The 72089-nt window shown below is 43.1% G+C and overlaps 2 protein-coding genes across 2 annotated transcripts; both read left to right on the plus strand.

The window, feature by feature from the left end:
* The first annotated feature begins 19169 nt into the window (after positions 1-19169).
* Positions 19170-42539, plus strand: TH (tyrosine hydroxylase). The gene is made up of 13 exons (XM_033154443.1): positions 19170-19325; positions 26515-26730; positions 30363-30537; positions 31429-31517; positions 31967-32034; positions 34105-34155; positions 34818-34963; positions 36232-36367; positions 36494-36563; positions 37010-37066; positions 37288-37383; positions 37536-37669; positions 40581-42539. The coding sequence occupies exons 1-13, from the start codon at positions 19236-19238 to the stop codon at positions 40738-40740; spliced, it is 1488 nt and encodes a 495-aa protein (XP_033010334.1). The 5' UTR covers positions 19170-19235; the 3' UTR covers positions 40741-42539.
* Positions 42540-63874: 21335 nt separating this feature from the next.
* LOC117060862 (insulin-like) lies at positions 63875-66350 on the plus strand. Its single transcript, XM_033173440.1, has 2 exons — positions 63875-64084; positions 66180-66350. Exons 1-2 carry the CDS (start codon positions 63898-63900, stop codon positions 66314-66316), a joined length of 324 nt encoding a protein of 107 aa, XP_033029331.1. The 5' UTR covers positions 63875-63897; the 3' UTR covers positions 66317-66350.
* The last annotated feature ends 5739 nt before the right edge of the window (positions 66351-72089 follow it).

Below are 72089 nucleotides of genomic sequence, written 5' to 3' on the forward strand. Positions count from 1 at the left end.
ATTTGGTGTTGGCTGCCCTGAGTCCGGCCTTGGCAGGGGAGGGCAGGGTATAAATAAAATTTATTTTCTTCTTCTCTTCTTCTTCTTCTTCTTCTTCTTCTTCTTCTTCTTCTTCTTCTTCTTCTTCTTCTTCTTGTCGTTGGACCAGCTTCCATCAGCTACAGCCAGCCAGCCTAGTACAACACCTGGAGGGTGACATCTTAGCCCCTACTCGCACACACTTCAGAAGATGTATGTGTTTACATTTAAGCCACCAGTATATTTTCAGTGTGCTTTACACAAAAGCTGTTAGAATGACTTTCAGTATTTCAGCTTTTGGATCCAATACTATAGCAAGAAAGTTGACATTCTTCTGTCAAAGTCAGCTCATTTACAAGTTATTATAGTATTAGATACACATTTGGAATGCAGCAGGGGCAGGTGCAAAAATTGATACTGGAGCTACACATTTTTGCCACAAACACAAGTCTGCTGATGTGTGTCTGTGTGTTATTCCAAGAAGAGAAGCACCTTGTATGTTTGTTACTTAACTCTTTCCTTGCCAACAACCTCGCTAACATCCACAAGAGTCTTAATCTCAGCCTTGTGGGTTCAAGCCTACATTGGACAAAAGATTCCTGTATTGCAGGGGGTTAGACTGGTTACCTTCCTGGTTCCTTCCAACTCTACAATTCTATGAATCTTTGAATCACTTTCCTTACAACTGGCATTCCAAGATATGTGAAAGGGTTTTTTTTTTGGGTCAAGTTTTTAAAAACTTATGACAAAGCCTCTGTTGTTCTTCATGGCACAAATAGTTATAGAGTCCTTTGACTGTAGCTCAGCTCTTGGTAAAATAATGAGATGTGCCAGAGAACTCGGGAGATGCTTGAGATCAGGGGCTGTTGTGGGGCCCAGATGGGAAGCTCTTGTGGTGCCAGATCAGGTCCCTCACCGTCTATTTGACTATCTTCCCCAAATCTGGTGTCCTTCAGTGGTTTTGGACTACAACTCCCATCAACCCCAGCTAGCATGGTCAATGACCAGGGGTAGTGGGAGTTATAGTCCCAAAAAAGTCAGAGGGCACCAGGTTGGGGAAGGTGGCTCCAGAATCCTCAAAAGATTCCATCAACGGTGTCTCCGAAAAATTTTACACATCACTTGGGAAGACAGGCGAACTAATATCAGTGTACTGGAAGAAGCAAAGATCACCAGTGATGAAGCAATGATTCTTCAACATCAACTTTGTTGGACTGGTCATGTTGTGTGGATGCCTGATGATCGTCTTCCAAAGCAACTAGTCTATTCTGAACTTAAAAATGGAAAGTGTAATGTTGGTGGTCAACAAAAGAGGTTTAAAGACTGTCTCAAGGCAAATCTAAAAAATTGTAGTATAAACACTGACAACTGGGAAACACTGGCCTGCAAGCGCTCCAGTTGGAGAACAGCCTTTTACCAAAGGTGTCATGGGCTTTGAAGACACTTGAACTCAGGATGCAAGGGAGAAATGTGCTAAGAGGAAGGCACGCTTGGCAAATCCACACCGTGATCAACTCCCACCTGGAAACCAATGTCCCCACTGTGGAAGGACGTGTGGATCCAGAATTGGCCTCCACAGTCACAGACTCATTGTTAAAAATGTGTTTATGGAAGACAATCTTACTCAGCTACGAGTGATCACCAAAGAAGAAGAAGAAGAAGATGCCATGATTTGAAGTCAAAGGGATTTACCACACATCCCATTTTTTCACTTGCTCTTTTCTGGCCACCTGTCAGTGTAGACATTTTGTATAGATGATCATCAAGCCAATTTATGCCGCGGAGAATAACAGATGTGTGAGAGGGCTGGAAATTGCAGAGGCCCGCTCAGCGAGAAGACATTTGTGGAGAGCCATAATTGGCATGATGATGTTGATCCATTACAAGCCTAGTGACTAATGCCAATTAAAAAAAAAACAGAAAGAAGAGATGAGAAAGACAGGTGTTGTGTCATCAGAAACAGCTACAATGTTTTCTTTGATCGAAAAGTGACTGAAAACTTGGGGGGGGGGGAGAATCTATTGACCGGCTGCAAATTATGGGCATGTTTTCCTCTGTTGACATTTTAAAGGCAATCTTTTAAAAAATATTGGCATCAATATTATTGTCATTCAGAAACAGAAATGCAAAAGCCATTATTATAGAGAAAGAGGTGTGGCCAATCACACAGGGTCCCCGGTCGTTTTAACAGACTATTGATCCCTGTGCCACCACTGTCCCTCTCTCCCGCTGCCACCAACCCAGGTACTCCCTGGTAATCACTGAGTCCAGTCACGTTTTTAAAATTGAACCAAAAGAACAAGTTTATTTTTCACACCAGTAACAAGCTTATGGTGACCTCTCCTGGACCCTTCGTTTTGTCCTTATTGTAGTTGAAATTCACAGTGATTCTGATCAAACAGGGGCTTAATAGACACCTTCACCACTTGATGCCCTTTGCTGAAAACAGGAGATGCGTCAAGGGGGACAGGAAGCAACTGTCAGCCCTCTCTGCCTTTGCCCTAAGCTTGTTATCAACACGCCAGCTCTAGCTTCTTCATTGAGGGCTGTGTTTGCTTAGCCTGAATGTGGCAATGCGATAGGAGCTGCTGTGAGATGCATGGTACCTTCTTCCTCTTCCTTTTATACATGCTGTGACGTGCATTGCTGCTGATGCCCTCTCCATACACAGGATCTAGCCTGGATTTCTATCGTGGTTTTTTATTTATTTTCCAGCTTTAAACACATTACGTTAAGGCTGCAGTCTTCAGGTCACTTATTTGAGCACTCCTTGAGGTTCCGGGAAAACAAGCCAGTCAGCCAAAGCAGGACATTTTTTTTAATCTTGCAAATTAGGAGTGGGCTGCAAAATTCTCTCTTTACCCCCATTCCTGTGGATTTAGTAGCAAGCATCTCCTTTTGCTAAGACCCCAGTTGCGCAGCTTTTATTTATGATCCTGTGAGTCTTCTCTCAGAGTGCTTGGCCCGATGAATGCTGATCTTTTCACGAGGAAGGCCTGTGGAAAGCAAAGCGTCCCTGTAACCACATCCCCACTGTTACACTTATCAAGTTCCCGCCCAGGAACTACTTGGCTCCCATTCTGATTGGACTTGGCCCAAGTCATTTTGCTGCCTGAAGCAAAGGACAAGATGGTGGCCTCAATTCCATGCACAGAAACTGATGAGGCTGGTAAGGTAAAGGTAAAGGGACCCCTGACCATTAGGTCCAGTCGCGGATGACTCTGGGGTTGAGGCGCTCACCTCACTTTACTGGCTGAGGGAGCCGGCGTACAGCTTCCGGGTCATGTGGCCAGCATGACAAAGCCGCTTCTGACGAACCAGAGCAGTGCACGGAAATGCTGTTTACCTTCCCACCGGAGCGGTACCTATTTATCTATTTGCACTTTGATGTGCTTTCGAACTGCTAGGGTGGCAGGAGCAGGGCACTGACCGAACAACAGGAGCTCACCCTGTCATGGGGATTTGAACCACCGACCTTCTGATCGGCAAGCCCTAGGCTCTGTGGTTTAACCCACAGTGCCACCTGCATCCCGATGAGGCTGGTAGTCTGAGTCTTATTTCAGTTCTGCCAAAGGGATAGTGTTCTCTATCACAGCAGGCTGGGCCCACAGGACGTACAAACAGGGCTCTGTCTTCCAACAGAAGGGTATAACTATTGGGGGTGGGCTGCTGTTGCCCCTCCTGCTGCTTGCGTTTTAGTTCTATCCCATAGGTTGTGCCAGAGGAGGCAAATACCCCCGAGAAAAGCAGCTCGCCCGCCATCTCCTGCTGATCAACTCCCATGCAAAATGAAATAGTTTCATTGGTATTCTCCAATCATAAAAATGCAGCACCCTTGAAAATGCCATCACAATCAATAGGACTTATTTCAGAGAAAAACATGGTTAAGGGGAAAGTATCAATATGAAATATTCTATTATTTTTCCTTTAGAAATCTAACTTATGGGCCAACAAACTCACCCGCCCTGAAATTCACTTTGCCTCTTCAATTCTCACCCAATTTGAGAGCTACCTGCTTTAGCCATTCCTGACTGTTTGCCTCTGTCAAAGAAATGAAGGGCCCCCTTCGTGCATCTCAATCCTTTGATTTCCTTTGGAAATATAAAATGGGAATGTTGGATTGCATTTGGCAATTAGCAAAACACAAGTTACCAGTATATTGCTGTCACAACAAATTAACTGAGCGCTTGCCATGATTTCATTCCTCCCAGATACTGCACGTCTATTTCTTGGCCAATTTCAGAAATATATGGTTCTCAGTTGCTGCTTCTAATGATAATTTACTACACCAAGGAGGAAGCAATGTGGAGCATGTTGCGTGTCAAGGTCCCCAGCCACCCCATGAGAATAAAGACACAAGGACACGGAAATTTAGTGCAAAATTTAGGCCACAACTTTATTGGTTACAGAATGTGAGCAATATTGGCTTAGGCATTGGCATCAACAGACTATATCTGACTCCTCCCCGCCTTGCAGGGAGTCTGGTAAGGGTAAACCTCCAGTAAGGGGAGCCCTGCCAATGTGGATCGACTCGAGCATCCCCCAGGTTCCCACTGGGTCATGGCATGGCCTTAGCCCCCCCCGGGCTTCGGACAAGATCCACACCCCCAGATTCCTTTAACGGAATACCCTTAAGTATGGAGGGGCAGGTGATGGCCGCACCTCCCCTCCCTTACACATCGCTATTCCAATGCCTAACCGCCACACGAGCCCGAAGCTCGCCGTCAATACCCTCACACCTGCAACCAACTTCTTATGCATTTGATAATATCGGTCAACCAAACATCATTTCTGCCGTCGGAAAGATGAACACCATCTGCATGGTAGATGCCAACACCTTCCATGTCGCAGCCCGATTCAATAATTTCCTGGCTTTGTTAGTGGCAACTGGGCAACGAATGTCGCGCCAAACGCGGTCTTTCCAGGAATTGTGACCACAAAAGAGTCATTTTTGGGAATGTTGTTGCCAACTCCTCAAAGTCCTTTTCAATGCTTGATCTCAAGTTGACGCCCTTCTGTGAGGGCAAATCATTCTCGCCCAGCATGACCGGGCCTCCCCCACGCTGAGGGGGGAGGCTTGGCGGCTCGCCCGCAACGCGTCCCCACAAGAGGTGGAGCTGATTTGTAGGTGCATGTTATGCAGCACAAATAGCTACTTACTAAACACTGACTTGAAAACTTTTACTGTGTGGTGGGAATCCAAAGCAATTCGCTGTTTTGCACCCTGACTAGCCAGACTCCCAGCATGGCACGTGAATCTAGTCACCCTGTGCAGTCCTTTTTCCTTTGAGGGGAAGTTGCGGACTCAGCTAGATTGGTAAAGAAAAAGCATTTTTATATGCGTTGTACATGCAATATAACACTGTGACACTGGATGGTGCTGTGGACTCTCGTCTTTCCTTACCGGATTTCCCTGTATGAGTTTTGCAATGCGTTTAAATGAATCACTTCTTGACATGTCCAGTCTTGGTTTCAATCATAAAGAGAAGTCACAGAGATGGGAATAGAGAACAGCAGCAATGATAAATCAGCATTTGTGGACTGGGAGCAGTCAGGATTGGAACAGAGTGTAATGATAAGGGAGGGCAGAGTGAAGAAGACTAGAAACTTGAGTGGGTACAACATGACAGAAAGCTAGAGTAGGGACACAGGATTGAGATGTTTGCTCATAGTGAGAAGAGAGAAAATGATATTGGCAGAGGCTGATGAGGAGGTTATTAGAAGCCTGGACAAAAGTGTGCCCAGTATATAGGCAATATTTTTTTAAAAAATCTGTGCAAATCTTTACTTCTCCAGCAAAGATGTGGTTGTTTAAGGAATGTCCTCAAAATACTCTATTTTTATTATATTGTTATGCTCACCCCACATCTCAAAGCAGTGCTCACCTAGATTTGGTTTCTTTTGAGGGGAGGTCCCTAGAAGCTTTTGAGATACTGTAGTAATATTCAAGATTGTTTACAAATATGTGGGTCAAGTATAGGTGCAAGTACCGCATAAATACTCCAACAGACAACCAAATCAACTGCCCCACATCATATCTCCAGAGAAAGGCAGTCACTTCTCTGAAACACAGCAGACAGAGCCCCAAAACACAACTCTCGGTGTCTCATTCCCAAAAGTGCAGCTGGTCTACATGATTACATATAGAATCTTCTTTGCCTTCTTACCCAAACAGCCGCTTTCTCCACTTCTTCAGATTTTATATTAGTTTTTAGTGATATTTAGGATCTGGCTGAAAGTGACATTTGCCATGTTTTTAGAGCAACTTAGAAACAATAATATTCTACTAAACCTTTTGCTAGCCTCACGTAATCCTCGTGCCCTGCTAGCTCTCTCAAGGATTAAAAAAATATCCATTTTCTTTTTACGGTAATACCATTGTTCTTTTCATAAAAGCAATAACGGCCAAAAAACACACACTGTCACTGGTCTAGGCCGGCCTCACCTGGAGCAGACCAACATATCTGGAGAAGTTACACATCTCATTACACCAGCTGAGGGTGAGTTCCCTCTATGGAATTGGACACCTGCTGCTTGCCTGGCACCACCACACCTTTTTATTCCCCAGGTGTTTAAATGACCAGAGCTGGTTTTTTTTTTTAAATGACTGTGTTTAATGGGAAGTTTGTTGCTTGGTTTTATGGTGATGATTTCCTTTAATGTAGTGTTCTATTTTTATTTGCAATGTTTGTAGTTGACCCTAAAAATGGATGTTGAAATAAATAAATATGCCCAAGCTACAAGAATGATGTCAAATGACGTTGACATGAATGTGGATAGTGTCATTATACACTTCTGTCACTAGGTGGTACTAGACTTAGTTGCATCTGGGTAAGGTCAGAAGTTTCCTATTACCGTTCTGTACTTAATGGAGAAAGACAATATAATTTTGACTAGCATCCTGGCTGTTGTGTCCTCTAAGCTTCCCATTATAGTATGTTTCTAAGGGAGATGCCCAAAAGCTTAAACACAATGCCATTCCAGGTTTCAGTAGTGGGGGAGGAGACAATACTAGGGTTGCCATATTTAAAAAAGTAAAAACCACACACCAAAAAACACAAAAAGGCGATTTTTTGATTGACTTGCCTAAGATTCAGGACAAAGCACCTTCTTTCGGAAATTCTGGATATATGGAAGCCTTAGATGTGGTTTCAGAATTGGGACAAGTTTCATAGCACGGTTCAAGGACTTGATCTTAGCATTGTGATATTTTCAGACAAGATCTAGATGAACCATTATTTAAGGATTGCTAATTACTTATGACAGAGTGTTAGAAATTATCATTACCTTTCTCAGGATAGCTGTGGTTAAAATCATAATGATGGCAAATATTCCCAACGTGTACCAATTAAAATATGAAGAACCAACTGAAGATATGGCAACAAGTATAGTGAAATTTATATGGAATAATAAAAGATCAGGGTATGACAAGAAGGAAAGAGGTCTTCAGTTTTCTGAAATTGAAATTATTATAGTTACAAATGGTTAACAAACTGGGTCACAGAGCCATATTCTAATATCTCAGTGTTTTGAATATACTATCATAGGGATTTTAGGATTACTCAGGGACAATAAAAACTATTAATAGATAATATATCAGAATTCATGAAAAATATGGTTTTTGATATGAGATCTTCTAAAGATTTGCAATCAGCATAACAGATTATTGCATCCATATCCATCCCTACCCAAGTCTCTATTGAATAAATTAAAGGCACCTGTGAGAAGGGATTGGTAATGTGGAAAAATAATTTATTTAGTTATACTGATCATATAAAGAGGGTTCTATACTTGATTATCTGGAAGTAAAAATAAAGTTCAAAGTAGAAATCTTAGTTGGGTTGAATACTTTCAGATAAGGTCTCTGGTACAAGAATACTTTAGAAGTTTACGGATCTATAAAACGGATAAACATAGATCAGCTAAAATATATCAGCTTTTGTTCAATATGAGTAGGTCAGTGTCGGTTCTCCAACTTATTCATTGTTCTTTACATTCAGTTCTCGATATTTCTACAGCAATTTTTGTGTGCCTTTTTAATTTTAAAATAATGAAAATTCATCAACATTTTAGTGTGGATTTCTCCAGTAAGCACATTGCATGAAGGTTTGACAGGTGCATGCATTTTTGCAAGCAAATTTCCCTAATATAATGCATTTTTTGGTGTTATTTTCAGCAATATATTTACACTGTTGCAGATATTGTTCGGTTGGAGATTTTTATGGCAAAATTTGGTGAGGTGTGAATTTCAAAGGATAGCTGTGTTTTTGCTCACATATTGGTTAGGAAAGTTCAAATTTGGTAGTTTCTCATTAAACACAAGCAAAAATAAATTTCACTTTCCCTCACTTTTTCAAAAGCTTTTATTAAAGCTTTTTCATAATAAAATAAAATAAGCTAATCTAAATTTAAAAAAACCAGACAAAGAAAGAGAAAAGAGCATAAGTCCTTGTAAGGAATCCCACCTGACATGCTCACTTTGAAAGATGGATCTAAATGTGAGATACAGTATTGATTACTCCATGGCAAAAATATGCATTTGTATTTTAAAGGTATTTGTTCCCAGAATGGTAAGGATTCAGTACAGGATATAAGGGAAGCAAGTAGCCATCCAACTGTGCATCTGAGACTTGAACTGGATTTCTCGTTGATTGTACTTTGGGTGGAGTAATAATCATAATATCCCAGACCTTGCTAAACCTTGCTAGGATTGGCTAGGACATGATTTCCAGTTTGGGTGAATGCACTGATTTGTGCCAAGAATCATCTCCCCATGTCCTGGACGTGCTTGAAAGCAGACTGACCCAAGTTCTAATCTGGAAATGCATTAAGTACAGTATTTACAGAACTAACAGCAAAAGCTCCATGAGAAACAAAGCAATGGAAAGTTCGTCGTGGTGCTGTGGGCCAACATTTCTGATGGGGTGCCCTTTTCCATCTAGCACTGAAGGAGCTGGAGGTTTGGCAGGTATGTCTTCCAGCACCGTAGGAAGGCAGCACGAAAGTGTTAAAATTACTTTCCCTTGCCCTGTTATCAAAGAAAAAGAACCACAAACGAGATAAATCCCTGTTTAAATATCACCACCAGCAGCTGAGTCAGTGGGAGCCTTAGACTGGAAATGTCAGGGAGGAATTTGGAGTCGCTGAGCAGTTGAGAGTCTGCAATTATCATAAGTCACTTGTGTGGACCCTCTTGACCTTCCTGGCCCCCAAACTGCACATCCCCAGGAGGGAGGGGGGAGGGAGACAAAGACGGGGAAAACAAAACACAAGGGCCCTAACAAGTGGCAAGGAAAATGAGTCAAATATGACCCCAACAAAAGGATGCAATGGAGTCACCTGAAGGCATACAGAGCTGCGGCAGGGTCAGAATTACAAGGGTCCTGTTTGGATCTGGGTAGGGAGATAAACCCTAATATGTCAGGAATCAGCCCTTCAGACACTTGAGATTAAAATACCATTGTTCTTGCATTGTAACAGGTAGGCTACTTTCAGCCTTAAACCCCCCGGAAGGGTTGTGACAAACAGGGTTGGCTGCTCCATTAGGTAAATGAGACAACTGCATCAGGTGGCAGATGTTGGGGATAGGTACAAAAGCTTTAAGGCTGTTCCTCCTAAGTCCCTCTGTTGGCAAGAGAGAGCTGTGTGGCCTACTCTGCCCACCCCTCACTCCCCGCCACACGGCTTGCTGTCTAAGGTGCAATGGAGGATGGCATCCCATTGCTATTTAAAAAAAGCTTCCAGTGGCATGGGAGGGGACACATACACAAAGATCACTTTACCATCTATTCCTTCTTCCTTTTCACTTTTCTGTCTCAGGCAGCAAAACGCCTTGGGCGATAGTGTTGCTGTCTCTGTTGTTTACTTGCCTGCCTTGAAACCACTGCCCAAAGAAAGAGAGAAGGAGCAAAGAGGTTGGGTTGGGGAAGCAGCGTGTACGGGTATCAAGAACATAATGATACGTTATTGAGGAAGAGAATCATGCAGCAAACACTGACAAAGAGACTATATGCAAGAGATTAGAGGCGGGGCAAACATGGCCCCTTCTGACCCTGCCATTTTTCATTTGCAGCTGCAGCTAGAGAGAGAGGTCATGTTGCTTGTGGAAAGGTTACTAATATGTTCAACAGTAGGCTGTAAACATATGTTTATGATACATCCCCAGCTATCGGTGCTATTCGTAGCCACAACTCTCTGGGGCATAATTTTACATCCCCTCCCAGTATGATTATGCAAACTGTCAGCAAGGCCACAACACTGAAAATCAGGGCCGTCTTTACCCGGGGGTGCGCCAAATTCTGGGGGGGTGCCAGGCGCCCGCTGCTGAAGCCACCTAAGCTCTTAACTATCTACCTGTTATGAAATAATAAATAATTTTGATCAAGCTGACATTCAAAGCCGGCGGCTGCCGCCGCCTCCACCCTTGCCACTTTCTCCTCCCCGGAGTCCCGCCCTGCATGGAGAGGCATTGCTCTCTCGACTGCTGTCGGCGCGGCTGCTGCATCCCTCTTCTTCTCCTTCCTCCTCCTGGGGAGCTTTTAAAAGCACCTGGATGTGAAGCCACACGCCTTTGTGGAGCGACGGCGCCCGGTTCTTGAGGGGCAACGGCAGCAAGACTCAGAAGAGCAGAATGCCACTGCCACCGCCATGGCCTCGCCTGCAACCGTGGAGAAGTATATCTTGGGTGTAGACGTGGGCAGCACTAAATTTAGGGGTGCTGGGCAGATCTTTGCACCCCGGCAGCGCATATGCTAAAGACGGCCCTGCTGAGAATAGAAGTCAAATAGCAACATCTGCCTTCTCCAAACTGGTGTGGTTTTGGACTACAATTCCCATCATCCCTGAAAACTGGGCATGCTGGCTGGAGCTGATAGGTGGTGGCTACTGGGAGAACAGGATACAGAACTAGATGGATTTTTGTTCTGATCCAGAAGAAGGGCTGGTCCCAAATGCTGCACAACTAGGGACAAAACAACCAGCACAGCCTTCTGCCCCTTGCTGCCACTTGGTGCCCACCACTGCCAGGTGCTCACTGCTGCTGTTTGCCACCTCCTGTTCCTTGATCCTGACAGCAGCAGCACACACCTGTACTTGCTCCTGGGCTGCCTTGAAGACAATGAGCAGGAGAAAGGCAGCAGCCCAGGGGCAAGAAGAGAAGCATGCCGCCACCCATGTGCCTGCCACTGCTGCAGCCACTGAAGTCATGGAGCAGGAGGCAGCAAGCACCTGGCAGCAGTGAGAGTCTGCCAGTGGTGAGTGTTGAGTGCTGGGCACCAACCGCCAGGCACCCACCTGGTGGCAGTGAGGGAAAGGAGGCAACAGAAGGAGTGCTGGTTTCGCCTGTCGTGGGAGGGGGAGGCACGATGGTATGGGGAGTGGTGGTGATGTTGGTGGTGGGAAGTACAACCCGCCCCCCATTCAACCTCTTGCTCATCTCACCACTTTGGGCAGTGGCTTCTCCTTCTCCTTCTCTCAAGTTGCCACTCTTCAAGGGATGCCACCCTGAATCAGCTCCCTTCATACTGCTTGGCTGGCTGCATCCAGTGGTGTTTGGACTTCTTTTATGCAGTGCAAAACATTTTGAGGTTTCTAGGTTGGGGGAGGCTGCTCTACATTGAAGGTGTGTTATAACATTGAAAATATTGGACAATTTCCTCCCCTAATTGCTAGCATTGTTCCTTCTTCAATAACCACCTTTTGTAACTGCCACAGCAATATAGATGTCATTTTATCTCTCAGCATAAGCATTATTTAATAATAATAATAATAATAATAATAATAATAATAATAATAATTTCAATTAACTGAGCAACATCCCAACTGTCAAACCATCTCCTGGTCCAGAAATCTATATGGTTATTGGAAAAAAAGGGGGATGACTCAGGAGGCCAGAAAATATTTAACTGTCTCTAGCTCATTCAGAACTGAGAAGGTGGCAAATGTAGTTAAAAGAGGAAACCAGATGGGAGAAGCTGAAATAAGAGAGCTGGACATGCCAACTGTAATCACCCATGATTCCTTGTCACAATACAGCTGCTGATAGGCCTGGTTGATAAATGGCTCTCTAACATCACTCTTTGTTGGGCCCATTGGTAATTTGTCCAAAGCCATGTGCTGAAATAACCCATCAGACAGGTGCATGATTCTACTTGGATTCGATTCCAAATAAGCCATATAACCAATTCACCTGATGAAGCAGAAAGTGGTAGAGTAGAACCACAACTTACATGTGATTTCCTTATGCAATTGCAGCTTTGTATGGGTGGCAGGAAAATAGATAGATGATAGATAGATAGATAGATAGATAGATAGATAGATAGATAGATGATAGATAGATAGATAGATAGATAGATAGATAGATAGATAGAGATAATGCAGGGAAACAGTTGGAAAGGGCGGTATGAGAATATGTGAAGGCCCCATGAGATCGTGGGTGACCTTCCCAGAGCCCAATAGGCAAGGCAGAAGTCTTAACAAGCTCTTTCTGCATGGGATTTTCTGGCTGTGGAAAGAGGTTTTAAGCCCCCCACTTTGCTTTCCAGGCTCTAGGAAAGTCATAGGAGGCCTCTGGGAGAGTGTGAGTGGCTCCCATGAGATCTTCTGGGAGTCACTCACTGCCTTCCAGAGTCCTCCTGTGACTTTCCTAGAGTCTGGTAAGGTAGAGATAGGACTCATGTGGGCTTCCCAGAGCCCAGTAAGGTCACTCTGAGGGCAGTTCCAGGGCTCTTCCTGATGTTGCATGATTCTGTCCTTGCTTGAGGACTCCTGGAATGTAACCCCCCACCCCACATTCCTTGGTTTTGGGGCTACTGTACAGCAATCACCTCCAGAGGGTTCAGATGATCCCCTCCACATACACTGAAAAAATGTGTGAGAGGAGCTGTGAAGGTGTGTTGGTTAGTCACATCCCAGTGGCCAATGTGTGCTGTGAGTTTGCTCCATTGGCCAGATTCTTATCAGGTCCAGCCTCACAGGCTAAATTTGGAAAGTGGGTGGAGCAGCCCCCTCAATGGATCAAACCCTCAATTTGGGAAGAGGTCTTTCCCATCACCTGTTCTTTTTTTAGCTATAGGTATCAGGGACTGATACCCATTTATTTACCTTTGGTACATAAAATGCATGTTCTGCCACTGAGCTATGGCTCTAGAACTGAGCCATACTGCTATCTTTCTCCCTCCAGGTGGAGTAAAAGCAATGGATGGATGGGGTTTTGAAATGTTCTGAGAAAAACGGTTAAGCAATTTCTCATCCCTCCATTCATTTACTTAAACTGGCAGCCTCCCAAAGCTGCTTTACTTTTTTTTTTTTTTTAAAAAAACATTTTAACCAAAGCCATCTATGTGTATTGATAAAGGGGACCATAGGTGCTGAAGGCTACAGTCTTCACATCACCCATTCTGGAATGCTCCCATTGGCTTTAATGAGACGACACAAGGCTACGTTGTTTGCTGGTTGCAGCCAGCATCCAAGTTGCTATATAATGAGAGGCTGTGAAGTCTGTGTAGTGATGTGGGCTTTAATTCTATTTTTTCCTGTTGTTGCTCAAGCCCCAGAAAGTTTGCTGGAGATGCTAAGACGTGAGTTGTCATTATGGGTTATTAAACTCTATTGCTTTTGGTACGGTTGATTGGAGCTGCAAAGGCGGAACGGCTCTGTTTTACAGTGAAAGCTCAACTGTGCTGTAATTGCTTCAAAAGACATGCTGTAATTATTCAAGATTATAGGAGAGTGAAGGGGGCAGGAGAGGGAAAAAAACTACATGGAGATTGAGCTGCACATATGAACATCGGTGACATTTTGTGTTGGTATTATCCCACCGCCTGGTCATCAGCAAGTACTTGCCATGATCACAAAATTATATACAACCCTCAATAAGATATAGGGCAAGGGTGGAATAAATTTTTCTACCCAAGCGCCACATTCCATCACTGTCAAGTTTTTGCGGGCCACATGCTAGTGGTGGGAGGAGTCCGAGGTCAAAGCAGATGGGGCAATGCTTGTGACTCCTACCTTTGCACAGTGGACTACATTTCGGCCATGTAAAAAAACAGACCTCTCTACTCACACCCTAAGCAAGAGGCATCATCACAATTCAAGAAGAAGAAGAAGAAGAAGAAGAAGAAGAAGAAGAAGAAGAAGAAGAAGAAGAAGAGTTTGGATTTGATATCCCGCTTTTCACTACCCGAAGGAGTCTCAAAGCGGCTAACATTCTCCTTTCCCTTCCTCCCCCACAACAAACACTCTGTGAGGTGAGTGGGGCTGAGAGACTTCAGAGAAGTGTGACTAGCCCAAGGTCACCCATCAGCTGCATGTGGAGGAGCGGAGACACGAACCCGGTTCCCCAGATTACGAGTCTACCGCTCTTAACCACTACACCACACTGGCTCTCAAGGACAAATTCTAGTCAGGCAAAGCACTCAAGGAGCTCACAGAGCAGGACTCCTAGGGGTGTGGCTTCATGAAGGTGCCCTCTCACTCCTTTGGTGACTTTGGGCCAGGCAATCTTTCTTTCAGAGACAACACAGCATTGTGAGGATGATATAGGGGAGGGGAGCCCATTATCTGAAGAGACATATAGAGTAGTGGTTCTCAAACCATCACACATGCACCCTGCCCAACCACTTGGAAATTGCTGAGGATTTTGGCAGACCACTTCATGGTTTTTCTGCCTTTTGTAGGAATTGTAATGCACTGTATTAGATGCTGTATTATTTTTAATGATATTTTTACTGCTTGTTTTATTGCTTACATTGCCTTTTATTGTATTACAATTAAATTACATGGATTTTCAAATGATAAGCGTTCTTCACAGACATGACATGGACCACCTGTATGAAGATCAAAGAGCACAAGTAGACCATGGACCACAATTTGGAAACCCTGATCCAGGGCTTAGGCTATCAGAAATAGCCTGGGAGCTGTCCAACAGTCCTGCAAATCCTTCTTGTAACTTACTCCCTACCCAGTCTCTTTTTATAGCTGTCTCTCCATTAAATCTCCACTCACTTTGCTATAATAGATATTGGGCTACAAGGCACTGCCACATAGTTCATCCTCTGTGTCTCTGCATGGTTTTCCCCATTCTTCAAGGGCCCTATTTTGCTCCATCGGCTTTTACTAGCAAAGACAGAATGAGCCGTGGATAAATCAAGGGGGCATTTCTCCCAACAAACTCAGACTAGCTGAAAGAGTTCTATCCTTACAGGAGTATCAGCAACTGCAAGATGATGAAATGGAAGGTAAGCTTTAGTCAATTCATCTAGATCAGGAATGGGGAACCTGTGGCCTTCCACCTGTTGTCCTATCAGCCTCAGCCAGCAAGGCCAATGGCCAAGGGGGATGGAAATCAGAGTCCTACCACTGTTGAAGTGGCAGTCTGACAATGAAAAGGGTGACAGCTGCCCCAACATTGATCTAGTTGAAAATATACAGCCTTAGATATTAAGCAGGAAATGGAGGACACTGAAAGAAGCCTCAGCTCTCAAGGCCAAGGCACAAGACTTCCCTGCTTTTGGTGGACACATTCCCCTCCCCTCCTCAGCTAATGACATATCCCTGGTTGGGGGGAGGGGAAGAGATGGAACACTTGGGTTGTTTGCCAATGTGGAAATGACACTTGTGTTCTCACCATCACCTGTACTGAATAGTAGATGGTCCATGGAGCTGCCTTGGAATGAGAACAACCAGTGTCTGCCACAAACAGGATTCATGTGGGCATCATCCCTTCTGAGAAGAACATTAGCAGAAAGAAATTGCACAAGTGCCACAGCTCCGCAGACTGCTTCTACATTCATGGAATTCAACCAGTTAGAACTTTTCAACCAACAAAACCAAATTGAAGAACTTCAGTGAAAGTATTTAATAATATAAAATTTCAAGGTGGCAGAGTTTAAATTTAAATATGCCTGGGAGGTCCAAAAATGAATTATACTATCCTGGCTCCTGGCCTTTCTATCTCCAGCGCAATGCTCTGAAGGCAATGCAAGCATCCCAAGGATTGGCTTGTTGCCGTTGATAATGCCATTTCTTTCATCTCCTTTGGCCCTTTGTTTGAGTACAGCCTGAATTGTTTCTCTCCCTTTTGATCGGTTCGGTTAAGCCAACCCTGAGGGTAGTTTTCTGTTTTCCACTTGTTTCAGTAACCACATCACACAAATTCCTTGTTGCATGCCCTCCAATACCCTTGCAGATAGAATCTTTTTATTTAAATGTTGGAGAACAAAGTCCTAATCAAGACTGGTTTTTTTTCTCTTTTTCATGTGTAATTCCTTTCCAGCTTGTCTTTCCTCATTAACAGGATGACTACGTTCGGAAACCACAGAGATCCAAATGCTAACATAGGAATACCCAAATCAAAGTTTTTTTTTGGCATTAGCCCTGAATGCATATCAAATTGGACACAGAACTAATTGAAATGCCAAGGTACCTGGCTGATGCAAATTCCAGAAATGCCTTGTTGTTGGTGCTTACAAAACCCTCTTGTGCCACAGCAACACTTGCAAAGTCCCAGGGTTTTTCAGGTGCCATTGATCAGCTGATCAGTAGTGCTTGCAACCACTGCTTTCAGAACACAGTTACATCTTTATCTGTCACAAACCTGGTGTCACATATGACACCAGGTGTAGGACAGGTGGGTGTCACCAGGTGTAGGACAATAAGGCAGGTTCCCCACTGCTGCCTTATTGTCACTGATAGGTGCTATTTCTTTCCTCCTTCTGGCTGAAAGGCTAATAAATGTGAACTGGAAGCTATACTGAGATTTCACCAATGCTGGCATTCACAAGCAACAGAACATGTGAGCTGACAGTTCATATATCTTAGGTATTAGATCCATTTCAGTCGGGTTTCCACCCTGGTTTCAGGACTGAGCTGGCTCTGGTCGCCCTAACGGATGATCTCTGTAGACAACTGGATTGAGGCGGGTCGGGACTGCTGATTCTTTTAGATTTGTCAGCAGCCTTTGATATGGTCGGTCATGATCTTCTGGACCACCGCCTTGCCGACATGGGGATACAGGGCACAGCTTGACAAAGGCTGTGCTCTTTTATCTCTGGTCGGGGACAGAGGGTGGTGCTAGGGAGGGAGATGTCGTTGCACCATTCCTTTTGAACTTTTTATTGTTATGCGTGCTTTTATACTGTATTTTGCTGCTTTTATGTTGTATTACAATTAAGTGTTTTAAATTTGTTGTTAGCCACCCTGAGTCTGGGATTCTGAACCAGGAAGGGTGGGGTATAAATAAAAATGTATTACTACTACTACTACTACTACTACTATTACTACTACTACAAGTTCTGGGATCTCTGATGCTCCAAAACTGTATGTCTAAGAAACTGCCTATGGCTACATCAAGTCCCATTGTAGGTCATCAACAGTAACAAAAGTGATGCTGGTATGCTCAGTAGTATAAGGCTCTCTGTGAAGGGAGAAGGGGTTGACAAACGTTGGTGCTTCCCAAAAGAACCCTCGATAAAGCGTTGGTCCTCAATAACTTGTTCTGGTCTGGACAGTGAGCCTACAAGGCAGGACAACAGATAGCTCTAAGCATTGCTATTTTGCTCACTATGAACTTCTCCCTTGTTGTCTTATAATGACAATGGTGCCCACCTGAGAGGTGCTGAAACTGAGTTCTAGTGAGCTATGGCTGAAAAAAAAAATCCCTGGCTCTAAGTGAGAAACTTGCTCCCAGGAAGGCTGGAGGTGAAGTGAGGCCTTCTGAGTCCCTCTCAGACTCCACCCCAGAGGACACCCCATAGCAGGCCTTGCCCAGGTATCAGCATATTTGATTGCAAATGTTGCCAGCAGATGATGAATGGCTTAATATTTTAACGTGGTCTTTAATTCTGGTGGACAAGGTATATGAAGACAAGCAGACCTGCTGAGGTCCAGTAGTATGATTCATAGTTGCTGCAAAAGGTCATAAGTCCAAATCCAGCAACTTCCACTGAGGATCATAGGGTGAGCATATCTTTCCACTGTGAAGGATAACTGTATCAACTGTGATTAATCATGAGATCTAAATAGAACCTCTGTGTTCAGAAGAAGGTTAGCTCTGAGTACTGGATGCTGAGGGTGGGGGAGGATACCAAGTCAACAGAACAACATCCATTTGAATCAGGGATCAAGCCTTCAGGATTCATTGAATCAGGACAACCCCCACCCTGAAGCTCTGTGCCATTTCATCCTTCCTTCCTTGTGCAGTTGTGAATGAGCAGGGTGCTCCACATACCACAGGGCCAGCATTTTGGCCATTCAAGTGAAACTCTGACCCGATTTACCAGCCTACACTCTGACTTCCAGTTAGGAATGGAGCATAAATTCAATTCAGTTCACATTTGAGGAACCTACCTAATCCACACTTTCTGAAACAGTATGTGGGCTGAAACACAACCAGCCTTCAAAATCCGCACTGAATTTTGAAATGCAGTTCTCCAACCAAGCAAGTCAGGTACTCTGTACAAAAGTGCATATACCAGTATAAAATATGCATAAAATGCAAATATTGGTGAAAATAACACCCCAAACTGCATTATAGTACGGGAAATCTCTTTGCAAAAAAACTGTATACAGTATTAGGGGAAATTGCATATAAGAAGATATGCTGATGAATTTCCATGAGGGTTTATTTTAAAGAAAAATAATGCAGAAGTGGAAATATGGGGAGCTGAACTTACATTTGGGAAAATGAGAAACTGATAGAACCTGGAAGTGAAAGATTCGCCCATCCCAACTCTTAAAACTAATCTTAAAGTATATTTTCCTTACTCCCATATAGCCAGACCCATAAGATTAAAGGGAAGCACCTCTTGCTGGTTTCCCCCTCTTCATTTCTTGTTTGGCAGTGTTAAGATGCTTGCATTAACTCCCACTGGAGCAGAGCCCTATGGAATATACAGCTTGCACAGTGGAAGAATCAGCTGCAATAAAGCACAAGGCGAGCATTTAGCCTACCAAGTATTTTGGGGTGCAGCAGAAGTGCGCACGGTGGATTTGCAGAAGCTGGGTGCCTGTAATCTTTACAGCAATTAGATTTAATGGGACACAAGTGCTTCTTTCCTTCGCTTCTGCTCCCTCCTCCCCTTTTCTCCCTCAGGCTGGAGAGAGGGAGGTGGGCAGAGGGGGATCGGAAAGGGTCTTTGACGTCAGACTTGCCCTATAAAAGCCCAGGGAAGAGAAGGGAAAGCAAAGCTGAATGCTGAGCCAGTGCACCAGCAAGGATGCCAACCCCAAACTCTTCCAGTTCTTCGGCCAAAGGCTTCCGGCGGGCAGTGTCAGAGCTGGACTCCAAGCAAGCTGAGGCCATCATGGTAAGAAAAGATCCCCACCTCTAGCTGGCCACAGATGCTCATGCTGCTTTGCTGCGGCCAGCAAATGGACCGATGGAACATGATTTATAGAAGTTCCAGAATTCTAGAATTTCTAGAACAGCATTCTGTTAAGGGGGAAGCCAGTGGCTAGACAAAATTCTCCATTCAAAAGGCTTTAGGAGTTGTGCAAATAATTTGTATGCAGCTATCATACAGGTGCCAAAGGAAAAAAAAAGAATGTAGAAATAAGATGCTAATGAAAAAGAATATAGAGTGGCAATTATGCATCATAGACTGGAATGATGTTAAGAGTTATTCTCAGAGAAGAATGATGGCAATGGGGGTTATTTACAACCACCATCATCATCGAATGCTGAGTTGCTGTGAAGGGCTTTTGATTCCTTAGTGTTAAAGTGAGATGTTTGTTCTATTCCTATATAATGAAAATCTTTGCCCCCAATACCATGCCTTGAACCCACAAGGCAGTGGGGACTCAGGCCAATTTTCTAACTGCTACTATGCAATATTGCAATCTGTTCATTTTTCTCACTATGGCTTGCAAAAATCATATCTGAGTTATATCAGGTTTATGCATAGAGTAGATATATAAGGGGAAACGACATAAAATTTCATGAAGAGTTTATTGAACTCTCACAAATTCTGCTAGCTAAGTTGGGAGTATGTGATCCTTGGTTTTCATTGCCATCTTGTATAGTGGATATGCTCCTGCCTGCTTCTTAGCTTCTGCATTTGACATAGTTGTCACTGAGACATTATGTCAGCCTTCCCCAGCCAGGTGCTTTTCAGATATTTCGGACCACAACTCCTATCATCCCCAGCCAGCATGTCCAACAGTTAGGGACAATGGGAACTGTAATCCAAAACATTTGGAGAGCACCAGGTTGAAGAAGCCTGCTTTAGTATGGTTCACACATTAATTTATTACATAAAACTCATACACTGTTTGATTGTTAAAATAAACTCAAAGCAGTTTACATGTACACCCTTCCTCACATCAGTCCATGATTCACAAGTGTGAGTGACCATCACAGGTGGAATGCCAAAGGTGAACTCACCATATGCCAGGATTATTTGATTGGCAACTGAATGTGTGATTTGGGCCAATCACCAAGTGCCAGGAAACCAAATGGCGTGCCTGGGAGAGCCAGGTGGAGTCTGTAAGTTGCTTACCCTCAAATTTTACCACAGATTTCATGGGGATGACAGACATATTAAGCAGTTTGAAAGTTAGAAGCTAAAGGCTAAATAACATGTGATGTTCAATGTGTGGTCCCATTTCATTGGCTAAACAGCAGCTAGGAGAATCAGGACTAGGGTTATGGTGCAATGGGACGAGAGATTAAGCTTTCTCCCTGTACTTCAGTCTCAGTGAAAATTCTACCCACCCACCCACAAAAAACAGCTACATAGCAGTACATTTTACGTCAAGACTATGATGCAGGAAGAAAGGGTTAAAACCCACCACCCATCTGCAGCATGGTTCTGATCCTCAGCACCTACCTCCATAGCTACTATTTAATAACCAATCAAAAAAACACTTTGCTCCTAGATGCTAGATTTGTAGTGAGGAGGTTTTCTTACTGTTTGGAAAAAGTTCTCCTACAAACCATTAGTTATTTGTACAATATTTTCATTGGCTTCTTAGCAGGGTTTTTTTTTGTATTTTTGTATGTGGTACTACACAAGTAGAGTTTTCACTGAAAGTTCTGCTGTCCAACCTCCAAAGAAACAAATGGGAATTTCGTAACTCTCATTTCTACAGACCTTGGGCAAAATAAATCCCCAGTGGATTCTGCACTTGGACAAAGAGCCCCACGCTGGCTTTCGAACAACACAACTGATTTTCTGCACAGAAGTTTCTTCTGTGAAGAAAAGCGAATTTCCACTGTGGATAGCAATGTGCGATGATCTCACATATGTACACCCCACTGAAAATTCACATATTGGGAAGCCACAGCAAATTATGTTTGCCCACCACATGCATATATAGCAATTCACACACATTGTACATATTTCAATGGGAACCAGGCAAAACTCTGATCTTGTGCACTGCTACTACCATGCAGAAGAGCATTAAATCAAGCTTTTAGACACTTAGAGCATCTTACATCTAAGCATTCCAGGTTTTGTGGACAGCAACCTTTGTACCAAAGTAGATATTATGAAAAGTACTTGAACTACCCCAAAAGTAAGGGATTGAAGACTGTATTTTTTTGTCTTTGGGAATAGATATATTATTCTGTTGACTTAGAAACAGACTATGATTTAGAAATGTAATGATGTACAATAACTTGCAAAGGTCTGTGATTCCCAAATGGCTATTGCTTCTGCATGACCTATATCAAAGCATCATGTTGAAATAGTGGTCTTCAAACATTGTATTAAAAGCAAAACCCAAAGGGAACACTATGTTGCATCTCTTTTTTTATTTTAAGCTCCTTCTAATGTGGTCGCATTTGATTAATAATAATAATAAATATACCTTCATTTCTGATAGTTGGTATGGTATGAAAATAAATGTTTTTGCACATTGGTTTGCATTAGTGATAATGGGCAGAGATCTATCTTCAATGAAAATGCATCGTAACCTCAAAAACTTATGGAAGTATTAAAGTTTCCAGCCACTGTACTTTATGTTCAGGAGAAGTCATAAGAGCCAGATCAAGAGGTCTGGGGCACCACATTTACACCTGTGGTTCCCCACCTCTGATGCCAACAGACATCATAATAGGTGAAGTTTCCTTCACATGCTGACAGAACATTATTTCACTGGTTTGGCATCTGTCACCTATATATCAGAGGTGCTGAAAGGTGGATTAAGTGCAGGTGCGTTTAGTAATGTAAATCTCCATTTTACAAATCGTGAACAAATCTAAAGCCAAGTGTTTTCATCTTAAGTCTTATGGGAGAGCCAGTTTCTGATACCTTTACTTAGGGATGTTTGACCTGTCACACAGAGGAGCTGAAATTTCTGTATACTTTAAACAGTTGCATAATTGATTCTGATGAGCATACACTGTATCACTGCCTGCAATGGAGTCCATACATATATTTCCAGACTGGTAGCCAGGCTGATCCATTGCAGCAAAACCAACAAAGTGCCTTTGATTTCTGCAGCTGCAGGTATAATGTTGAGTACTCATCACAGACATGCATTTATTTATTTTTTGCTTCTTTTACAAGCCTGCAAACAATTGGCTTCGCTTAAGAATGGGGAAGGAGGATCACCCTCCCTCCAAGTAGTTGAAATAAGCTGTTGCTTATGGCCATGTGCAAGAGAATAAATCTCTAACTTTGAGCAAAATAAGTATGTCCCAGACACTACATTTTACACATCAACAGTTTAGAGAGAAGAGGAAATGAAAAAAGAGGAAGCAAACACGTACCTTTAAATAATAATAATAATAATAATAATAATAATAATAATAATAATAATAATAATAATAATAATATTTATTATTTGTACCCCGCCCATCTGGCTGGATTTCCCCAGCCATAAATAAACATTTATACGTACATTCATTCTAATGGAAGAATACAATGTGCCCTACACACACACACACACACACACACACACACAGCACTGCAAGTCCATTGCCCCAGCCAGCATAACCAGTGGTCAGGAATGATGAGGGTTGCAGTATAAAACATCTGGAGGGCAGCAGGTTGCCTATTCCTGAAATGAGACATTTGTGTCATTGATTTATTAAGAAATCAGGAGTTTGGGCACGGGTGTGGGAAGGAAATCTGTGTGCATTTTGTGGCTTCCACTGTTTAAGCATAATATTTCTATTCTTGGCTGCTATTAATCTAAAATTATGGGAACATGTGCTCTAGAAAGAATGTGGATTTTAGGCAGGCTGATGCTATGGTCCCATTATGCCATTGGCTACTATGCCATAGCCACACTGGTGTTACAGTGGTGTAATAAGAAGAGGGTTCATGTGACTACCTTCTCATGAATGCATGAGTGGGGATGGAGTTGTGCCATTGGCCACACTCTCTACAGGCCAACATATTCTAGCAAATAACTTTACAATTGTTATTATACAGCCTATTACGTTTACGTGTTTTTTCAAGTGGATTTGTGTAATATAGGCATTCTAGTGTTTTTAATTTTGTTTTCACATACAGCACCAGCCATGTACTTGGCATCATTGTGAAGGGTCTATACATGCATACAAATGTGTCTGAATAGAGCTCCTCCACCCAAGGGAGAATTCTGATGATTTCAGGATTCCCTCTTGCATAGAGGAGCCCAGTGAGCATACATCTGCGTGCACAGTCTCTTCACATTGACACCAAATACATGGCAGCCATGCCCCCTGATGCATGCATTGGTGTGCCTGGTGTGCCTGGTGTGCCAGACCCCCCTTGTGCATTCCTGAATACTTGAGAAGGGGGACGTGGACCAGGACTCTATTGCAGAATTTGGAGAATTATGATATCTGAAGGACAATTATATTTTGATCTATGTATTAGTCCAGGAGGTGGAAATTTATTTGTTTAAAAATGTTTATCAAATGAAATTCTCCTCTACACCTCCCTATAGAGCCTATGGGCAACAATCTCTCTTCCATCAATGTTTGAGTTTTGCTGTGCTTACTCAATGTTTCTTGACAAGAATGCATTTGTGTACATCACACATACAGTGCACCTCAAAGGATATTTTTTTGGTACATCACATGCTATTTTGAACTGGTGATTGCACACAATCAATTAATTTATGCATTCGTAGCACATGGCATTGTTTTCTAACTATCCATTTCAAACAACTCCGATGAGGGTAAAGGGTTGATAATAAGATTGCAGTGTTGCTCTCTTGTGTCTAGAGAACAGCTGGCTTTGTGTACCCGGACTGTTTCTGACTTTGCATGTGCATAGGCTCCTTAAAACAAGAACTCCAGAAAGCCGCAAAATCACGAGAAAAAAAAAGTTGAACTGTTTTTAAAAAATCTAGCTGGCAGTACTGAAACCTAGATCCAGCAAAAGTCACTATGCATGGCATGAAAGTTGTCTTTGTTTGTTTATGAGCTACCAAAATTGATCCTGCATCTGTTCCCCCCCCCCCACAACCTAACATTTAACAATAAATGCTAAAGACAGCATCATATTAGCAGCAGGTATTGTGGCTGAAGACAGACAATCATTGTTTCAGAGAGCTGAAGGTGGCCAAGTTGCTTTCGCTGCATGCACTCGTCTCATTGTCATTGCTGTTCTCAAGTTTATAGGTTTCTTTAAAAAAATCATGCTTTCCCAACCTGTACGGTGACTAGAGGTGGCAGTGGGATAAATGAAACGAGTGAGTGTGCAGGCAACTGCTTTAAAAGCCACTGTCGCTGGAGTGTCTGCCTCCAGCCGCATTCTTTCTTCCAAAGGACTCATCAACAGCAAACAAAAAAAGTCTCAACTTACCATGCAAGGTAGAGAAAAGACCAAAATGGGAAAGATTCCCCTTTCAAGCACAGCCTTCTGATTCACACCAGCGATCATCCTTTCTTCCACAAAGCAGCAAGTTTTAGGCTAGCTGTGATGTCAGTGGTGGCTGGTGATGTTTGAGACTGAGGTTTTCTCATAGCCTGCCTCACTGAACCGCTGCATGTACCTTTAGAAAATGACCTGCATTGCAAGAAGAGCAGATTTATTCATCTTTACCCCACCGCTTAGGGCAAGCCCTCACAAGGCAGCTGACAGAACAATGGATGATACACAGTAAAAAATACACCACTAGATAAAAGCATATATGGGGGGTGGGGGGGCAGCAATAAGGGCATTTTAAAAACTTGGCAGATTTTTTAAAAGCCCCCTTTGTTAGTCAAGCACATAAATGCTGAAATGTAATGTGCTTGTTATTTATGAATGTTATAAATTTTGCTACATTTTGCTACATTTTTATACTTCCATGTAAATGTGTCTAGAATCCCAGTAAAGGGGGGAAAGTGTGCCCATGGAGGTTATTTCTAAGAAACACAGATTACCATACTTTCTAATTATTTAAATGTATTTAAGCCATTTGTTGTTACACTTGTGATGTACAGATTTCAACTCAGTTCAGTCCAGAAAACGTTCTCTTCTGGTTTTCAGAACCAACATTATTTCTCCCCTCATTCTTATGGGCACCACAAGAGCTGTCCAACACTTCCCTTGTGTTGGATGCAAAATTCCAGCACCTGTATGGCTATTCCCCCCCCCCAAGACTGTCAATTAAAAAAAAAGTCTATTTAGGCATTCTTGTTGGCTTGTTCGATGGTTTCTAATGTTTATGTGCTGTGTTTCCATCCCATGGCAGCTCACAAGGGTTGATAATGAAATACAGTACAAGAAAAACAACAACAATCCAGGTTGAATAAGAATAATAAACTTTCTAAAGAAGACAACATGGTAGTCTCTAATCATAGGTTAAAATGGTCTCAGAAGCAGAAAAATGCCTGTCTAAACAGGAAAAATGAGCACCAATGGGGGCCAGGCATGCCTCCTTCAGGAAAGTATTCCAAATTCTAGGTATCCTAACAAACAAACAAACAAACAAACATACAAACAAACAAACAAATCTTTCTCTGATGCACATCTGACAACAGGGAAACCCAGAGCAGGGCCTGTTTCTTAATACCAGCTGTTGGAAACCACAAGAGGGGAGAGTGAACTTGTGCTCAAATCTTGCTTGCTGAACTAGATGGGCCATTGGCTTGGTTCAGCAGAGTCTTCTTACATTTTTTATGTTCAGTGCACAGCCACATTCTTACAGATGGTGGTGATTCTTTCGATTCTCTGGTCCTAAACCATTTAAGGCTTTTGAGGTCAAAATTGACATCTTAGGAAAGAAATTGGTAACCACTGTCATTTGCAGACTCCACTTAACATCATGGCAGCCACAGTTTGGAAGTGTATGAGTTGTCTTCAAGGACAGCCCGACATGTAGCTCCTTCTGGTAACGAATCTAACAAGAGATAGTTTGCATATCTGTTACTGACTAGTGTAATTCAAGAACACCCAGACTGGTAATGGCTGAGACAGACCTGAGGTTTTCCAAGTCCATTGCTACTGGGATGTGCCGGTTCTTCTTAGTTTGCACTCAGCTGACGTTTAAATGTAGTAAGTGATGTAGGCCACTTTCCTTGGCTGTTGTGGAATGAAGGTATCTATTCCTTTCCCGTGTGTCCTCCCTCAGTCCCCACAATTCATTGGCAGACGGCAGAGTCTCATTGAAGATGCCAGAAAGGAGAGAGAAGCTGCTGCAGCAGCTGCGGCTGCCGCCTCTGAGGCTGCTGAATCAACTGAAACCATTGTCTTTGAGGAGAAAGATGGCATGGCCATGCTGAACCTTCTATTCACCCTCAAAGGAGCCAAGACTTCACTGCCATCCCGTGCACTGAAAGTATTTGAGGTGAGCTGGTGAAGTTGCCCTTTTGGCTAAAGCAAAGCTGCACTTGTTTGGAGAAAAGGGACAGCCTGGTAGTTCATATATTTCTAGATACCAGACATTAAGTGGAAGGTAGGGCTAGGTCTCAGTAGAATGAATTATTGCCCCGAGCCATATCCACTAGTACCTGGATACCCGTTTTCATGTAGGAATCAGGACATAGCTGTCAACCTTTTCCTTTTTGGGGGGGAAATTCCCTTATTATAGCATTGGGAAACAGCAGGGAGGGTTGACAGCTATGAATCAGGAATATGTCCCAAGTCACGCAATGCAAAATGTAGAAATTGCACTCTTGACCTCTTGGTATCAGGGTGCGCCACTTCAGTGAGGTAACTTTGGTGGGAGGGGCCAGAAAGGTCTTACAGTTCTCATGGAAGAAATTCACTAGGTTGTGGCAATAAGAAACTCTTATGGAGGTCAGGTCTTTTAAAGTCCTAGATCCTGTTTTTAAGGTATCTGGCTAACATGCCTCTAATGGAAGCCCCTGCTTGGGCTAGGTGGGAGTCACACAATTCTTGGTTTAAACTCCTGGTTGGACATGCTCAGTGGTTCTGGAATCCCTTGATCTAACTGCTTTCTGCTTCCTCGTCCAGCTCCAAACTCCTAGGCTGTGGGTGGTGGATCTGTGGTCTTTCAGATGTTGTTGGACTTAAACTCCCATCACTCCTGACCATTGGCCATGCTGTGTGAGGTTGATAGAAGTTGGACATCTGAATGCCCACACATTTCTCATTTCTGGCCTTGCTGTTTTCTTGTATGCATCTTTCTCTCTCAGTTAGGATGGGGTTTTCCTTGTACCCACTTGTTCTCCTGTTCAACCAGCACTGAGTTTGCACACTTACATTTCTCCCAGTGTTGATCAATTCAGAAACCACTTGCAATGTTGTGTGGACTGAGGAAATTGCTTTCAACCTGGGAGAAGACGGATGGCTGAGAAACCAAATGTTGGTATGGCCAGATGTGGCCTAGAAGCTACCAGTTGGCTATCTTGAGTTTACAGGTTGTTCCACAGCAAATAATGAGAAAGAGATTAAAATGAGGAGATGGTTTTATCAAATGGAACAGAAAATTAGATTATCAACAACCCTCAGACCCTTGTGTACCTTATATAAAAATCATTGGATGGAAATATGTTATGACTCCCACTTGATGAAGAGCTTGAAAGGTTTCAATTTCTACCAAAATCCTTAAGGCTCAGATCAGTGTGATATACAGGCAAGATGCAATTCAAAGGCACAGCATGGCTAGACAAGTGAAGATATTAAACCAACAACAATATGCCCCCTGCAGCCCAATTATAAGGGGATGGGGGTGTTTGCAACTTAGCATGGCAAGTGAATCTGTTCCTTAAACTGGGCAAGCAACCTGGCACTTCTCCTGAGGGCTTAACATTACCCATCTGTTCATGCCTGTGCTGGTATCTCCATGACCTAGGCAATGCAGGGGGCATAACCACCTCCCCAGAGTCATAGCAACAACCTCCCCTGGAGAGGCAGGAGTGGACATGGTTCCTGACAGCTTTGGAGGCTGAGCTGGCAGCACATTATGCAAAGTGGGTGAACTGGAACCGGACACAGATAAGTCTGAGGACAGAGGTGGTGCTCATTGAGACTGGCGGGGAGATGAAATGGGGGGGGGGAACCACTCCACTGATATTCTCTCCAGTATCCTCTTTCTTGAGACCTCCCAATCTAGTTAGAGACTTCCCCAGCCCATTGGATCTCTCCCTGTAGGCCACTCCTCTTCTCCATCTGGGCTTGACCAGCACCCCACCCCCATGTAGGGCCCCTGATAGTGGGGAGAACTCAGTTGCTGTTTCCATCATTCCCATACAAACTCAGAAATGCCACACCATAAGACAAGGTCCAATCTATCTAGATTGTTACCAAAGAATCCCAAACGTTTCCCAGCATGTGACTCCACAATTGAAATGTGTGTTTATGCATTAGTGAGAAGCTTATTTTTACAGTCAATTTAATAATATGATAAACACCCACATACCCCAGGGAGAGAGACGGAGAGATCAGTTTGTGAAGTTGTGTGTGAACAAAGGATGGTGTTTGCTCCAAATGGCATTCACATCCTCCAGGGGAGATTTACATGAGTCGAGAATCTCTCTTGGTTTATCATGACTACAAGAGCTTAAGAAAAGCAAACACCAATGCAGGCCAGACTTCCACTGTGAGAGATTCATTTCCCCAATCCCTCCGGCACTGCAGGTACAAGATATGAAAACAGACGGGTGTAATGACATTTGCCTCATGATGAAACAGGCTGTGGGGAGGCTGGTTTTCCTCTCCTGTTTTACATTACATACAACTCAAGCAAAGGTAATGCAATCAGATCTGTCAGATTAATGCTAAGGTATTGATTGTCGTGGAGGGGCAACGTCCCAGGGATGCATTAGAAAACAAGTGGCTAAATTGAATTTGTCAGTGACATTGCCTTCTGTTCCCTTTCTGTCTATCTAGCTCTGACTGAGTAAAAATTCCAGCCTTTCCCCTCCTGAATCTCTAAGGGGAAACTGGCTTAATTCTTTAGGAAGTGAAAATTATGCACCAGCTTTCAGCAAAGAAGGAAAAGATCTCAGATGCTATCGGTGACTTTATATTCAAGCCCACCAAGAGGGACCCTTAAAAAAAATTCTGGATGTATCTCTTGTGTGATTCTGGTTGATAACTCTTGGGAGTCTGCTTAAAAAACAAAACAAAAACAAAAACAAAAACACAAAAAAACAAAGACACAAAAAACAAAGAAGATCTGGCAAGCCTGAAATCTGCCCCTCCCTGAATTAGGCAATAATGGATTGTGACATACATTGAATTGCGCTGGAGAATTGCTAAGTGGGGCAAATGATACTTAAGCCACACGCCATCCGCCACTTTCTCTCCACAACCCCCCCCCCCATGTTGCTTACAAATCAGGGGAAATTGGTTCCATGGGGTTGTTTCAGTGGTGGTTGTGGGACCTTCCCAACATGTTTCTCTGGGAAATTGCCCCAATACAGTGGTGACTTGCAGAAAAGTGGTATCTAAGGATTGAATGCATAAGATGGAGGAAGAATATCTTGTTCAAGCCATGATTTCACACTTCTTCATGCATTTAATATTCAGCACCTTGGCCAGAGCATAGCACAGAAGCTGATCAAAACCTGCATGGAAAAATTGGCTTCTTTCTTGGAATTATACAGGCTGCCATTTGCCTTGAAGATACTCTGGTTCTAATGTTCTGTGGCTGTTCCATTGCTGTTTTAAGTTAATAAATTAATAATAGTATCTGTGTAATGCTATGTTCTCAAAGGCTATTCCCATGCTTTATCTCAAAACTTACAGGAACCCTTTAAGACAGGGGTGGCTAACCCCCAGATCAAGTCATCTAAAAACAGGCATGTTTCTGACCTCCCGTCTAGATGAACAGAGGCTAACTGGGGAAAAGTGTCTTCTGAACTTCTTTCTCTCACTTGAAAATAGCCTGTTTATTGAAGTTGTTGCTCCTTTTATAATGTAGTGCTTAACTGATTTTTATAAATGGCGGGTGGGAAGTCTCCTTGCTGTTTTATTTTAATTTATTGTTTTTCCTTCCTTTTCTCTCTAAAGACGTTTGAAGCCAAAATTCATCACCTAGAAACAAGGCACAGTAAGAAACTGCGAGAGGGCTCTGTTGATCTGGAATACTTTGTGCGATGTGAACTCCACAGCTCTGATCTGAGCACCCTCATCAGTTCTCTCAAAAGAGTTTCAGAAGATGTTAGGAGCACAAAAGAAGACAAGTGTAAGGAACCTGTAGCTTGGTTAACAAAGCATGTTGGAATGATTTTTTCATATATGACTGCTATGGAGATAATCTCTTGACAGGAAAAATGTCAAGGGCAAAACCTTTCTCCATGCATGTGTTTTTTTAGACTGGTATTAGAAATAACAGGTGTATGCACCTTTGAATGTTGCATATCTATTAGAGGCAAGATAAGGCACCATCATGATATATTTCTGACAATCTTACAGCACAAGTCTATGTGTGTTTACTCAAAAGTAAGTACCACTGTATTCAGTGGTGCTTATTCCAAGGTCTGTGTATATAGGATTGAAGCCTTAGTTTAATATAATAGACCAGGGGTGGCCAACTTCCAAGAGACTGTGATCTACTCACAGAGTTAAAAACTGGCAATGATCTACCCCCTTTTGGGGGGTTCAGGTCAAAGTTGTTGAGCTTCTTTAGAGAAGAGGAAAGCGACGTTGAGCTTTTTTTTAGGAAGGAAAGCCCTGTTTTTGGTGGTTCAGGTCATTTTAGGGGTGCAGGGCAAAGATGTTGAGCTTTTTTTAAGGGGAGCCAAAGTTTTTTAGCTTCTTTGGAGGGAGCCACTGATCTACCGGTGATCTACCACAGACGTCCAGTGATCTACCGGTAGATCACAATCTACCTGTTGGACATGCCTGTAATAGACCAACCAACCAACTGACAGACCCATCTATTCAGCCATCTGGCCATCCAAATAACAGAGAATTACTTGAAATGCTGTGTAACAATTTGAATAGTTTAGCTACCTGAGAAAGGAAGGAAATTGTATACTGTATTTCCATTAGAAAACCCTTTTCTTATTCTTTCCTATAACTAGCTATTTTTCTCTCTCACCTCCCTCCTTTTCCCTACCCTTTTGGATTTTAGTTCATTGGTTTCCAAGAAAAATCTCCGAGCTAGATAGATGTCACCATTTGGTCACCAAATTTGACCCTGATTTGGATCTGGATCACCCGGTGAGTGACTAAGTCTTCTTTCCCAAATCCTCTTCCACATTTCCTCACTGCCTGAACTCACATTAGCTGTCTCCTCGTGGGATAGCTTGGCTTACTATGCTTCTGAATAGACTGAATAGAAATGCAAGCTGTCATTGCATTTCTAGCAAAACAATTGCAGGCTTGCAGGTACATCTCATGCTCACCAGTTTAAAGCTTTAATAAATTAATTTGCACTCAAGCTTCTCAAGAAGATGAGGAGCATACATTGAGTTGACCTGTCTATTCACTCTAAGTAGAAAACATGGGAAGTGCTTTTTTATTTATTTAAACAAAGTAGCAACTGCTGGTGAACGCATCCTTGCCTGTCTGCCGTGAACAAACTGTAACAAAAATTGTCCGTTGTCAATATTACAACTGTTCAGTGCAAAAATGTGAGGTAACATTCTTGCTCTGTTCTTTCCTCCAAGGGATTCTCTGATCAAGTATATCGGCAACGAAGAAAAATGATAGCAGAAATTGCCTTCCACTATAAGCAGTAAGACTTGCTGCCTTGCATAGCCTCACCTGCTGAGACCTCCATGCATACACTTATTTATCTCTTTGCTCTCCGTGTTCTGCCCTTCCACGCTCTTGGTTTTCCCCTTTCACTTTCCTGCTTCATGTGTTCAGTGCTTCATGGCTGCCAGTTCCATAGAGCTTTTGCAGTCATCCCTGAAAAGTCCATTGCAACACAGATAAGCAACCCAAGAAGTGAATTTTCAGTGACACATATGGTGTCTTCTTTGCCCCGTGTCTGGGATGCTGCTGCAGAAACTATGCATTCTTGGTATTTGGTATGCACTCAGACTCAAATTAAATGATTGTAATGAGAGTCAAGAAAACCCAGTCTTCAGGGCTGGTTTCTCTTCTCAAAACCAAGAGGGATCCAGGATAGAATGACAATTTAAAATCTTCTTTTCTTATTGTATTTGCAAAATAAAAATAAAAATCAGCTGCCCATTATTTATATTTGTGATTTAGAGTCGAAATGTGTTTTCTACATTCATTTTATCTTTTCATACAACATACCACCTATATGAATGTTTCCCCCATGTGGTACGTAATGTGGCAACACCCAGGGCCACTCTGGAGACCTTTCACAAGGCAGAAGGCCAAGGTTCCTTGAGTGGCAGCGTTTGCATCACAGTTGTGTGCAATGGCAGATAACCTGACTATTGGTGGTGGGCAATTGTTGACACAATTACATAGGTCATGATCCAGAGAGCTTTGAAAGTTGTGCTCAGTATGCACACCTGTGTATACCACATTGTCCTTGGCCTAAATCTTCCTAATAACTTGGAGATGGCCAAAAAACAGACCCGGATGCTCAGTGGAACAAAACAGCTGCTTGAAATGAGATGAGTTTATATTTGCATTTGAAATTATGATAAAGCAAGGATGCTTTTGTAACAATCTTTACTTTCAAAAGGAGCCAGTATTTGAAATGGGGATATTGGACAGGGAGGACATGCTAGAGAGTGAAGGGAGCTTTATTTTGGTCAGGCTTTTTGACAAGTTCGTTATTTTTCTCATATTTATATTACATCTGAAATGACAGCAAAGCGGGTGAGGATTCATTTTTTTTATTTTATTTTTTAGGTTAGCTTATTCCCCTGATGATTGTACACTTTCTCCTCAACAGTATGGCATAGCCTACTTGTTTGAGCTTCCTGATTACACTTATATTATAGAGTGATACCTCGGGTTAAGAACTTAATTCGTTCTGGAGGTCCGTTCTTAACCTGAAACTGTTCTTAACCTGAAGCACCACTTTAGCTAATGGGGCCTTCCACTGCTGCTGCACCGTCAGAGCACAATTTCTGTTCTTATCCTGAAGCAAAGTTCTTAACCTGAAGCGTTATTTCTGGGTTAGCGGAGTATGTAACCTGAAGCGTATGTAACCTGAGGTACCACTGTATGATATGATATGATATGATATGATATGATATGATATGATATGATATGATATGATATGATATGATATCAGTATTTCCAGCATTATTTCCAAGCAGGGCAACAGCTACCCTTTTATTGTCATTATTTATCACCCTTCAACTATCAAGGTGTTTTAAGTGTGCTAAAGGGTACTGAATTACATTATGCATCCTTAAGTGCCCCTTACAATCTAAATGGGGCAAGCTAATCTGCATCATGTGTGTTGGTGTTAGTCTGCCTCAGTGTCCTACAACCCTACTCTTCCTTACTATTCTATTTATACTCATACCTAGAAGTCTTATGTTTCTCTGCAACCACGAGAGCTACTTGTTTTTAAAAGGAACTTTCAAAAGTCACAAAGATTTAGTCAGCAGATTTCTCCGTCTCATAGGCAGGGCCTGGTCTGCATTGTAAATTTGCACCACCTTGTGTCTGGGCTGGGACTTTGCGGTTTTAAATACAGTATTGTCTATCCTGTTCAAACCTTGCTTTGCCTCTTGGACATACGTTAGCTATATACTCCATCTCAGTTATAAGTGGGCAAAGGTTTAACTTCTGGCCCCTAATATTTGTTGCATTGTTATTTTGTATCCCTTCTCCTTGTTCTTTTTTTTACTACTACCTATTATAGTGGCGACCCAATTCCTCGAGTGGAATACACAGCAGAAGAAATTACCACCTGGTGAGTATAAATGCACTTTTCCTAGCTTCTGCCAGACGCAGCACAAATCAGTAGACTCTATATACCCCAAAATTTCCATTGGGTCTTTGGGTGGCAAGGGTTCACTCACAGTCACTCTGGGTTAGTAAAACTGGTATTTGGCGGTATTTTACAGCTAAAATAGTTTTAACAGCTAGCTAACGGTGCAGGGAGGGGAGGTGGGTCAGGTAAATTCAACTTATCTTCAGAACAAGCTGTCTGCTGATGTCCTATTATTTAATAATAGGAGCTTCTGGGTGCACCCCCTCATCATGATCACTCACAAGATACTTAGGAAACATATGAACTATTCACAGAAACTTGTGGCTGTTCAATATCTGTGAGAGCCATATGGGAAAATTTCTGAGTTGTGTATTGGTTTGAATTTTGCAGAGCACTGTCCCAAATCCAGATACTCCTCCATGTCTTTCCCTCTATCATGATGGCTATATATCACCTACTACAGGATCGGAGGCAGCATGCCTCTGACTACCTTGCTGGGAATCACAAGTGTGGAGAGTTCTATGGCCTTCCTTTTGTGCTTGTGGACTCCTCATTGGCCATGGTGGGAGCAGGATGGCAGACTAGATGTGCCATTGGGCTGACCCAGCAGGGCTTTTTCTCATGTTCTTATCATTCTGAAGGAAGGAGGTGTACAGCACACTGAAGAGTCTCTATCCCACTCATGCCTGCAAAGAACATCTGGATGCCTTCCATTTATTGGAGAGATACAGTGGTTACAGTGAAAATAATATCCCTCAGCTGGAGGATGTCTCCCAGTTCCTAAAAGGTGAGGGCTCAGACAAGTTTCACATTCTGGAGTGAAAAGGCTTTGCTCTTCACAATGATGAAGAGGGCTGGGGGGGGGACCCTTTTCAGCTGGAGCTGAAACCTCTTGCAACCTGCAAGCATTCTGAAAAGGTTTGTTCAAGTAAAGGCTATAAACATGAGCACTGCTCATTATCCAGGGGCAAAGGATACAAAATGATGCAATACATGGCTGTTTAAAGCATAATATCACTTGCATTAATTCATACAAACCTGGGGCTATAACTCAGCAGTAGAGCATATGTTTTGCACACAGAAGACGTTCCACGCTGGCATTTCCATTTTAATTTTGGGGCAGAATTTGCAGGTAAGGTCACACCTTCTTGTTCAGAAGCCTAGTCCTAGAGCTTTCCCTCTATACCCTCCAGGCATTTTCCTTAAGCCACTGTTCTCTCTCCACACACCCTGGCATTTTTTCTTATATAGTAAGCTTAGATGCATAATTTTGTTTCTGCTAGATGCTTGTCTGCAGCATTTTCTAAGTGTTGGTTTCAGAGAAGTACTACTTCATGGCTTGGGGGCCCTGCCTCAAATAGATCCTGCTTCACCTCAGACAAGCCCCATATCCCCCCATGGCACCCTGTCTTGACTCAAGGCAAATCCCAAGTTCATAAAATAATTTTTAAAATGAATTGGGATCACATGAATACTGTCAATCAGTATATGCAGACCATCCCACACAGGAAGGACTTGAAAGTGAATTCAGAGGAATTCCACATGACTATAAGTATTCTTATTTCTTTTAAAGGAAAACTTCACCTTAATACTGTATGAAATATATCGGAATGTACTCATAAGCGCAAATTTGCAAAACATTAAAAAGCGTAATGGAAGAGTCCTGTGCAAATAGAAATATAATTTTGGCCAGATTTCTAAAATGAACAATTCCAACTAAAGCATATGCATGGCAGTTTCTGCGGTGACTGATATCTTAGATAACTTGATGCTGTTTTTTGTTTTTTATTATTAAAAATAATATCCCACCCTGCATCCGGCTCAGGGTAGAAAGCATACAAATGATAAACACCCCAAAACTTCTAAAAACGTTTTTAGTACCGATGCAGACTGGGAAAGATCTCTACTTGTTCTTCTAACACAAAGTTACACATACACAATTGTTTATGAGCATTATTTAGTTTTTTTGAGTTCCTATACAGCCAGCGGTACAGCTCTATAAAATGTGGCTCAAATGCTACACTCGGCTACAAAGACTGGTTTGAACTATTTCAGAGAGAACTGGCTTCCAGCTCCGACCTGTAGCTGGTCTCCTGTCTGCTCGGGACTTCCTAGCCAGCTTGGCCTTCAGGGTGTTTCAATGTACACAGTACATCCGCCATGCCTCTTCTCCCATGCACTCTCCAGAGCCGTGAGTACTAGCTCTTGAATTGCCTCAAATATATCATCATACTGTATTCTTGGACTTGGACGTGCTAATGTCTGGCTTGCTGCTTCAGACTCGGCTGTTAACTAAGTGCCTTTCTTCCAATGCCAGGGACTGCTGCCATGAGCTTCTGGGGCATGTACCAATGTTGGCAGACAAAACGTTTGCACAATTCTCCCAGGTGAGCAAGAGGTGAAATGCCTTGTGCCTTAAGCACAGCCTATGCTTGACTAGATAGTGCATGGTATTGATTTCAGAGGAGACGTGCATAGCTTTGCACTGTAAATCGAGCAACTTCTCTGCTGCTCCAGAGAAGCGGACACGGGGCAATGGATTCAAACTACAAGAAAGAAGATTCCACCTAAACATTAGGAAGAACTTCCTGACAGTAAGAGCTGTTCGACAGTGGAATTTGCTGCCAAGGAGTGTGGTGGAGTCTCCTTCTTTGGAGGTCTTTAAGCGGAGGCTTGACAGCCATCTGTCAGGAATGCTTTGATGGTGTTTCCTGCTTGGCAGGGGGTTGGACTGGATGGCCCTTGTGGTCTCTTCCAACTCTATGATTCTATGATTCTAACTAAAGCCATCCAAGCTGGTGCCTATACATGATATTATTCCTTTTGCTCCTAGGACATTGGACTTGCATCTTTGGGAGCAACGGATGAGGAGATTGAAAAACTTGCGACAGTAAGACCCTAATTCTGGATTTATTTATTTTTTTTAAAAAAAACCTTTGCTTTCACTTTATCCAAATCTAGCTATATTTCCCTTAATTATAACTGTATGAAATGCCCAGTGAAGGGAAAAGGTTCCATGTGGCCAGCTAATCTTGAATATGTATTGATTTAAAAGAATCATTACAGATTTGAATAACCAACTTCCTTTGGGATCCTGTTTTTATTTCCCAGCTTTACTGGTTCACAGTGGAGTTTGGCCTCTGCAAACAGAATGGAATCATCAAAGCCTATGGAGCTGGACTCCTCTCCTCTTACGGGGAGCTAGTTGTAAGTGCTCACCTATTCCGCCTAGCTAAATTGAAGCATATGGTTGCCTCTTAGCTTGTGCTCTCCTGTTCCATTGATTAGACTTTTGTAATAGTAAGTCACCTTAGGGGTTTTCCTGCAAGAAACCTTGGCATTTCCCTCCCTTCATTCAGCACTCTTTGTCGGATGAACCAGAGCTAAGGGACTTTGACCCTGATTCTACTGCTGTGCAGCCCTATCAAGATCAAGCCTATCAACCAGTCTATTTTGTATCAGAGAGCTTCAGTGATGCCAAAGCAAAACTCAGGTAAGATATACCATACTTTTCTGCCTATTTTGGAGGACTCAAATTTAAGAAAATGATGGGAGATGATGATGATGATGATGATGATAATAATAATAATAATAATAATAATAATAATAATAATAATAATAATAATAATTTATTTATACCCCTCCCATCTGGCTGGGTGGTTTCCCCAGACACTCTGGGTGGCTTCCAACAAAATATTAAAATACAATAGTCCTTCAGATATTAAAAGCTTCCTGAAACAGGGCTGCCTTCAGATGTCTCCTAAAAGTCTGGTAGTTGTTTTGAGATGGCCCAGAGTTGATGAGCTGTTTTTTTGTGGAGGTATGCCCAGGGTGTTTTTTTGGGGGGGTGTGCAGAAAACCACTTACAAACACTGACAGCCACTCGCAACGCCGAAAATAACATGCGTCTGCCCACTCACCAACAGCAGACACCAATCGCACGCCTGATTCCCAAAGCGGCAGCCAGTCCAAAGCAACCCTTGACTCAAACACCAATCACACACAAAAATCACCGTTGACAACCTCCTGCTCCCGGCTGCACCCAATCACCTGTCACCCCCACGCACTATCCGTGTATAAGATGAGCCTCATTTTTTAACATGATTTTTGAGTAAAAAACCCTCGTCTCATACACGGAAAAGTACGGTAGTTGGGTAGATCAGCAGGGCATATGTGGTAGCCGCACCTATATTCTACTGTTCTTGCTACATGCCATTTATTATACATTTTCTTCTTATATGAACATTCTCTCTCTCTCTCTCTCTCTCTCTCTCTCTCTCTCTCTCACACACACACACACACACACACACACACACACACACACTGCTGGAAAAGCATTAAAACGAAGGTTTTGCTGTGGATTGTTAAAAGGAAGTACAGATAAGTTACAGTGCAATCTCAGCATAGGTTTGATGGGACACCATGTGAATATATTGTAGATTATAGCCTTACTTAGGCACTTTCCGAAAGTGTCAAGCTCTTTATCACATACCTGTAGTTCAGATTACTACTCCCTCCACTGTTTTGTCTCCTACCAAAAGAACCCGGAAATTGCCTCCTCTGGGAATCATTTCTCTCTTTGAAAAGGACTCTTGGGGCACACTTACACACACTTTACTGCAACGATCTTTCATTTTTGGCTGGGTGCTACAGCCTCAGACAGACCTTTGTCAGCTAACTCCCACAATGTGACTCTTCTTAAGAGGATATTTACAACTAGAATACATGAAGAAAATCTCTTCAGAGCATAGCTGTCAACTTTTCCCTTTTTTAAAGGGAAATTCCCTTATTCCGAATAGGATTCCTCGCAAGAAAAGGGAAAAGTTGATAGCTGTGCTTCAGAGGTCAAAGGCACTAATATAGCAAGAGCCAAAAATGAGGGGAAAGGTGGGCATTTTCTTTCACTCCCCCCCCCAGCTGAATGTCATTGAAAACACCACTAGAGGGTACTCTAACACAAGCAATAGCAAATTCTTACAGCAAAACCTCAAATTCCTTTGTTGCAGCATGAGCTGTCCTGAGTTTGACCATACTTCATCGAATAAATCACATTCCTTCACGCACAAGGCATAAATGTCCATAATACTCAGATGTATGCTCCTGGTACCAGTGGCTATTCTACTTTGCATTCTATTAACATAAAAGGTAAAGGTAAAGGTACCCCTGACCGTTAGGTCCAGTTGCGGATGACTCTGGGGTTGCGGCGCTCATCTTGCTCTATAGGCCAAGGGAGCCGGCGTTTGTCCGCAGACAGCTTCCTGGTCATGTGGTCAGCATGACTAAGCCGCTTCTGGCAAACCAAAGCAGCGCATGGAAACACTGTTTACCTTCCTGCCAGAGTGGTACCTATTTATCTACTTGCGCTTTGACGTACTTTCAAACTGCTAGGTGGGCAGGAGCAGGGACCGAGCAATGGGAGCTCACCCCATCGCAGGGATTCAAACTGCTGACCTTCTGATCGGCGAGCCCTAGGCTCTGTGGTTTAGACCACAGCACCACCCGCTCCTATTAACATTATTATTATTAGTTACATTTCTATCCCATTGTTTCCTTCACCATAGAACTCAAAAGAGTGAGATTCCTGGGTGGCCTCCCATCCAAGGTCTGGTCAGAATCAGACTTGCTTAACAAGTCTTCTGAAGAAGGTACCTTTAGACCATGCTCCTGGAATTACTTTGCTATGGTCCCCTGTAATGAATTAGCACAGGATAAACCAGCCTTCGGCATTCTAGTGCCCTGCAGATGTTTTGGAGTGCAACTCTCATTATTGACCTTCTGCTTTTCATACAGATAGTCCCAGGTTGAATCCTGGGCATCACTAGACAGGACTGGGAAGGATTCCTGCCTGAAATTCTGGAGAGCTGCTGCCAATCAGTAGTGACAATATTGTGAGCTAGGTGGACCAATGGTCTGATACGGCCACAACAACTTCCTACATTCCTAGACATTGTTTGAAATGTTGACTATATCAGGGATGGAGAACCTGCAGCCCTAGAATGGCATACTACTCAACTGTCCCAATAAAACCAGGACATGCTGCTTTTTTTGCACAAGAACATGGTGGCCATTTTGGGCACCATGATCTGTCCCCCCTAAAATAACTTTTTCACAGCATGCCACCCCAAAATGCACATGTGAGAGCATGCCACCCCCAAAATCACTTTTTTCAGGGCTGCAATCTTGCACAGGTCACATGACTCACATGGAAGTGTGGCCCCGGAAGACAGTGTCCTGGATTTTCGCCTTGATGTGTTGGAGGTTGTGGGATGGTCATTGGAGTTCAATGACATCTGGAGGGCCAGGGGGTTCTCCATTTCCGCAGCATGTCTTCCTTTGCCTTCTCTGTCCTTGAGTTCTAGCCTATCGAGGCCAGCCTCCTTTCATCTCTGTACTCTCTCTTGCAGGGTCTATGCAGCGCACATCAAGCGCCCCTTTTCGGTCAAGTATGACCCGTACACATACAGCATTGAGCTTCTGGACAACCCGCAGAAGATCCGCCACTCCCTGGAGATTGTGCGCGATGAGCTTCACTCATTAATCGACGCACTCAATGTTATCAGCTAACACACACGTTTATTTGACCCTTTCCCTCCTTCATGCCAATGCCTGTTGCTGCAGCTGCCAAACTGGCTCCCTGCAGTAACTACCTGCCACTGCATCATTTGGGTCGCTACGGTTTTTTTTTAGGGTTTGTGTTGCTATCCATTGCCAGAGTAATGACAATGGTTTGTGTTTGCTGCCCATATGCCGTACGAGAGAGGCATACTTATTATTTAATGGCAAGCTAGATTGAAGAAAAATAAAAGGAAATGGAATGTATCAATATATTTTATCAAACTAATCAGACTCAGAGCAGGCCCATGGGGGGGGGGAATGAATAACTTAAGCCCAATGATTTCAGAGTGGGCCTATTCTGAGGATGACTTAGATGGACGCAAGCCAAACAGGACTTACTTCCTGATAAAAGTGCTTAGCGTGGCCTTTTAATTTTGCTAGAGAAGAATAAAAATATAATAAGAAGGAAGCAAAAACAATAAGAGGAGAGGTATTGCTTTAACAGAATACCTACTCAAATAGAATTATTGGGTCACTGGAGAAGGCCTTCACTGAAACATGTCTGGCAATTTACTAGTTGCTAAAAGTTCCCTACATTTCTTAGTACAAATCCGGGGCCTCTTCCCCCTGGCCTCGCTTACACTTCTGCTACATACCCAGTGACTTCAAAGAAAAACATTCCTTTATAGACTCGCCATTATGCCAAGAAGCCTTCTAACCACATTTTTAAAGTGAATTCAGAGTCCAGACAGGTAGAAACCTCAGTATGCTGACCCAAAATCCAATTCTGATGGTGGGATGAGCTCTTAAAATTTCAGTACGATGACTCAAAACAAGATCCAGAGCGCAACCACTATCTGATTGGAACAACCTTCTCACTGATCCTAATCCCTCAGTCTGGGGAAAATTCCTTCAGGATGAAACAAACCTTTGACTGGCTGCAATGCTCTGTACTCCAAATAGAGGCAAGTCCTCTGGAACTCAGCATAGCCTATTGCCATGCAAGTGTGTGGAGAACTGAAGCATTGCCTTCTTAGTCCAAAATGGAATCCCACACCTAGCAGCAAATGCTAACATCTCCTAGGGATAACTTTATTGGTCCTGGTGAAGGTAACAGGAAACAGGTAATGGAGAAGGACCCTCCATTTTGAATGCGCTGATCTATTTCTGTGGAGCACTCCTTAGCAAGGTGATAGATATGTCTCCCATTTCTGGTCATGGGAAATTGATAGATGTATCAAATAGCCTCCTTCCTTCTCTGGGCTTTTTAGGGAAATGTTCCGTCTTTGTCAGGATAGAAAGGAGTATCCTTCGTGGAAAAGCACCATGAAATTATTGCCAAAGCGAAAGAACATCTGGAGAGCATCAGCTACAGTGGAAACATAGGTAGATGATATCGCAAGGACACAATACTCAAATGTATTGCTACTAGCTCTGCAGCCGGTGTAAGGTCTAATAGTTGCCATACATTGTTCCTACATTCAGGCACAATGCTGAAGATGTTTGAATCAAAACAGCCTGGAGAGATGGAGAGAGAATCAGGTCACTGGGTCAAATGCTTCATGTTTGAGAATGAGACTCAAGAGAAGAAACACATGAAGCCTCCCTTTTCTGTCTGGCTTTGGTTTGCTCATGGTATTTGTGTGCACTAAAGCCTCAAGGAATGGATCTCACTGCTATTGCTCCTGCTGTGTGGGTGGATCTGTCTGTCTTGCTGCATAATGAAGATATTTATTTCTCAGTTTTGAGTCATGCTGCTGCTGAGAGGCTAGGTTTATTCATAATAAAGTTATATTTCTGGTCTAGCATCTTGGGTTTGTCTTTGTGATATCTCCCCTTTTATACAACAGCACTCTGCTTCCAGCCCCCTCTGTCTGTTCCCTTATCACACATAAATCCAGTGAGTTCCTGTGAAAAGCTCAAGTGGTTTCCTGGCCATGCATTTTAGAGGGTTATAGCAGGTGCTCACAGTATTGTAGATTGGTGCCAGTTATGTGACTTCCAGCCGGTTACATCACAACATCTTACCGGGAAGTAGCGAGCAGGGAGGAAAGTGGCAAGGAAGTAAGACTTCAGTCCTGTTGTAGCTTTCACAGGGTGGGAAAATAACTCACTCCAAGGAAGGTTCCACAGAGCCAATGTACTGTCTTCCCCTCCATCTCTCCCACAGCAAATGTGCACAGCATAGGGACATTATGAGCCCATGTTAATAAACAAGAATTGACCTAGAGCTTCATCCAGAACTTTCAGCAACACAAGTTGATCCTTGAAAATAAGAGAGCTTTCCATACATTTTCCTGGTGTGTGAGTGTTTTGCATTACACTTTTTTTTTTAAAAAAAGGTCAGCTATGTTGAGTCATTATTTTGGGGGGACAGAAGCAGAGGTGTCTGATCCTTATGAATTTTCTTTAAAAGAGATAAAACAGGGAAGGTTAAAACACAGACAGGCAGGGGATTCCAAAGAGTAGATGCTGCCACACTAGAAGATAGATTTATTGCAAGTGTGGAATGAGTATTTTGTGGCCTTTGTAACAGTGACAGTTCAGCAGATTGAATTGGTTGAGTGGGCACATATGGGGTAAGATGAACCAGCCGATCAACAGGTTCCAAGCCATTAAGGGCTTTATATACCAATAAGGTAAAGGTAAAGGTACCTCTTGCCAATCAGAAGGTTGGCGGTTTGAATCCCCGCAACAGGGTGAGCTCCCATTGCTCGGTCCCTGCTCCTGCCCACCTAGCAGTTCAAAAGCACATCAAGTGCAAGTAGATAAATAGGTACTGCTGCGGTGGGAAGGTAAACGACATTTCCATGTGCTGCTCTGGTTCTGCCAGAAGCTGCTTGGTCATGCTGGCCACATGACCCGGAAGCTGTCTGCGGACAAACACTGGCTCCCTCGGCCTATAGAGCAAGATGAGCGTGCAACCCCAGAGTCGTCCATGACTGGACCTAATGGTCAGGGGTACTTTTACCTTTACAGATTTGAAATAAATGAAATAAAAAAGAGCACCATCAAATTAGAAGCTTAAGTGCAGCAGCATCCCAAAATAAACTTACTTGGGTGTAAAGTACTGAAATTGGTGTGATTTGAGAGTCCCATGGACTGCAAGAAGATCAAACCTATCCATTCTCAAAGAAATCAGCCCTGAGTGCTCACTAGAAGGACAGATCCTGAAGTTGAGGCTCCAGTACTTTGGCCACCTCATGAGAAGAGAGGACTCCCTAGAAAAGACCCTGATGTTGGGAAAGATGGAGGGCACAAGGAGAAGGGGGCGACAGAGGATGAGATGGTTGGACAGTGTTCTCGAGGCTACTAACATGAGTTTGGCCAAACTGCGAGAGGCAGTGAAGGATAGGCGTGCCTGGCGTGCTCTGGTCCATGGGGTCAAGAAGAGTCGTACACGACTGAACGACTGAACAACAACAACAAAAAATGTGTTTATGACCAGAGCACTGATAGAAAATGGGATTTCACCCAAATATTGTCTAGATGTCTCGGGAGCTGTGGAAGATTACAACAGCAGGAGACCTGGGGCATGTTGTTCAAGGCTAACTCCTGGGCACCCTTCCCTTCATTCTTATCAATGTTTAGAAGCAAGACTGCTTGTAGGCACTTTGAAGTGGCTGTTCCACAGTATTTTAAATCCTTAGCACTGTTACCTCTGACTCAGAGAGAGAGAGAGAGAGAGAGAGAGAGAGAGAGAGAGAGAATAGTTCAAGGTGGAGGCAGCACCAGAAAACCAACATTGGAGGGTAAAGGCAATCTAAACTCAATCACATCCATTAATTTCAGTGGGTCTGCTCTGACCAGTGCTCTGTATTTTCCTGCACTTGTAAGCTAAAACAAAGGTATCAATTAACAAGTGCCCTGTATGCCATGAGGCAAGTGATGGCAGGCAGAAGGGAAGAAGGAAATGTTAAGATTAGAGCTAACCTGATGTAACATGGAACACTATGATGTAATGGACAAGACTTTCCTGGGGTGCTTCCTGACAACTTGCTGCTTGAGGATTCATCATACAATGTCACTGATGCCTGAGAATTCATTCTTATTTGTTTGCATGGCACTTATATGGCATTGTGTCAAGTCGTCCCACCATTTTTCTAGAACTCACTATGATGGCCTTCCTTGTTCTCTTACAATGAGCGCCCACCTGAGAGGTCCTGGAACTGAGTTCTGGTGAGCTCTGGGTGAAAAATATGTCATGCATTCCACATTTTCCAATGCATTTTCACATCACTTTCCTTATTGCAAAAAGTCATTTTTTTAAAAAAAGTGGGTTTGTAGCACAATAATGCCAAATGCACTTTAATCGCATGACCTAAATTTGCCAATATACTACTGAATCAAACCTACAAAATAGCCTAGATGCAATGTGGGGGGTCTGTTGTCAAATATATCTTACATTTTGATGACTTCAGCTGTCCTCCAGTAACTTTCAAAAGTGCTTTTTTTGCTTACTCTGCAGAACAATTCTTTTTTGCCATCCATAAGGTGAAGAAAAAGGATATTGAAAATCTACTGCAGTGGCCGGTAAGATGGTTCTCTGGTGAGAACTGGACTGATATCCCTTCTCAGTTTTTTGGGGAAAAGAAGGTGGCACTGAGTGATTTGTACCATTGGGAGCTTACAAATCTCCCCTCCCCCAGATCATTTCAAGGGTCAACATATATCCCCTGAAACACAGCACCAAAGTAACTGTCCCCAGTTGACCACCTCCGAACATGGTGGCAAAATAGGGGAGGAATTTTAGTCCACCTTGGGAACCACTCAATGTCACAGAGGGGAAAAAAGCAGTGCACCCATCCTATCACACCCTAACCACGTCCATCTCCCTTGCCAGAATCTATCACGTCATAAATCTCTCTCCCCACCCACTCTGTCCTTGGCTCCTTCATTTCTGCATTCAAACATACCACTGTTCCCCATTAAAATAATAATAAAAAAGAAATCCTTCAACCAAACCTTCCTCTACAATTGTGGCTCAGTGTCTCCCCTATCCTTTATCTCCAAATTCTGCCTGGACTTAGTAACAGAGGAGAGTGAATAAACTGAAATCTGATCCAGATAAGATGGAGTTGCTTGGGTTTGTGAGCCAAGGAATCCAGGAGTGGTGGGTTGACCTCTTTCTGAAAGGGTTACATTCCCCTTGAAATAAAAGGTTCACAACTTGGGAGGCTCCTGCATTTGGCCTTGCTCCTGGATGTTCAGGCAGCAGCTTTAGCTAATATATGTTACCTGCCTTTCTGGATGCTATATTGCATTGATTACTGAAGCATGATCTACGAATTCAGAAACTTCAGCTAGTCTATAATGTGCTTTTGTCTTTTGTTCATTGGGTCCAAAAGCGCCAAACCGATTATCCTGCAAGAGATCCTGGGGCTTTTTTCTAAGTCTATCTAGACCAAGGGTGAGGAACCTCTGACTAGGAGCTGACTGTGTCCTTCAATCCTTTCTATCTGGCCCTTGGGATTCTCCCCAGGTCACACCACTCTCCCAGACCAAGTGCATTTGCCTGAGTGGATTGTGTTCCTGAACTGTGAACTCTTGCTTGTCTAGATGGAGAAGACAAGACTCTTGCTTGTCTAGATGGGAACCTCAAGACTAATGCATGGCTGCAAAGGAGCTAGGCCAAGACATTTTGGCACTTGAGGCAAACCACAAAATGGCACGTGCTCCTGCCAGAGAACAGGGGTGAGCGAAGATCTACAACAGGGACAAGAGGAGAACAAAAATCTACACTGGGAACAAGGGCACAGAGGAGACCAGCAACACCTTCTATTCACCAAGAGGCTGCTGCAGAGGCAGTATGGGGGCAGGGCTGCTGAGGAGGATGTTGCAAGTGTTGTTGCTACCTAGGCAGTGGCAACGGGCAATGCATTCCTTTGAGGCTGGATCTGCTGCCCCTGTTGCCTGAGGGCTCATCTCACCTTGCCTCATGGGTACAGAGCTCCCAGTTACATTCCTTTCTCTACCCATTCTGGCTCTACCCACCACTATCCCGCAGCCTCCAGAAGAAATTGAGGTCGTGAGGCTGGAAAAATGTTATCCATTCCTGCTCTAGACCAAACTCACTGTGACATCTCAGCCCTTTTCAGGAGAATTTCAATAAGCTTTTGAAAAAATCTTGGGAGTGAAGAGGGAAGGAAGGAAGCAATAACTAAAACTAAAATCAGTAAGGAGAAGTGAAATTTTGAATCATGGGCCTGAAACAAAGTGCATAACTCCTTATTCTCTCTTCCACTTCCTTTCCTCTCTGTCACGCAGGATGACCAAGAAGTTGTAAATTTAGACTTCACTCTTCCAGAAGTGAATTTGTACTGATGATAAACAGAGAAGAGATCCTTGACATTTGTCTCATTGATTATTAAATTTATACCCCACCTTTCTTCCAAGGAGCTTAAGGTGGCATATATGATCCCCCCTCCCCATTTTATCTACACAACAACCCTGTGAGGTAGGTTAGGTTGAGAGACAGTGACTGACGTGAGCTTGCTGGCTAAGTGGGGATGTGAATCCAGGTCTCCCAGAATTTTAGTCCAACATTCTAACTACTACATCCCACACTCTCTTAAAGTGGGTAAAATTAATTTTACTGTATTTTTTTTTTAAATGTTTCCAACTTTATATACAGCCCAATAGAAGAAGTTCTCTGTAAAAAAAATACAGCATGAAAATAAAATCTAAAACAGATTAAAATCAAAGAATGTTTGCTCCCGGTGGAGGTTGTAGAGATTTGTGTGCTGGTCTCCACTGCAGCCCCCTCTCCAGCCTGCCTCTGGCTCCATCCCAATGACCTTTGTAATACTAACAGCTCTTATCAGAAGGATTTACACCTCGTTGTCTAGATACTTGACAAGTTCATAATCAAAGTCTATCCACCAGTTGTTGGGCTGCCTCTGAAAATCCTCATCTATTGCTAAACTGCTCCAAATAATCCACTCATGCAGGAATTGTTATTGCTACATGGCCTTGGGAGGCTCATACTTTAAACAGTGAGATGATGGGAGAGAGAGAAAGAAAGGCAAGGAGTTTCATTGCCCCTGAAGTGTTACCCTCCACTAACTTGATAATTACTCCATGTAACAAAACTTAAGAGGAGGGGAGTCCTCCCCTGCCCTATAGAGGTTTGAAGGATATATCAAAGATCTTCTTTTGAGCAAACATATCCAACAGCTTTTGCATGTCTTTGAATCACTACACAAGCTTGCAAACTCTGTTGGACCAGAGACCTTAATAACAATCTTCCCTAACCTTGGACACATGCTAGTGAAGTTCACCCCGACTGGTGACCATGCTGGCTGGGAATGATGGAGGTTGTACCCCAACAACCCAATGGGGGCTAAAAGTTAGGGGAACAGAGAAAGTGAAAGCATGCATCTGTGAGTGACACTAGTTTTATTGTGTTGATTTTCACAGGTCATCACTGATATCCTAACAGCAGAATAACTACCCTCCCCAGTATTTTAATTCAAAATAATAAAATGTGTGCTTTGGGGAACAGAACTGCCTCAGGAGGTGGTAGGCCAGGGGTAGGCAACCTAAGGCCCGTGGGCCGGAAGTGGCCTAATCGCCTTCTCAATCCGGCCCGTGGACGGTCCAGGAATTAGCATGTTTTTACATGAGTAGAATGTGTCCTTTTATTTAAAATTCATCTCTAGGTTATTTGTGGGGTCTGCCTGGTGTTTTTACATGAGTAGAATGTGTGCTTTTATTTAAAATGCATCTCTTGGTTATTTGTGGGGCATAGGAATTTGTTCATCCCCCCCCAAAAAAATAGTCCAGCCCACCACATGGTCTGAGGGATGGAGGACCGTCCCACGGCTGGAAAAGGTTGCTGACCCCTGTGGTAGGCTCTCCTTTGCTGGTATTTAACCATCATCAGATTCGTTTGAGAGGGGGGAAGCTTTCCCTGGATGCACTTTTAATTGTGGAATTCATACATAAGCAGACATACTGGAAAGTCCTTCTAGTGGATTGTCATTAATTGTTTCCTTACAACATTCCCAAATTTTAGTCAGTTACCACTTACCATTATTCTTCTGCATTTAGAAGAAGAGTTTGGATTTGATATCCCGCTTTTTACTACCCGAAGGAGTCTCAAAGCGGCTAACATTCTCCTTTCCCTTCCTCCCCCACAACAAACACTCTGTGAGGTGAGTGGGGCTGAGAGACTTCAGAGAAGTGTGACTAGCCCAAGGTCACCCAGCAGCTGCATGTGGAGGAGTGCAGACACGAACCCGGTTCCCCAGATTACGAGTCTGCCGCTCCTAACCACTACACCAAACTGGCTCTCCACTAGAGAGCTGCCACTGCTGCCTGTGTGTGCATATGCTTGCTTTCATTGACTTCTTGATTTTATTACTTTTTTGTTTGTTTTTTTCTGTTGTTTTATAGTATTTATTGTTGCTTTTATTGAGGTTTATATTGCTCCAATTGCAATTTTGTGCAGTGCATTCTGCCTTGCTGTATTTTTTTAAAAAATGAAAGTGTGGTTTATAAACATTCAAATGAATAAATAAGGTGTTATATTGCACACTCTAATCTGTATAGAAATCTTGTTTCTTATTTGAGCAGAAATTCTTATTAAAACATGAATGAGCTAACTCAATCACCACAGAGCAGGACTGAGGGGCGGGGGGCTGTGGGTTGTTGGATTTCAACCCTAGTTGCCCCTGACCAGGGGACATGCAGAGCCAGAAACATCTGGGAGGTCAAAGCATCCCTTCTCCTGCTGCAGAGGCAAGGCTTTCAATTGCGATGCTTCTTCATTATCTCACAACGAGCTCATAACCTCTCTCCTCCCATTAAGAGGGGAAGATAACAACCAGGGCATCGTGAGATAGCAGGCTGAAAAGATAAAAGAATGGGAGAACATCTATGGAGGGTGCAGACACAGAAGAGAGATGCCCTGACCAACAGACATTACAAATGCAGCCTGTCCTTTTGTCACTACAGCATTTCCTTTCTGGAAAGTGGTTCTCTTCCATAACTGGTATTTCATTGCAGCAGACAGACACCCACAAATCCATTTCACTCTCCAATAGGTTTGCCACTATTTTAAGGGAAGGGTTTGAAAAGGTTTTAGGTTATCAACAAAGGCGCTGAGGATTGCCTAATCCAGGGATGGGGCACCAATGGTCCTCCATAAACTGTTGGACTCCAGCTCCCATCATCCCTGGTCATTGCTGGCTGGGGCTGATGGGATGGGAGTCCAACAGTTTTTGGAGGGCCAAAGGTTCCCTATCCCTAATCTAGCCCATGTTCCTCTCCATGTAAATGATTGCAGTTGGGATAAAAAAAAAAGTCCCCCTGCCCTGCCCTGCCCTGGAAGGTGGCATCAAACTACGTTCTGAAGGTAGTTGGCACATGTGTAGGGTTAATATAATTCCCATTGAAAATAATTACACATCATTTTTATTATCTCATGTGAGAAAAAGTTTAAAGGTTCCCAATGGCAGCAAACGAATAATAAAAAAGCTTAAATGTATACAGCAGTGGTTTTTAACCAGGGTGCCTTGAATGACAGTCAGGGGTGCCGCAGGCAACACTGGCCTCTGTCCCTCTTTCCTTCCCTCCCTCCTCTGATGCCCTCTTGCATCTCTGCCTCCCAAAGGTTTGCACAGCAATTTGTTGCAGCAGCCCTGGCTACCGAGCTCTCCAGGTGAATGGTGCCTCTGGGAGCTGGCCATTGGGTTGCTTCCCAGCCTCCTGTGGGGCACTGTGAGGAGGCCCCTCTCTTTGGGGCAGAGGGGCAGCTCAGAGACCAGGGGCAACAGCTGCAACTGCCCAGAAGACTCCCAAGGAGAGGGGAGAGGAGGCTGAGGGAACACTCCACAAGGGAGGGTGTTTGAAAAAGGGCAAGAGGCTGCCAGATCTGCAGGCAAGGGGTGACATAACTGGGCTCCTGAGTCCCATAGGGGTGCCACACAGAAAGAATGTAGTTAGTCAAGGGAGACGTGGACTCAAAAAAAGTTGAAAACCTCTGGCATACAGAGTTGGCAGCTTTTATTTCAAGAATTCTGCTTGATGGGTGGGGACAGGGATGACCTGGTGTGCATGAAGGCACCCTAAAAAACACACACACAAAAACAGCTTTACACAGAGGAAGTGTGCATGCACACGAAAGCTTATACCCAGAACAAACTTAGTTGGTCTCTAAGGTGCTACCGGACATTTTTTTTAAGCTTTACACAGATACATTCATTTTTAATCCAGATTATTAGTTCAAGCATTCTTCCCACAAATGCTGTTTCAAAATTTGTATCAAAACCTAGGAACTCCCTGGCTGATGTTCATCTTGTAGAAGGGAGTGTGGCAGAGTGGTAGAGCTCATGTGCTGCATGCAAAATGTCCCAAGTTCAGTCCTTGACATCTCTGGGGAAGACATGTCTAAAATCCTGGAGAGCTGCTGCCATTCAGAGTAGCGATTACCAAGATGCACCATGGATCTAAGGCATGTTCCTATGTTCATAAATGATTGTCCCTTGCCAAGTAGAGCAAGTGGCATTTCCCTCAGTTGCTCCTGTGCATCAAGGGCACAGGTAGGCAGACGATTAGTGGACATGGGAAGTGGTGAAGAGACTCCTGGCCCATTGAACAGAAACACTAGAAAGGCTTTCTGCATCATCCGTACTGAACCGTGATCATCCAAGCTACAATGGGGAAAAGGGTAGGACTGCCTTATGTCTGGATTTCCCTGGACATTACTGGGATCTCAAAGGCAGAATTGATGTCCGGGGGGTGGGGGGTGGGTGGGATTATGGCAACCCTAGAAAAGGTGGGGAGAGAAGCTATTTCTTCAACCTGAAGTTACAGTGGGGGAGAAGATGCAAGCTGGGAACCTGAAGCCTGGCAGCTGGGAAACAGTGCATGGTGACTAACTTGAGTTAACTCCCAATCTCAACAAAATAGAAAATTCTTTCCAGTAGCACCTTAGAGACCAACTGAGTTTGTTCTTGGTATGAGCTTTCGTGTACATGCACACTTCTTCAGATAAGAAGTGCACTTCGCATGCACACGAAAGCTCATACCAAAAACAAACTCAGTTGGTCTCTAAGGTGCTACTGGAAAGAATTTTCTATTTTGTTTTGACTATGGCAGACCAACACGGCTACCCACCTGTAATCTCAACAAAGAAAGAGATTATTTGCCTCCCCTGCCCTCATTCCTCCTGGTTGTTACACCAATAGATCCTACAACCTGCAGGTGCTTCATTTTGGCTCTGGTGTTGTTTTCCTGCAAATCTATGATCTCTGAGCTTCCAGGAACCAGATGTGTCGGTGCCTGATAAGTGCCTCGAACAGTGTTGGCACTGAGGGCCAGGAGGGATAAGAAAACAGGATAGAGGTTCTGCCACCAGTATTATGTATTCATATTCACCCCCATGCATTTATGACAAATGGGCTATCTATCTATCTATCTATCTATCTATCTATCTATCTATCTTTACAATACAATATTATTTTAGGGCATGACCTAGAGAGACCCTTCAGCACATGTGAGGACTCGGGCAAGGGACACAATTCCATGTACTGTATCACAATCTGGTGATAGAATGTTTGGTGGATCATGGGAAGGGGAGGATCTGAATCTTTGGAACATGGGAACATAGTTCATCTAGCTCAGGGACACCAGCTCTCCAGGATGTCAGATGGCAATCTTTCCCAATCCTAGATGCCAGGAAATAATCCTGGGATCTTTTGGATGCAAAGTGTGTTCTCTACTACTGAATCGGTTAATACCATATAATATTCTGCAGGATTTGAAATATCAGCCACCTGGAAATCTTGCTCTTAAAAATAAACAGGGGAGGGAGACCAGGTTCCTTATTTTCATTCTTATCAACGTGAAATTCACAGACCTGTGAAAGCATCAATGCTGGCTTGGCTTAAATAAAAGCTACAAAAAGATTTAGCTCCAAAGCTCTATGACAATTACATAATGTACTTGCTGAGCTAATGTAATTGCTTACTGCACAGTTCTCTTCCTTCCCTATTTTTTTCCATGAAGATCATCAGACGGGAAATGTCAAAGCCTCATCAAGAGATCGGCCGCCTGAGGACAGTCAATCTGTATCCTGAAATTCAGGGTTACCAACACACACACACACACACACACACACACACACATGCCAGTTTACAGATCATTCAGAAATATAGAAGTGAGACTGTCATTGCATTTCTGGGTTTCTGCATCTAGCCCACATCATAGTTGAACCCAAGTCTAATCAGAGCTCATCTAGAAAGATGTGAATGAGACCTTAAGCAAACACACAAAAAGCTTGTACAAGTGATTTTTATTAGTTAAATGGGTATAAAACAGATAAAAGGCTTCTGGACTGAACTTGATATATGGGGGTCAGGATACACCAATTTTGTGAAGGCAACCCTTTCTCCAAATATAGTTAATCTGGGGGGAAATGCCATTCCTCTTTTTGGTTCTCACAGTGGCATGATATTGCTGATTCCAGATGCATTCTCTGGCCTCTTGATAATTTATAATTGGTAATACATAATTTATATTATTATATTTATTTGTTGCATGCATAGTCCACCTTTTCCTACAAGGAGCTCAAGGTGATGCGTACGGTACTTCCTCTCCTCATTTAATCCCCACAACAACCCTGTGAGGTAGGTGAGGCTGAGAGGCAGCGGCTGGTCTAACCACATATAAACATATTTTTGTTCACAGCATTTGTATACTGAAAACACAATCATACAAACTTTCAGCATATTTTATCTGTTCTGGGTGAACAATTTTATATACAAATTTCCCCAACAGAAACAAATTTGCAAGCGATTTCCCTTAATACAGCATACATGGAAAATAACGTATCATCAATGTATGCAGTTTACGTACACTTTCACCTACCATATGTAGTTTTGTAAACATTTTTGGGGTGGTTGGAGAACTGCAAAAATGTGCAAAGGTTGAAGAGTGACTGCATTTTGGACTGTGTATTGTTCCAGGAACTGCAAATTAGGTAAACTGAATTAAAATGCAAAATGGCACTGAATTTCTCCTTCACTCCCCGGACACTCTCCTTGTCATGTCGGTACCTCCCGGCCATCCAAGAAGGGTATTCATGTGCTCAGCTCCCCTTTTTAAAGTGAACAGAAGGAGCGACATTAACAATGACAAAAAGGACTCAGAGAAGGAATGAACACCCAGTCCCCTGGCCTATCAGGGTTTTTAAAAGCTCATTTACATGCTATTTCCATGACAGGCTCAGAGTCAGCAAGAATTTCAATTCCAGTTGTGGCAGAACTCTGGCCTTTGCCCTTTTTGTATCTGGACATCCCATAAATATATGAAGCTACCTTCATGAACCAGACCATAAGGTTATATAGCCCAGTATTTTCTACTTGGACAGGCAGTGGTTCTCCAACTTCTCCAGGATCTCAGCCAAAGATCTCAGCAAAAATCATTTGCTACTGATTATTTTTTTTTTTTTTAAAAAACTGGCAATGCAAGGATTGAAACTGGGATCTTCTACATGGGAAGTATGCACCCTTCCCCTATTTTTTTTATGGCCTCAATCCAACAGGTGACGTTGTACAGCTGAATTGTAAACTAGCTGATAATATATGCAGATAAAGTAACTTAGGGCAAAGCAGACCTGATTTTTCAGACAAACTCTGTGAAAGTTGAAGGGCAGACTTCTGAAAAGGATGGCACAGCTTATCATCCAGTGTTATGAGATACCATGCAGTGTTCAAAGGAACATTTTAATAAATAAGAGTGAGTGGGTGAATCTCCTGAGAAGAGTCCTAAATCTGCCTCTCTCAACTCCTTGAACAACTGCAAGTTTATGGTGGCTCCGTATTCTCGCGCCCTCTCGCACCTTCTGCTTCCTCTGCTTATGGCTTCTCCCTCCCATCTTTCTTTTGCCTTCACCCAGCAGCCAGGTGCTCTTGGGCTGCATCCTCTTGAGTGGCCAATGGCCTCTTCCCACCTCTTGTATGTGTTCCTGTTCCTCCTCACTTCGTCTCTTGATGTGCCACAACCCCCAGTGCTCCTGCCACCATTTAACTCGGTCTGGGCGGCAATAGCAGCAGCTATGGGACCTCCCTCTCTACACAGGCAGACATGCAGTTCCCAGGGGGGTAGGAAGGGGGGCAGGGGAGGGGTCCGCCCCATGTTCCATCATGGAGGGGGGTGACAAATTATCAAGGAACAATTACTGCCGTACTAGGGCGGTTCATAAAAAACTTTTTTCCAAAATGCCTGCTCCAAAGGTCTTATATTACTACAGTAGGGATTATATAGCTATATATGAAATTGCATACATATCACACGAAAGCTCATACCAAGAATAAACTTAGTTGGTCTCTAAGGTGCTACTGGAAGGAATTTTTTATTTTATTTTATTTTTTCATACATATCAGTTAATATCTTGACCCTCCTCCACGAAAATAGCTGTTTACTTGGCCGTTTTCCTATGTCGTGAAGGCTGAAATTTCAGTTCAGTGGAGCACTTACTGTTCCCAACCCTAACCCTGCGGAAAGCCATCTAATTAGACTTTAATTTGATTTTGACATGTTTTTAGGAGGTAATTTAATTATTGTTTGATTTTATACCAATGTTATGTATCTGATGTTAGCCGCACTGAGCCCGACTTCGGCCAGGGAGGGCGGGATATAAATAAAAGTTTATTATTATTACTCCATTGTAAGAAAATATGAAATAATGTAAAACCATTTTTGCAGGCAAATAAATAAATAAATAAAAAATCAGGGGGGGGGGGATGGTGAAAAGAAATTTTCCACACCGGGTACCACCTGACCTTCCTATACCTCTGGCAGTTCCCTCTTTTTCTCCTCCTCTTCCTCCTCACTGGAGACTGGCAGTCAATGGCTCACAGGCTGGCTCTGGTCCACTTTGAGTAGCACTGAGGTAGGCCATGTGGCCCACACAGCTCTATCCTCCAATAACTCACAGCCACTCCCTGTCCCAAGTCTGTTTTCTGACTCTTTCCAATGGTAGGACCGGCCCTGTACCATGCCTGAGGTAGTTGGAACTGGGGGCAGATGAGTCCCACAGTCTCCCGCCCTCCTTTGCCTTCTCTCTCTCCCTCTCCCTCTCCCTCTCCCCCTCCCCCCTCTCTCTCTTTCAGTTAAGACCTGGAAGTGTAGTTCTGCTACTTGTCATCCCCTTGCTTTCTTGTCTCTGTGCCAGACTATTAACACTGCTATTATTCCTCTCTTCCTGCTCTCTCAGAGCCCTGTCTGTAAAGCACATCTTTGGGTTTGTTTTTATATGGTACCTTTTTACATTATGGGTGCCATCGGAAGTAGCAATGCAACAGGATGGGCAAAAGGAGCAGCAATTATATCCTTAGCAATTCAACTTCCCATCAAATCTGCAATCTCAGGAAAGTGGTTCCTATGCCAAAACATATTCAAGTACTCCATCAGGCATCCTGTGGTTGCTATAAAGGGATTAAAAAGCAGAGGTGTCTGCAGAACTATGCAGGAAAGGAATCAGACAACTGATCAGACAACCCCTAGCATTTATTTATTGCACCTTGAGCTTTATTGAAAGACAAGATTCTGGGCACAGTACTTTGGAAAGAACTCACAGAGGGGGCACAATTTGAGAATTTAGAAAGGGGTGAAGGTGCCAAGTGACACCCCCCATTATGTGGGCTGCTCCTGTTGTTGTTAGAATTTCTATACCATCCTATACCTGGGGGTCTCAGGGTGGTTCACGGAATAAAATCAAGATATAAAACCACAAAAGACCTAATAAAAATAACAACAACCCAATAGCCCCCCCCCCGCAAAAAAACCCAAACCATTTTAAAAGGGCATAGGATGTAAATCAGATCAACCAAAGGCCTGGTTAAAAAGGAACGTTTTTGCCTTGTGCCTCTAACAACCATGCCTCTAACAGCCATGTAATGTGTCCAAAAATGCATATATTAGAATAAAGTGTGCATAAACATGCATATATTAGTAAAAGTAGCATACAAAAATACATCATACTAGGAAAATTGTTGTTGTTCAGTCGTGTCCGACTCTTCGTGACCCCATGGACCAGAGCACGCCAGGCACGCCTATCCTTCACTGCCTCTCGCAGTTTGGCCAAACTCATGTTAGTAGCTAAACTGCGAGAGGCAGTGAAGGATAGGCGTGCCTGGCGTGCTCTGGTCCATGGGGTCATGAAGAGTCGGACACGACTGAACGACTGAACAACAACAACAACAATTTACTAGGAAAAACTGTGTTGTAAAAGTGAGTATATTAATTGTATACAAAGATGTGTCTGTTAGGAGTATTTGTGCACAAACTGATGTGGAAATGTACAGAACAGAACTTAAGACTGTTAAAGTGAGAAACTGAAATTGACCATTTTCACCCATCCCTACCTGCCAACCAGCCACTCATTAATTAAAAGGCCCCATCTTGGATCTCAAGCCAGCAGCCGAACTCTGGCTCTTTACCTCCTAAGCCATTAGCACTCAGCTGCCTCATAAGGTCAGGCAGACTAGAGCTTATAGATCAAGGGCTGCCATTCCAGCCTAAAAGGAGTCAGCTGGTGCTCCCGTACCCTCAGTTGTCATACTTTCAGCTGACTCCACAAGGCAATTGGCGCACAACAGGCCCTGTAAAAGCCTTGAGGCTAAGCCAGCTCATTAGGTTAGTCTGGTCAATTTCTTGCCTGGTTTCCATCAGCCTGACTCGGGTCGTTTTAGCTTTAGTGCTTATGACAGAGCCAGACTTTCCCACAGCTGCTGCATGTCCCAGCGCTGGGCCAGACCTCACAACCAGTGGGGCTCCATTTGCACCCAGAGTAAACCTTTAGTCACTACCCAACCAACACACACAAAAAGTGTGCCTGCAGAAGCACTGGTATCATTCTAGTAGCTGTGAAGCGCCTACAGATTTGCCACCGATATATCCAACAGCTCAAATGCTGGCTATAATAGCGTGCTAGTCATTAAGATCCTTGACAGAACACCCACAACCACCTGCATTGTGGCAATGATCATTCAAACAAAGCTCAAGTGGAGAAATCAATATGGTTAGCATGAGAGGGGAAAGCAAGACTTCTGGAGAATTATTTTCAATAAACAGCTGAAATTCTGGGGAAATCCTGAACCAATGGTTGGGGCTCTGCCAGAGTGCATTTACGTCAACAGCTGTCCTGGGCTGCATCTGTGAAACTTCAGATATGTTCACACAATCAAATAATAGTTGTAGAGAGTAGACATTAAGCTTTGTTTGTTATTTTTATAGCCCTGGATGAGCTGAGAGATTTTCTCCTTACCCGACTCACTAGTTTACATGAGCAGGGATGGCTGAGGATGTCCAATTTCTTAGCATCAACCGGGATATCTTCAAAGGGGAAATATAGATGCATTCGTGGAGGATACAGCTACCCATGGTTACTAGTCAAGATGGCCGTGTACTACCTCCAGTATCAGGGTTGGTGTGCCTCTGAATACCATTTGTGAGGAACACAAGTGGGAACAGTGCTGTTGTGCTTCTGTCGCATCCGTGAACTTCCCATAGGCATCTGGTTCACCATTGTGGGAACAGAATGCTGGATCAGATAGGCTTTTGGGACTCTTCGTATGTAAGCGAAAATAGCTGTCTATGTGGGCACTGTATATATTAGCAGTAAATAAATTACATCAATTGCTATTGTGTTTTTGTGAATTCTGTGATTGAGTGTAGGGTTCTTTAACCTTTCTAGACCTGCGAGCACTTGCCAGTTTTCGTCTTGAGGTGGGGAAGCCATTGTTTCAGGTGGGGATCCAAATAAATGAACAGAAAACTACTGATCTCCTCAGAACCAGGAGAAATTTCTTGTCTAGATAAATATGAGCTGACTACATATGCTGTAAACTGTACAAGTGACTCAAATGCCACAACAAGGAATGAGTGCTGATTTAGGGTTCCCTGCCATTAAGGCATGCAGTCAATGGACTAGGGGGACTAGGCTAGTCCTCTAAATGCCCCTGGTAAATTAGAATATTAAAGTATTAAAGCTTGGCGCTTCCTTCCCAAAGCCCAGGAAGCTTCTGTCCAGCTTATGCTCATATACCTGATATCAGGATGTCATGATATCATGCATGCAGTGTTGCCCTCATAAGCTGGTGTCTCTGGCCCTATGAAAAATCTCACCATCACTGATTGGGGTCTTGGGTTTCCCTCCAGTCCATTTGGTGCACGCTGTCCCATTGCCTTGGCAGGCTGTAGGGTGGAACTTTCCATCATCAATAGATAAACATCTTTGTATTCCTCGACTACATAAACTAATTTGAGGTTCTTTTTTTGCTGCTGTTGATTAGGAACGACCCTGAAAAACTTCATAACTCCTTACTTGGCAGCCTGGCAGCATGTAAACAACCCTTAAGGGTAATGTCACTGAATTGGTTTATTTTACTGATACTATCACCTCAACTTTATGTCGTAAAGGGTGTTTATGGCTGTCCAGGCAGCCATAATCTGTTACAAATTTCTGCAGAAAAACCTGGTTAGCTTAAAAGGAAGTCTATTTGTGTGTTTGGTGATGCAAAATCTCTGGCTAAGAAACACACATTTATCAGTAATTCCATTCCTTTTTCTTCTTTTGTTTTTGTTTGAAGGGGGCTTGTTATAAATGTGTTTTGATTTTAATTCTTTTTTTGTATTTGGATATCATAAAGGCATTTGGTCAAAACAGCTGAACTTATGGTTCATATTAATTTCAAAATTTCAAGCTCTCTTTCACCACTATGTGTTTTGGAAACGATTGTAAAAACAAGACTGTGATTCTGCTGTGAAATAGTTCAGGGTGTTGTTGCTATGTTGTACCCACCAAGTGTTGTTGGATAAACAGGGAATAAAAGTGAGCTTCTCCCCATTTTTTTAAAAAAATGAACTGAGCAATATAAAGGTTAACAGTCCTTGCGTCCGTTTGGGTGTCAGCAAAATAGGTCTTCCAGTTGAGTTTCAGTTTTGATGAAGCCTAAACTGTACCCAATATCTCATCATTCAGTGGCATCACTCAATGGCTTTCTGTTGAATATGTAAATAATCTCCTCCATTTAATAACGCTGTCTCTGAGTTGAAATGAAAACTCTAAACTTGATCTATGACGGGCTGTTTCGGACACATAAGGCATCACTTGGAAGTAACGTCATCAAGTACCGGTAATGATGATGCCTATATGAATGCTCTCTCTCTCCCTAGGGTCCATGTCACATTTTTATTTTAATGGGTTTAAAGTAGGGTTGAAGAACCAGATGTTGTTGGATAGCAACATGCATCATCCCTGACCATTGTCTATGCTGGCTACAACTGGACAGCAGCTGCAAGGAATACTTGACACAAAAGAGTGAAAACCTCTTTAGGTAATACTCTTAGCACTTGTATGCCATTTTAGAGTGTCTCAAATGCTCCACAGACATCTCTCCTGTATTGGTGTCTGCAGCCACAGCAGGCACCGTAACTCTCCAACAGTTGGACTTTAACCATAATGGTGCACTCTTCCGTTGTCTCTTGAGACAGACAGATGCCAAACACTTCCATTGTGCAACCACATAAGCTTTCATCGTTTCCCCGTTCACATTATGTATCTCATTATACATTAGCAGAACTTAATTCTCAGTGAAATCAATGGGACCTGAATGATGACTAACTTGTTCCATTGCATCGGAGCCAACTCCTAGAGGCCGAGGTCCTTTGGCCCTCTCAATAAAATATTTGAGGGGGCTGCCTCTCCCAAGTTGATGGGCATTGCCATTCAAATGGGGTATGTGCGCACACAACTTGTGATTATGTGGAGCAAGGCTTAACTGACCCCCTCCGCCAATACTTTATGCAGGTTGGAACCCCTGTTCCATTGATTTCAAGAGGACCTAAGTTTAGCTAACATTAGTCTGGAGCCAACCAAATGAGTTTGACCAAAATCCAAAGGCTTGTGTGCAGTAAGGATTTTCTGTCCTCATTTCCTTGAAATCTGCTCTTAGAGAGCTCAGGAAACCCTCCAGAGCAGCATTCAAAGTTGCACAAAGCGATGCAGGCAGCAGAGGGGGGGGGGGAAAGCAAGGTTTTGATGCATGCAAGTGAATATGTAGAACCTGGCCTTAGTGTTTAACATGCCATAAATGACTTTCCTGGTTTTCCTATAAAATAAGTTAATATTATTATCCTCCTGAGCCAAGCAGATAACTTTCTTGCAAAACATACAAAGGATAAAATTATCATTCCATCTCCACCCACCTCCAAGTTTCTTCATTCACTCACTTGTTTTGAACCTGGAGCATTGCCATCCATCCATGGCTCTTTAAATACATAGGGAGGAATTCAACATCTCACTAGTAGGGTCATTCTATCAGTACAAGCACTTCTGCTAGCCAGATGGAAAGATCTCCCCTCTCCTTCCCCCTGCACACTGTTCCATGGAGGGTGCTCCAGAGTGGATTTGGGGAAGAGGCAGGAGAAGAAGGAAAGGCACGTTGCATTGGTGAGAGTCTTTGTGCTGGCTCCTGCAAGCATGCTGGGATACCAAAATCCAGCCCAGGAGGTGGCATTTGGTGCTCAGGATAGACCCACTGAAGTTAATAGACATGATTAACTTGGGTTCATTAATATCATTGCATGTACTGTGAGTGGGACTTAGCTAAATACAACCCATAAACCAGGCATCCCTGGTACTTTAGCTGCATTGAGTGTCCATAGTCCCAGGGGTGGTGGTGGTGTTCTTCTACTTATGCCACATGAAATGAAAGCTGTAATGATATCGTTAAAAGATGGAAGCTCCCTGGCTCCCTGCATAAAATCTCCATATCTCTGTTTCTGTACATTTACTTCAAGTAGGCAGTGAATGTGATCTTAGTGATCCTTTGCTATAATGAAGTGTTTTCTTTCCTCTTGAACACCTGGCTATAGCAGTGTCCCATCAACAGCTTTGCCTCATCACTTGTTACCCAGCAGGGGTGAAATTAACCTAACACGTTAACATGTTTGTTTTTACTTAATTCTGCACTTCAGAAACAGCTGGCACATTGGTGGCCACCCCAATCCCAGCACTGTCTATTGCTCAGCATTCATGTAATTGTGGAGCTTTAATAGCCCCATTATCTCTTCTGCTAAAAGGGTCACAGCAACTCAAGGCAAGGATTCTGTGAAGCAAATGCAGGTTGCCGGTTTAATGAGACGGAAACTGCAACCTGTAGCTTCCATTTCCCCCCATCTTTAAGACTTGTTGACTAGGCACAGAGTTGACTTAATGTGCTCAGCCAGCAAAAAAAAAGAAATGGTCTAGGACTATGCTGGGAAGGTGGAGCTGTGCCCAAATCTTACGCAATTGGAACTAGCCAAAGGGCTATAAATACTGAAAGGAAACAAGGTGGAAGTCACTTATTTCCTTTAGTCTCTGAGCAATCTTCGACCCTACCACTGACTCATCTTGGTTAGGTAAGTCTGTGGTCTCCACCATTTCTTTTTTTTGTTGTTGTGATGCAGCAAGTTGAGTTTAAACTGGGGAGTTCAGGACCCTGATTGGGTGTTGCACTCACGGGGGAGGGTCATAACTAGGTCTTGAACGTTGACTTCAGAAATTGCAATGAAGCAGCCCCAAGTGATGCACAGTCACACTTCTTTTGCAACATCTGAAACTGCAGCCAGAACATCCTGTTGCTGGATAAATGGAAGACTTCAAGGCATTTTGCACCCTTATCAAGTTGCTCTCAAAGTCATGTGTAGAGACAAATAAATTTTGTTTTAAAAATTTATGAATTGCTATTGACTGTCAACCAACATCATTTGATGGTGCCCATATTCAGGGGATCTTTCACATGCTGTGTTTTGCTAATTTCTGCTTTGTGCCATGTGAGCATATAGCAGTGGGCAGTTACATTTGATTTCAAAAGATGAAAGTTCCCCAAAGGGAAGAGAGGGGTCAAAAAGGAGTTGAAAGGTGAAATCAATAAGGTCAGATCACTCCAAAATGCTTGGGGGTTGTTTAGAAACTCAACTGGAGTGTACACAATAGATCAGGAAAGGTACCATGAGAATGGTGAAGAGCTCCAAAAGGATCTCTCCAAGCTAACTTGAATGGGCCATAAAATGGCAAATGCAATTCAGTGTAAACTAGTGTGAACGGATGTGTGTTGAGATTTTTAAAGGGGGGGGGTGCATAGTCCTGATCCAGAAGGCTCTTCTTATTTCTCTTATGGGCTATGCCAGTCTCAGCCCCCTACCATGCATACATCTGGAGATGTGTGCTTTGTCAAGTGTGCCCTGCCACATGTTTAGGTATACATGTAAAATGTATTTAAGTGCACAAAAATATATACTAAATGGCCTCAATGTTTTAGGTAAAATCAGAATCCTATTGCCATTAGTATTTTACCACTTCAGCAAAAACTTTTTGTAAAGAGGAGGATAGTGAAGATCAACTTCATTAAAAAAAAGAAAAAAGATTTAGAGTCATTTTAAGTTTTAATTATTTTTATTTAGCAAAAGTTTGCCACTCAATAAAAAATTGGTTTATAGAGTCGTACCTCAGAAGTTGAACAGGATCTGTTCCAGAAGTCCGTTCGATTTCTAAAACGTTCAGAAACCAAGGCGCGGCTTCCGATTGAAGCTCGGATGTTCGGGTTCCAAAGAACGTTCACAAACCGGAACACTCACTTCTGAGTTTGCGGTGTTCGGGAGCCAAAACGTTTGACTCGCAGACTTTAAAAACAGTAGACATAATAAAATTACCACAGATAAATTCAACCATTTTGCTTTCTTAAAACACACACACAACCAAATATAATTACATGCCTGGGTAGGCTTACCTAAACAAGGTTTTTTAGCAGGCATTGAAAACAGTAAATTGAAGACATCTGTCTAATATTAATGTGTAAGGACTTCCAGAATAGGTGCTGCCACACTAACAGATCAATTTCTCTTTTAGTGTGGAACCAGCATTATGTAGCACTTTTAAAATTGCCTGTTTCACAGCAGTGAAGTGGGTACATATTGAGGAAAGGATTTTTAAGCTTCAGAATTTTATGATATATATACTATTAACATTTGTATTACCATTTAGAGTTTGTTTGCCATGTGTAATGTCTACATTTGCCATAATTCTGAAGCTCCTTTTTAATCTACTAGCGACTTATTTCTCTCCTCTCTATTCCTACCCCTCTCTTTTTCCAAGGTCTCCCTTTCACCAGCATGACTCTCTGGATCAGATCTCTGCCTCTCCTAGCGCTGCTTGCTGTTTCAGCTCCTACTACTAGTTATGCTGTTCCCAATCAGCACCTATGTGGCTCCCATCTAGTGGAAGCACTCTACCTTGTATGTGGAGAACGGGGTTTCTACTATTCCCCCAAAACACGGCGGAATGTTGAACAGCCCCTAGGTAACTTTTCCAACTTCCTAAAAAGCATCAAAGTGTTTTATACTATAGTTTCTTCATGAATGGCTCATCCACACTTCCGCTTGTCCTGTGCCTAGAAAGCATGGATCCAAGTAGTTTCCCCTTTGCTCCACTCCTCCCCCCAGGGAAAACCTGATCTTTAGTGCTCAATTGGAACAAACATCAACCTGGAGAAACCTGAATTGTCGTTTGCTTCAACTGAATGCTAAAGAGTGGTTTCCCCCAGGGGAAAGCAGTGGGACAACAGGAAGTGTGGCTAAACACTAAGGCACAACTCTAGATGCAGAGAATATTGTGTTGTGGGCTGGGCAGCATACACCAATATTTATGTCATGGTTGATGTTCCCAGGCAAGCAGTTCCAACATAATGGTGAACCCATCAGCACTTTAAAGAATTAATGTAAGGGGTTCAAGGTTTGAAAAGAGCCCTTCGGGTCTTCCCTTGGTGCCCATGAAGTCTCCAAACCTACTGCTCCATCACTGCTCCCTTGGTCATGAGGTGGTGAGCGCGGTAACCTTATCCTCTCGTGTAAAGTACATAGAGATGAAGGAGGAAGTTGGAAGAGCTGGCACTCTTTCCCACTTCCTTTTTCAGCTCTCTATTCTTTCTAAGGTCAGATTAATTTTCCTGGATCTCACGTTTGCTCAGTTCCTTTGGGAAAGTAAAGTGTTGTGTGTTTCTTTCTGTGTTGTTGGTGGGGGCTGGTCCAGGGGAGGGGGAAGAGAAGTGAACAGAACTCACGGTATACCCTGTATTCCAGGAATCTTCTCTCTCTGAATGTTCAATGTTCAATTTAAAAGCTCTACCATTTATAATTAGAAATGTAAGGGAAATGTGAGGACAGTGTTCTGATCAATTGATTAATCAGGAACCGGTTACATATTTGGCTTCTCAAATCTAAATAAGTAATTGGTTTCAATTGTTTGTGATATGTACACTGGCCTCAATATTCAAAGAACTTGTTTTTTTCCACAGTTCTGTCTCTGAAGCCACATTTAATTTTGGTTGCATAGTTAACTCTTTTCTGTGTTTGAAAAAGATGTTCAATTTGCTTTTCTTTAGCCTTCAACCCTCATCCTCACATGTTAAATGTTTTCCTAGTTCTTCTAGGAATGCTGAAGGTGACCAAGCCAAAATATGTGGAAAAGAGCTTTTGAATGCAATGATTGCTGCATCTATCACTTACCCCCTGAAGCATTTTTTATTTTACTAGCCTCCACATGGGGACAACGACTTTTCAATCAATACTTTGATTCTTTTTATTGCATAGTACAGTAGATACATTCTGTCTTGTATTATATATTATGTATTAAGTGGTTTTCCCCCAACTTAACTGAGGAAGCAAGGCTGTTATACGTATATTGAAATAAGGCAGGTGTGGAGAGCCTTTGGCCCACCAGAAGTTGCTGAACCACAACTCCCATTGTCCTTGGCCATTGACCATGCTTGCTTGGGCTTCTGGGAGTTGCAGTTCAGCAACATCTGGAGGAGCAAAGGTTCCCCAGCCTTGAAGTAGAGGGGGACACAATGGCAGCTTAGCAATGGAGAAAGACCTGCTATAGCACACATTGGGGGGGGCTCTTCTGAGGGATATGTCTGCCCAGATGTTGAAAGGTGGTCAGAGTAGAATGCATCCCATCAGTTTCTCACTGCTTCTTCTATGTGGGAATTTGCTGATGGTTCACTTCATTAAAAAGACTCACAATGTGGAGAATAACGTTCCAACTGTGATATAGAATATGCCATTTGTTTTTAGTTAACTGGCTCAACTACAGCAACAGTCCAGGACAGCCATTGCAGAGATGAGTTAGACATGAACCAGAAGTGTTCCGAAAGTATATACTGCAGTGGATCACATGGGAGAATGGGAAAGCCCCCTTTTTATCTTGCCTCTTCAAGCTGAGTGATTGGTTAAATGAAACGAAACACTTCTGGGTGCACATGTTCGCTCCACTTTACAAGAAAGCTGTTTTAATGGCTGAAGCAAGATAGGAATGCAAACTTTCTGGTGGACATATGCACACATAGAGTACATTTCAAAGATGCATCAATCTGAGTATTCTCTCCATCCAACAGTGAATGGGCCTTTACAGAACGAAGTGGAAGCGCTGCCATTCCAACCACAGGACTTTGAGAAGGTGAAGAGAGGAATTGTGCAGCAATGTTGTCAAAACTCCTGCTCCATCTATGATCTAGAGAGCTACTGCAACTAACGGAGGAAGACCTGGCTGTGCATGGTGGGTGGGCGGGGGGGGGGGGAGGAGAGAAAAGCACTTTGCTATTGCACCTTTGAAGTAACTGAATAAAAATCCCGTGAATCTACTTAAGCAGCATCTGTTTTGATTATCTATAATGAGAGTGGGGAACTTTTATCAGCTCAAGAGCTGCGTTTCTTCTTAGATAATCTTCCAAGGACAGTAGGCAACATTCTACCCATACAACATGCTGTTCATGCAAAAGTAAGAGCTTTCTACATCAGCACCCCAACACATCTCTCTCCATCCATGCAAGGAAGAGGACACATTCCAGCCAGGCAAAGCATCTTCAGAACATTTAGAAACCCCTGGATTCTAAAGTTTAGAAGAATATCATTGCTTCAGTCTCTGGCTTGTCTACTGCTATAGGACTTCCAATGTGCTTATGGCGGTCCCCTGCCTGCAAGAGTATCCCCATTCATTTCAGTGAAGGAACCTGATTCGCCTGCTTAAAGGAACCCTTCTGAAGATTATAGACACTTTCATTCAAATGAATGGAGAAACCTCAAAAAGAAGAAGCTAGTGGTCATCATGGCTAGTAGCCATTGATAGCCTTATCCGCTAGGAATGTGTCCATTTTTTTAAGGCATCCAAGTTGGTGGCCATCACTGCCTCCTATAGGAGTGAATTCCATAGTTCAGCCTTGCTCTGCATGAAGAGCTTCCTTTTATCTGTCCTGAATCCTCCTACCCTCTGGATGTCCATGAGTTCTGTACCTCTTTTCATTTATAGTGGTGAACTTCAAAGCTTTGCCAACATAACCCCACACCAAAATGTACAGGTCCTGTATTGAAGAGTGAATTCAGAATCTGAAACCAAATGGCTTTAATTTAAGGCAGATGTGCTATTAGCCAAGGCATACTCTAGATGCTGTTCTACTGCTTGTTAGCATTTTGTGGGCATGAGCACACCGTAAGCACTTCTGAGAGCTACATGCAACATGTTCAAATATGGAATCATTGTATGTAGCTGAACACAGAGGAAGTAGCAATGTCTTCCATTTCTGTAAACAAAAACCTCATTGCTCTGCAATTTAGAGATTCCTTGTTATTGGTGGAAGGGACAATTAGCCATAACAATTAGCCCACATACAATTTGAACATTTTTGTCTGTGCATTGCCCACTTTATGCTCATTTTCTGTTTGCTATTACTTGAGGGATATCATTGGATAAAACAACTATCTCTCTGGAAGTTCCAAAATTCACTTTAGAGGAATATGTTTATTAGACCAACTGAAAGCGACGTTTGGCCTTCTCCAAAACACTTATTTTTCTGCACACTGATTTTGAATTTTTTTCATTGCCTAATAAAGATATTGCCCTAATGTGGATTTTTGAGATTTTACTTAAAAACTAATTGGGTTGCCATAGTTGTAGAGCATGCATATATTTTACTTCTAAAATGAATGACAGTTGCTGGGATCTCAGCACCCATCACCACCACTGTGGTTTTGTACATTTACTATTGGACAGAGCCTGTTGGCTTTTACCACCTCCCCATGGCATTAAGATTTTTTTTTTTTTTAAAAAAATGGGAGTGCTTTTTAATTTGTTGCCTTTTCTTTAGAGAAAGTAAATAACTTCCCCTCTCTCCTTACAAATTTTTATAATTACAATTACCCTCCATTTCTCATCAGTACATTCCATAATGAATATTTCTATCACACCCACACGGTACACTTGGAGCAAATATAAAGCATATGGTTTCCCTCAAGGAATCCTGGGAACTGTAGTTTACAATTCCCAGTGCCTTTAATAAACTACAGTTCCTGGGATTCTTTGGAGGAAGCTATGTCCTTTAACTGTATGGCATGGACTCTCCTTGGGTGCTCATGTAGCCCTTTACATGAAAAGAGGAGCAAAATACTTATATACTTGAGTATAAGCCTAGTTTTTCAGCACATTTTTGAGCTGAAAAAGCTGCCCTCGGCTTATAGGCAGGTGGTGAGGCAGGTGGTGGGGGCGGCGAGAAAGAAGCCCTTTCACTCCACTCGTGCCGCCGTCGCCCACTCACCCCAGTCAACCATTCCTTAAGAAGCGTACAATAATGGCGGCTCTTGACTCTCCCCAGGCAGCTGGTTCCATTCCTGAACTGCTCACATAAATGCAAACTTTAGACCCCAGAAGGCAGAAAGCCTATCAGTTAAGGAAGTATTAAAACCCCACAGGTGGTCACTTTCCCTGGCTCCTGCTTAAACAGGACAGGATCCCAGCCTTCTCTGTATAACACAAGGGAACATTGCGCTGTGGGTTAAACCACAGAGCCCTAGGGCTTGCCGATCAGAAGAATGGCAGTTCGAATCCCCGCGATGGGGTGAGCTCCACAGCAGCAAATGAGGAAGAGGAAGGAGCGGCCTGAAGGGCTGCTTTCGGGCTGCTTGTTCCTCCTCCTCTTCCTCCTCCACAGCGGCAAAGGTGAACCGGCTTATACTCAAGTCAATAAGCTTTCCCAGGTTTTTGTAGGAAAATTAGGTGCCTCGGCTTATATTCGGGTCGGCTTATACTCAAGTATATATGGGTACTCAGGGAGGGTTCTCTTTCCCACATTAATGCCCTGGGATTTTGGAAAATGTTCATTATATTTTGGAAAATACATGTTCTTCACTGCTTTCGTTGTGATGCCCTCATTCACACTTGCTGAAAAATAAGAAACATGGTGCTGCTGAAGGGTGGATAGATGAGTTGGTAGGTGGCAAAGAGGCTGCAAGGAGGCATTCTATTGGTGCCTGTAGTGGCTGTCAAAACAGACAGCTGCTACAGTTCACCTGGAAGCTTCTTTCCACATGAAGCCTTGCCCACAAGTTGCTCTGTGAACTGGTCCTGAACAATCCATGGCTTAATAGGTCTCTAAGGCAGAAAAATGCAAAGTAAAATAAATCCTGTATTCCTGATTTGAAGAAATCATTGTCCAGGACAGCTAACTCCTAGGTGTAATGTTAACTGGAACCAGGATGTACAGTTGCTATTTAACACCCGTTTGTATATTTACACCAAGCGTACCTGGCATTCAGCTTCAAAGCCTGAGGTAGCCTTCTCTGTGACAGCCGATTCACATACATGTGGCTAATCTGCATGCTTGCAAGTAATTAGAATTGCGGAGAAAGACAATACCAGCAGCTGTCAGGCACTTTGGGTTACATTCCCAGCATATTTAAAGCATTCAGATACCACAGGGATGAGTACATTATTAATGCTAGGAGAGCGGCATTTTAAAGTTGGCATCATGATCCTAGAAGGATATGTGGGGCAGCTGCATTTTAATAACATTCTCGGGGGCACTAAATAGCTCCCTGAGCACGCCTGTCATTCACATTGCTGCTTTGATTTAGAGAACAAAACGATAAAGGTTCAATATTATATTAGAAACAACAAAAGCACACCCCTGCTTTCTAAAATGGAGTGGCTGACAGGAAGAGGAAAGGAGGGGGAGGGAGGAGATGCAGCAGTAACAGTCCATGAGTTTGTTTCAGAAAACTGAGACACATCACAAAACACCCTTTTTTCAAAGAAAAAAAAGAGGGACGTGGTTGTGTGTGTGTTTGTGTGTCAATCTGTGTACACAAAGGGAAAGGGTGCAAAATGTGAGCCAGTTTCTCTTCCAAGCATTTTTTCCCCCTTTTGGTGGGGCGGAGGCAGATCTAAATGTTGAGAAATTCTGATATCCATTAACCACACATGCCTGAGCATCCCCATGTTGCAGTTTTGTTTCTCTGAACAAAGCCTGCCTCTCTGGTGGTCCATGGATCTGCTAAAAACAAGAAGAGAATTCCAGTGATAATATTTCACCTTTTCAAACATATGCACACAAATACTCTCCAAGCGGAGAGGCAAGCTGTTTGCCTGTCACCCTGACATTTTTGTCTGTATCTGTGGTTGTCACTGACTCCACTCTGTCTGGAGAAGGTAAGCTGAAACAGTTGATACCCCTCACTGTGAAAAAAGACACACACACACACACACACACACACACGATGGTGGTCTTATTTGGCTCCAGAATTGCAGCCATTTTCTTAATCTCAGCCAGCTGGAGAGATCCTGAGGGACACAACAGGTGGGTAATATGGCAATGTCTTCTCCCTCCAAAATACAAATTGCACACAGACACCCCACCCCCTGTTAAAATTGGTCACTGCCATCTTGTCATTCCTGGCTTAACCAATGGCACCATTTAGGGCAGGAGGAAATCAGTCCTCAGCCCTGGCACATGACAGGCCATTTGTGATTATGGCTCAAAGACTTTTTTCTGCCAACGGCACAGGTTTTACTCACTATTGCTATAAACAATGAAATGTTTCTATCTCTTAGGGCCAGTAATTAGCCATTCATACCAAAAAATATTTAAATGTGACCGTTTGACTTTTTCTGTTAACATGGTTATAGTTATACAATTTTCTCTCTCTGCTTTTGTACACTATCATTTGGAATAAATTCAACTGCAAGTCTGGCTGACTTTTACTCTCCTTATCTCCCCACCTTACCCATGGCAAAATTTCTTTCTCGCTATCTCCCACCACTGACTCCTGAAATGGGGTGGAAGAGAAAATATCTAGCCTTAGCACTCAAGCCAGTTTTTAGAGGCTAGAACATGGGTCCAAAGTCTTTTTCTTCTTCTAGTTCAGCACATGCAGTGTTGATAAGGTTTGTCCACTTCCGACAGCATAGCAACACGGACTGCTTTGATAGCGATCAAGCTGGTCTCTTTCTTTTATTGCTATAAGGAGCAAAAAGCCACATGCAGAGCCCCTTGGGGAGGGCAAGAATTGGCAAATGGCCACATAGAAAACTATATTTCATGCTTTTCAGCTGACAGTGGACCCTAACAGAGTGGAAACCGCCCCCCCAAAAAGAAACCTGCCTCTCTTGGCTACTGACTGGAATTTGGAAGTCAGGCAGTATGGGCCAAATTGTTTGAGGATGGTCATGTGTCTTGCTTTACAGAGGATGATCCTCTAATTTGAAGGGCTTTCAGAAGGCAGGCCTCTCTCTGAATGTGTCCTCTATTTGAAAGGCTGTCAGGTCCAAGTCCAGTTTAAAAGATAAAGAGTTGTAAAAAGTTGCCCATGAAAAGCACCAGACAGCAGACTGAACCGGCACACAAGTCACCTGAGCACATTATTTCCCACTGTGGTGACATGTGAGAGGTACTTCTAGTTAAAAGGCAGAAGATGCTTCTACACTTGCATATTTGTGTGTGGGTTAGCACATGCCAATTTAATGCAGACAAATGTCCTCTTTTGTTCTCTTTTTTGTGTTGCATTTCTTCTTCTTAGGCACTGTGCAAGTGTCCAACCTAGATTGTTAATGGACAGCTCCTTCACTCTGCTGATAAACTACATTCTGACATAGTTCCATCTAGTCTGGATTGCTTCCTCCAAGAACCTCTGGAATTAATTCAGAAAGTACTAAGTGGTGCATCAACTAAGGGGCCAAAAAACACTTCCTCATAAACGGCCTAGTATATTCTGTTTGAGAAGGGATGAAGAGAAAGAAGTATGGATGGAGATGAAGCAAGAGGGGTGGAGGGGAAAGCATTCTGCTATCCCAAACTGAGATTCCAGAAATGGTCTTCCTCATTGCGGTTTGCAGTTCAAGATCTTCCTGTACTGGCCTGCCATTTTAGGAAGGGCTGTTCTGGAGCACCTTCAATCCAGCGCCATTCATGACTAGCAAAGGATTTATACAGAAAGATTGAGAAGTAGTTGTGCCTCACTTAGTTATTCCAGGTTGCATA

Source organism: Lacerta agilis, chromosome 1 (genome assembly GCF_009819535.1).
Source record: "Lacerta agilis isolate rLacAgi1 chromosome 1, rLacAgi1.pri, whole genome shotgun sequence".
In the NCBI taxonomy this organism is placed as follows: Eukaryota; Metazoa; Chordata; class Lepidosauria; order Squamata; family Lacertidae; genus Lacerta; species Lacerta agilis.

What these genes read in the sequence shown, in the direction of transcription:
- LOC117060862 (XM_033173440.1), top strand. Translation starts at nt 63,898, where the DNA reads ATGACTCTCTGGATCAGATCTCTGCCTCTCCTAGCGCTGCTTGCTGTT. An exon ending in GAATGTTGAACAGCCCCTAG is followed by an intron (nt 64,085 to 66,179) that starts GTAACTTTTCCA and finishes TCCATCCAACAG; the next exon opens with TGAATGGGCCTTTACAGAAC.
- TH (XM_033154443.1), top strand. Translation starts at nt 19,236, where the DNA reads ATGCCAACCCCAAACTCTTCCAGTTCTTCGGCCAAAGGCTTCCGGCGG. An exon ending in ATTTGGATCTGGATCACCCG is followed by an intron (nt 31,518 to 31,966) that starts GTGAGTGACTAA and finishes CTTTCCTCCAAG; the next exon opens with GGATTCTCTGATCAAGTATA. An exon ending in TGTCTCCCAGTTCCTAAAAG is followed by an intron (nt 34,964 to 36,231) that starts GTGAGGGCTCAG and finishes GAACTATTTCAG; the next exon opens with AGAGAACTGGCTTCCAGCTC.